The sequence below is a fragment of the Lepus europaeus genome, chromosome 6, assembly GCF_033115175.1.
Source record: "Lepus europaeus isolate LE1 chromosome 6, mLepTim1.pri, whole genome shotgun sequence".
Classification (NCBI taxonomy): Eukaryota; Metazoa; Chordata; class Mammalia; order Lagomorpha; family Leporidae; genus Lepus; species Lepus europaeus.
The window spans coordinates 86989758-87060602 of NC_084832.1; the positions used below are offsets into that span (position 1 = coordinate 86989758).

Genomic DNA, 70845 nt, shown 5'->3' on the forward strand with positions numbered 1-70845 from the left:
TGAGAAAAACACTATTTTTTTACATATACACAACAATGCTGACACAACAGGTGTGGGCTTTTTTTTTTTCTTTCTTTCTTTCTTTCTTTTTTTTTTTTTTTTAAGATTTTTTGTTTGTTTATTTGAGAGGTAGAGTTACAGACAGTGAGAGGGAGAAACAGAGAAAAAGGTGTTCCTTACGTTCGTTCACTCCCCAAATGGCCACAACGGTCGGAGCTGTGCCGGTCTGAAGCCAGGAGCCAGGTGCTTTCCCTGGTCTTCCATGCGGGTGCAGGGGCCCAAGCACATGGGCCATCTTCCACTGCTTTCCCCGGCCATAGCAGAGAGCTGGATTGGAAGAGGAGCAGCCGGGACTAGAACCGGTGCCCATATGGGATGCTGGTGCCATAGATGGAGGATTAACCTACTGCACCATGGTGCCAGTCCCAGGGGCTTTTCTATATCAAGCCATTCTCCATTTTTCTGGAACAAAGCAGTTGTCCTATAACATATCCTGTTCTGACACTCTCCCACCTGGAGGTAGCTTTGTCACCTACTACAAGGAGCTCAAGAGTTTGTACTCTATTTTTTTTCTATTTCAAGACCCTAAAAGCACCTGGTCTTGTTCCAAGTTGTCTTCCTCGTTGCTGAATTGCACAGCCGATGTTGGAGCATGTTTCCAAACCGCACCTGCGTGAACCCATACCGGCCCCTGCGTGTGATGACAAGGACATCCACTCTCACTTTTTTCTCCCTGACATCAGAGCCTCCTGTTTTCCCTGCCTGAAGAGGCGTTGGCTATGATTCCCCAGGCCCTCCTCTTTTGCCCCCAATAAATGACTCGGCGTGACACCTCCTCCCTGCGCCTTTCTTAGAACTCACCAGGAAGTGGACCCCCAAATTTAGGCGGGCAGACATGGGCACCCCAGATGAGACACTGCCCTTCAGGGGGTCCTAACTCTCTTTCCTTTTTAAATATTTATTTATTTATTTACTTGAAAGGCAATGATAGAGAGACAGAGAGGTCTTCCATCTGCTGGTTCACTCTCCAAATGACTACAACAGCCAGGGCTGGGCTGATTCCAAGCCAGGAGCTTCTTCTGGGTCTCCCACGTGGGTGCAAGGACTTGGGCCGTCTTCCACTGCTTTTCCAGGTGCATTAGCAGGGAGCTGGATGGAAAGCAGTGCAGCCAGGACTTGAACTAGAGCTTCATTATGGGATGCTGGTGTCCCAAGTGCCAGTTTACCCTGCTGTGCCAGAGCCCTGGCCCCAGTCCTGGTCTCCTGCCTCCCTGGTTTCCACAGGACAGAGCAGAGGGCAGCAGCAGGCCCAGGCTAATGCACGCATGCTACTGGGAATCGGGAACTGGGTCCTGCTGAGGTGCCTCCCCTCCTGCTCACTGCCCCTCAGAGTCCCAGCAGCTGCCCTGAGGGTTTTTATCAGTAAGCTCTCTTGGTGCAGGACAGAGGAGCTAGGCCCATGGCACTCTGCAGGACTCCTATCTTTTTCGTTTGGCAAAGTCAAAACAAGGCCTGACTTCTGGAATCTCTGGATCATGCGATCCAGCCAAAGGGACCCCCCGGCCTTGGGGTGGCCTAGCCAGCCTGTGCTGGGCTGTAGAGGGTGGCCTCAAGTCCCCTTAGCTGTTCCCAGCAGGGACCTCATGGCGAGGAATCGTCCCTCTGTTAGGTAGGAAGTCAGATATGAGCTTATGTGTGTGTGACAAAGGCCTAAAGAAAAGACATCTATGTCCAGCCTGCCAGGTGGGGGTCCCCGCCCCTTCTGCCTGGCAGTCTTCCACAGTCTTCCAGATGCAGCCCAGTATCTGCATTTCAAATACCCTGCTCCGGACCAGGGCGGCGCCAGCTAGGCTTCCTCCTGTCTGATACCTTCAGGGGAAACTCCGATAGGAACTTCTTAATATTTACATCCATAAAATCCTTTGTTTCAGGAGGAGATGTGTGAAGACAAATACCCAGCTCCTTAAAAACCCCTGGCCTCAACCGGACTGCGTGCTCAGCCCTCCGCCTCTCTGCTGAGCCGCCCGCCTGGTCTGGCCAGGTGTAATCTCTCCACTCAACCATGTAACCTCACCGCCCGCCCCAGTCCGAGCGACTGGGCACTCTCAGGTCCTGTCTGGAGAGGTGCCCATCCGTTCTCACGGATGTCCCTTCTCTAATAAACTTTGCTACTTTACTTTCCACTACTCTGTCTCATGCCTGAATTCTTTCTTGCTTGAAGACAAGAACCCTGCCATTCACCGGTAACACCTCCAGAGGCACTGAGAAAATTCCTGCCCTGGGTGGTTGGGAAAGCTGCCGGAGATGCGGCAGGCTGTCTTTTCCTTCATGGAAAAGTTTTTCATTTGTTCAGACCAGCCTCAGGGCAGGTTCTTTCCCTGTGTTCACGCTCTTGTATTCCAGCTCTGACTCTTTTCCCTCCACTCTTATTCTTTTCACTGCTGGCATTTGTGGCCCTTGGGGAGTTGAAAACTAAAGCCTGAGAAAGGGCCCTGGGATATGGGGGGCAGGGCAAATTCTTCCCCAGAGGAGCACCCATAGGTTCCTGTTAACCCAAGGGCACATGAGCTCCTGCCACACAGGATATCCTGGCCATGATATTTGTTAGAGGGTGGGGAAAGCTGGCCAGGAAATGGGACTTCACCTTCTTTTTTTTTTTTTTTTTGACAGGCAGAGTGGACAGTGAGAGAGAGAGACAGAGAGAAAGGTCTTCCTTTGCCGTTAGTTCACCCTCCAATGGCCGCCGCGGCTGACGCGCTGCGGCCGGCGCACCGCGCCGATCCGAGGGCTCAGGAGCCAGGTGCTTATCCTGGTCTCCCATGGGGTGCAGGACCCAAGTACTTGGGCCATCCTCCACTGCACTCCCTGGCCACAGCAGAGAGCTGGCCTGGAAGAGGGGCAACCGGGACAGAATCCGGTGCCCCGACCGGGACTAGAACCCGGTGTGCCGGCGCCGCTAGGCGGAGGATTAGCCTATTGAGCCGCGGCGCCGGCCGGGACTTCACCTTCTAACACCATATTGCAACCTGACTTGCGTGGTAAACGGATGCCAAGGCGGAAGGAGGAGCAAGTATTGTTGGGCAGCAGGTTGAGTCGTGGCTTAGGATGCCTGGATCCAGTGTTAGAGTGCTGGTTTGAGTCTTGGCTATTCCACTTTCAGATCCAGCTTCCTGCTAATGCATCCTGGGAAGCAGCAGATGATGGCAAAGTGTTCCTGCCACCAGCAAAGGGTTCCTGCCACCAACCTGGGAGACCGGGATGGAGTTCCTGGCTCCTGGTTTCTGCTTGGCCATTGGGGAGTGAGCCAGCAGATGGAAGATCCACCCCCCCCTTCTCCCCCTGCCTTTCAAGTAGAAGAAAACAAATAAACACTTTTAAAAAAATGGTTTTTTTTGCTTTCTATCTTATTTAAAAAAAAAGTATGGGAGAAAATTCTGGCTTCAGCGCCTTATCCCGACAAAAAGAGGGATCGCAGAGAAAATGTAGAATTAGCAAACTGAAGCTTGAGACTACAAGTGCCTCCAGAGTAAGGAATTGCTCCTCTGGCTACAAGGATGGGACCAAGGAAAGTCTGCTGTGGGGTGCGCCCCACTTACCGGCTTCAGCCTGAGCCCAGCAAAAACCAGCTGTCACCCCGAGAGGCACGCACCCCACGCCCCGATACCTTGACTATACTCTCATTACAGCAGAAGGCCATGACTCCAGCATCTCTGGCTCCCGTGGATTTGAGGCCAAATCCTCTGCTGTCCCACTGGACGGGCTCCCCTAGGAAGCAGCTACAAGCCTGGGAGGCCCCTCTGACACAGCACCTGAGGATGTGGGGAGGTTGTGGATGTCCACATCCCTTCTCCGCCACTGATTGAAACAACTGGAGATCAACACAGCAGAAGGGATTTTTTTTCCTATGCACAGTCCCACCTGGGCAGGTATTCAAAGCCTGGAGTCTCCTCTCCTCCCGATGGAAACCCTGCGACTTTCCTGCAGAGGCTGTGTGCCTGCCTCTGGCAATACACACACTGGGACCCTGAGACCCAGGCAGTACTGTTGTTCTCAATACCCACTGCATGGCTCCCCATGCACCAGACGTCCAGAGACAGCTTCAGAAACTGGCTCAAGGCCCTGATCCCAACTCCTCTGTAAGCGGAGGCTGCCTGCCCTGTAGTTAACAATTGAGATGTCACTGAGACAGAAACAGCAGACAGAAGCAGAGACAAGCTGTGCCGTTAGCTGTGGTCCTCCAGTGTGGCCGACGTCTCACCCGAGGGAGAGGAAGAGGACACCAGGGCTGAGTGACCCTGGTCCCCACCCAGGGACATAAATAAGGCCACCAGCACAGGTGGGGGCTACTCGATGTGCTTATTGCAAACAGGGAGGGCACTGGAAGCAGAAACACCTGCACCAGCCCTGGAGAGAGGAGGCAATCAGACAGGCCTGAGTGGGGCCCGCTTCCTTTTGATGGAGGTTGCGTGGGTTGCTAGGGAGGGTGCTGCTACAGGAGAGGGCTGGTGGGAGGTTCTTATCTTCCTGCAAGAAAGAAAGGATTTAGACGTGAGACAGAGACAAGTTGGAAATGGGTAGCAACTGTTACCAAAACAAAGGAACAGAATCGGTGGGTTCTTTTCTTCAGTTCAGTGTAGAAATAAAAAGCCCGGAAATGGTTGCAGGAAGACAAAAGTTTTATTGTGCAGAGCGAAAGCAAAGCATCAGAGAAGGGATGAAACGGGTGCCCGAGCGGGACGCTGGTTTTCAGGAAGTGCACCCAGGGTTTTTTTTTTTTTTTTTTTTTTTTGACAGGCAGAGTGGATAGTGAGAGAGAGAGACAGAGAGAAAGGTCTTCCTTTGCTGTTGGTTCGCCCTCCAATGGCCGCTGTGGCCAGCGCATCGTGCTGATCCGAAGCCAGGAGCCAGGTGCTTCTCCTGGTCTCCCATGGGGTGCAGGGCCCTAGCACTTGGGCCATCCTCCACTGCCTTCCCGGGCCATAGCAGAGAGCTGGCCTGGAAGAGGGGCAACCGGGATAGAATCCGGTGCCCCAACCGGGACTAGAACCTGGTGTGCCGGCGCCACAAGGCGGAGGATTAGCCTGTTAAGCCACGGCGCCGGCGTGCACCCAGGGTTTTAAGGACTTGCTGTTGTCTTATGGGGTCCTCCTATGGGGGCATCTATTGGATGGGGGCCTTACACAATGTATACTCATTGGCTTGGGGCCCGTTGTGATAGTGGAGTCTTTTGGTGACGGCCTGATTGGGGGTATCTAAGAGCTAGCTTCTTCTTTGGTGGCCTCAGCCCTCCCTGTTAGCTCTGAATGGAAAACCATAACTCGCTTGAAGGTGTGGCAAAACTGCAGGCTCAGACACAAACAGGATGTTCAAGTGGGGCAAAAATTGGTCTATGTTAAACTGAGGCGGGGGTGCTTGACAGAGCCAATAGACTGCTTATGGGAAATAAAAAGCTTGGGTAGGTGGGAGCAGGAAGAGGTAAGAGTAGGTAACCAGAGTAACTCTATCTTAGATCAGGCCTCCCTATCACAGCACATCGCAGTGTGGAGCTGGGCTGATCCGAAGCCAGGAGCCAGGAGCTTCTTCCAGGTCTCCCACATGGGTGCAGGGGCCCAAGGACTTGGGCCATCTTCCGCTGCTTTCCCAGGCCATAAGCAGAGAGTTGGATTGGAAGTGGAGCAGCTGGGACTCGAACAGGTGCAGTGCCCTTGACGGCACTGCAGGAGGTGGCTTTACCTGGTACACCAAAGTGCCAGCCCCTGCAGTACTGAATTTAAAAGTTGCTTTTTTCTGCATCATGTTGGATTCTGAATCCAGGATTTTTTTTTTTTTTTTAATTTTATTTGAAAGGCCGAGTAACACAGAGAAAGGGAGACAGAGAAGAGGAAAGAGATTTTCCACTTGCTGGTTCACTCCCCAAATGACTGCAATTACCAGGGCTAGCCAGGAACTCCATCCTGGTGTCCCGCGTGGGTGGCAGGGGCCCAAGCACTTGGGCCCTCTTCCACTGATTTCCCAGGTATGTTAGCAGCGAACTGGGTTGGAAGTGGAACAACTGGGACTCAAACCAGTGTTCTGATATAGGATGCTGCCAGCCTTGCAGGCACAGGCTATGGCTTCACCAGCTGTGCCACAGCACCAGCCCCAGGAGATATTTGATTTTGAATGGAGGACCCAGGACTTACTGCAGGACTGACTGTCTTACTCCAGGGCTTTAAAATCTCTCTACTATATTTAGGGGGAAATCCTGGGGCAGGATTTAGGGAAATGAAAATTAAAGCAAAATCCTGTTGTACAATATGTAGATAACTTTTTTTAAAAAAAGGTTTTGTTTATTTATTTGAGAGGTAGAGTTACAGTCAGAGAGAGGGAGAGACAGAGACAGCTGGTTCACTCCCCAAATGGCTGCAACAGCAGGAGCTGGGCTGATACGAAACCAGCAGCCAGGAGCTTCTTCTGGGTCTCCCATGAGGGTGCAGGGCCCCAAGGACTTGGGCCATCTTCTACTGCTTTCCCAGGCCATAGCAGAGAGCTGGAAGGGAAGAGGAGCAGCCGGGACATGAACCGGAGCCCATATGGGATGCCGGCACCACAGGCAGTGGCTTACCCTACTGTACCACAGCACCAGATCCTAGATGACATCTTGATAACCAGCTTCCTAAGGAAATCTCTTATGAGAACAGGGTAACAAGTTAAACTTCCTAGCCAGTAGTGGATGTAAAGTGTCTAAAGAGAAGGCACCCATGTCTAGAGGAACTGCAAAGTCCGGAGGGCTTATCTCAAGAGAGGTGAGTGGTAACACGCTAATCTGCTCACTAGCAACGTGGAAGCAGCTGTAATGATTCTCAGGGATGAGTGGCTTTTGCAGCATTTGAACTCCTAACTGTGGATTGATTGCTAGGCCTCTCGATGAGAAACTACAGAGGCCAGGAGTGGACCCCTTTGAACGGGACCAGCTATGTGAGCAGCCTTTCAATAGCTTGAAGACCTGCTTATGGAAGTACCTGCGCTGATTACCAGATTTTTCATGAGCCATTTGACCTTTACTTCCAGAAGAGGTAGGAAATAGCTACAGGGGAATTAACCAAAGTGTGGGGACCTTTGAAAGGGCGCTGATCCACTTCTCAAAAACAGTTAGACCCTCTGGCAAGAGCACGGCCCCATGCCGAGAGCCATAGCTGCCACTTGTCTCTTAATCAGGAGGCGGGGAAGCTGACTGTGGGCCGACCCATGACCCTGTCCAACCTTTTCCCCGTGCAGGTCGGCTGCCCCCAGACAGAACGCAACAGTATCAGGCCTTGCTGCCAGACTTCCCTCAGATCTCTTTCTGACCCTGTCGTACCCTGAACCCAGCCAGTCTGCTCCCTAGTTCAAACGGGCCTGTTACCCATGGGTGCTGGGAAGCAATGGACCAAGTGGGCTCCAGCTAGAAGTTCTCCAGAGTGCACTGTTAACTCATGCAGAGTCAATACGGCTCGTGGATGGGAAGAGTTTCGTGAGGCTCACGCCAGACTCCTCGGCTCAAAACAGAAAGCGTTGCATCAACCAGAGCTTCAGACCTGGGAAGAGGGAAGAGGATCTTACTCTCTCCAGAGCCAAAGTCCGCTCTTCTCTGTAATCCATGCTCCTGGAGCCTTTTTGGAAAGGAAGAGGACTTCTCAACAGCAGTGGTAGAGAAATTCAACAGGGGGCAGAAACTCATAAACTGCTCGAAGCAGTGCGTGACCCCAAGAAATAGCCATGGCCCGCTGTGGAGGTCATAGAAGGGGACAAGCAGAGGCTGCAAAAGATGATAGGCCGGCGGCATGGCTCAACAGGCTAATCCTCCGCCTTGCGGCGCCGGCACACCGGGTTCTAGTCCCAATTGGGGCACCGGATGCTGTCCCAGTTGCCCCTCTTCCAGGCCAGCCTTCTGCTGTGCCCAGGAAGGCAGTGGAGGATGGCCCAAGTGCTAGGGCCCTGCACCCCATGGGAGACCAGGAGAAGCACCTGGCTCCTGCCTTCGGATCAGACGGCCATTGGAGGGTGAACCAACGGCAAAAAGGAAGACCTTTCTCTCTGTCTCTCTCTCTCTCACTGTCCACTCTGCCTGTCAAAAAAAAAAAAAAAAAAAAAAAAAAGACGATTATGTGGCAGCAGCAGCCACAAAGAGAGCCACTGTGTCAGGGGAGCTTCTCTAGTGGCTGCTAATCCCCGCCATCATGTTATATGTTTACACCATTGTCCTCCCCTGGGGGAATCAGGGGAGCCACCACAAAGGATTCCCAGTGGTTCCCAGCAGTTAAAAGCTGGATGACAAACCCACAAGGGGAGAGATTTGGGTCCACAGACAGGCAGCATGTAAGAGCGTCCAGTTCATCTAGGGGATACAGATACCTCTTGATGTTTTAGGATACGTTGATCCCCTTATGGATCAGAAAGTGCCAATGAGGTAACAAAGATGTTGTTCAAAGAGAATTTTCTTCAGGGCTGGTGTTGTAGTGCAGCCAGCATCCCACAGGAGCTGTGGTTCAAGTCCCCGCTGCTTCACCTCTGATGCAGCTCCCTGCTAATGGCCTGGGAAAGCAACAGAAGATGCCCCAAGTGCTTGTGCACCTGCACCCAGGTGGAAGACCTGGGTGAGAACCAGTCTCTTGGCTTTGGCCTGGCCCGGCCCTAGCTATTGTGGCCATTTGGGGAGTGAACCAGAGGATGGAGGATCTCTCTGCCCCCAATACCTCCTCCACCTCCATATCTCTGCTTTTCCAATAAACAACTAAATCTTTTAAAAAAGAGAGAGATAACTCCCTGTTTTGGTTGCCTACAACAACTCAGCAAGACAATGGGCCAGACTTTACTTCTTCTTTTTTTTTTTTTTTTGACAGGCAGAGTTAGACAGTGAAAGAGAGAGAGAAAAAGGTCTTCCTTCCATTGGTTCACTCCCCAAATGGCTGCTACGGCCAGCAAGCTGCACCGATCCGAAGCCAGGAGCCAGGTGCTTCTCCTGGTCTCCCATGCGGGTGCAGGGCCTAAGCACTTGGGCTATCCTCCACTGCCTTCCCGGGCACAGCAGAGAACTGGACTGGAAGAGGAGCAACCTGGACAGAACCAGCGCACCAACCGGGACTAGAACCCAGGGTGCCTGCACTGCAGGCAGAGGATTAGCCTAGTGAGCCGCAGCGCCGGCCCAGACTTTATTTCAAAAATAACATCTGAGCTGCATCACATGGCAGGAGTGAATTCTCTGCAGGACTGAAGTTCCTCGTAATTTTTGTTTGTTGGAAGAACTTGAAGAACAAACAGGAGTAGGCAATGGCTGGTTAGCCAGGGCCTTGAAGACAAGGTAGATAACGACACCCGCAAAGTGGACAGACATGATTACTGGGCCACCAAAGACAAGTTATGAAAACAGAATAAATAAATAGCCTGAAAGTAGACTGTGGACCCAAATACCCAGAAGCTCCTTCATGAGTTAGATTTGTAACAAAAATTAACATGAAAGGAACAAGCAATTTCAGCAGCATGGTGGGTGCATGGAGCACACCAGTGTTAGCAAAATGGCAAAATTCATATACCATTAAAGTCGTACTTCAAGGGCTAAGACATCTAGTGCTGTCCAAAGAAAACAGGAAGCTTCTGTCGCCATTAAAAGGGCAGAGCTATAACCATAGATCATCGTGGCTCTCAAACTTGTCTTTATCATCAACCTTCTACTCATACTAACGTGTTGCTTAAATATCACAGTGCGAAACACCTGCACATTAAGTAAAGAATTCCAGCTGCCATATTTGTGTTGTGGCCTGGATATTCATAAGAACATATTCCATATGCGTACATCCATTATGTTTCCAGGTAATGGGATGAGGAATGTAGCACAGTTTTTCCTTCTCTTCTTGCAGTGCTGTCATTTACACATCAACCTGGAATAAAATCCAGGAAGAATGTGGGAAATGACAGGCACCAGTGAGTGGAAACATGTGTCTCAGAAATGTAAAAATCCAAGAAGGAAAAACAAGCAGCATGCTCTACTCATCCTGTTTAGAGAGCTGCGGCTGAAATAGTTTAAAGTAGCAGTTACAGAGACTATTGTAGCAAATTGTGTTATTTTTGAAGTAGTGTGGGTGCCAACTACAAGTAGTATAAAAATACATCTGATACCTGTATGTATAAGAAAAATTGTCGGGAGGGTCGGTGAATTCCTGTTAAAAGCTGTTCCTGTGTGTTACATGTAACAGAGTAAATATTGGTTTGCTGTCTTTGTTTAACAAACCATGCATTTAGGTTTAAATGAAGCCAACAAAAAGGAAGCTGGTGTGTGGATATGCTTGAGATTACAATTAGTCTTCTTTAAAAAAACACAAAACAACTTATTTTATCTATTTGAAAGGCAGAATTACAGAGAGAGAGAGAAACAAAGAAAGATCTTCCACTTGCTGGTTCACTCCCCAAATGACCGCCAACAGCTGGTCCCAGCTGAAGCCAGGAGTCTGGAACTCCATCCAGTCTCCCACGTGGGTGCAGGGGCCCAAGCACTTGAGGCATCTTCTGCTGCTTTCCCAGGGGAATTAGCTGGGAGCTGGATTGGAATGGAGCAGCCAGGACTCTCCTGGGATGCTGGCATTGTAGATGGTGGCTTCACTCACTGTGCCACATGTCCGGCCACTACGGTTAGTCCTAAAGTGTGAATAAAATTTGGAACCTACCCTTGAGGGAGAAAAAAAATTCGGTCCTGAGACCTTAATAATTAAACAAGGCTACAAACCTCATGGAGGCTTCAATCCACTGAGAAAACTGAGAGGGCCAATTGAATTCTAAAGAAAACTTTGGCTAAACTGCATGGGGACGTGGGGACGTGGGGACGTGGAAAGCTAGCTAAAGTCACCCCGTACCGGCCTCACTCGGGAAGAGGCAGCTCCAGAGCCTCCACGCCAATCACGGTGGTCATGCACTCAGTGAAGCCAAGTCGCACCATTGTAGCTCTCCAGCTACAAATCGGGTTTATCTTAAGACATGGTGCTCTGACGTACTGGGCAACAATGCTACCTGTGGTGCTGGTGTCTCAGATGGGTGCCAGTTTGGGTCCCAGTTGCTCTACTTCCAAACCAGCTCTCTGCTATGGCTTGGAAAAACAGTGGAAGATGACCTGAGTCCCTGGGCCCCTGTACCCACAAGAGGAGACCCAGAGGAAGCTCCTGGCTCCTGACTGCTGCTCCTCACGGGGCAGCAGGTCCGATAGAGCTCCTCAGGGCCAGCCTGGGGAGCTCGGGGACCGAGCGGGATGGTGAGTGTCGGCGACAAAGGAACCACACCAGAACCGGGAGATCAGTCAACACCCAGGGTGCAGCCGGGTTCTCGACTTTATTGGGAGGGGAAGAGCTTTTATAGACGCAGAAAGGGGGCTGTCCAGGGCACAAGGGAACCGAGCCAACCAGCTGAAAGGTAAGGCAGGACACGAGCCGGGCACGCCCTCAAGGGACTCATACTGTTCACGAATATGGAAGTCTCCTGTCAGGCTAGGTACCTCCCCCTGGGGGGCCATCTTGGATTGTTGGAAATGTTGAGTCACTGGATACGGAAGTGGCAAACTGGAGCAAAGGCTTAGCAGCCTTGTCCAGCGAAGGCTTAGCAACTTTGTTTCCTTTTCGATTGGAGCCGCCCCCCCCCCCCCCCACACCTGACTTCATATTGGCTCAGCTCCACCCCTTGTGGCCATTTGGGGAGTGCATCAGTGGGTGGAAGACCTGTCTTTCTCTCTCTGCTTCTGCCTCTGTGACTCTACCTTTCAAATAATGCCAGTGTTGGACCAGAGAGTTAAGCCACCAGCATCCCATGTGAGTGATGGTTCAAGTCCACTTGAACCACTTCTGATCCAGCTCTCCGCTGATGTGCCTGGGAAAGCAGCGGGAGATGGCCCAAGTGCTTGGGCCCCTGCCACCCATGTGGGAGACCCAAAAGGAATTCCAGGGTGCTGGCTTCAGCCTGGCCCAGCCCCAGCTGTTGTGGCTATTTGGGGAGTGAACCAGTGGATGGAAGAGCTCTCTCTCTCTCTCTCTCTGCCTGTCTCTTCTTCTCTCTCTGTAGTTCTGCCTTTAGAAAAAAATAAATCTTAAAAAAAGAAAACCCAAACTGTAGGGAGTTGCACCCTGGGTTCGCCACTCAGGAGTAGAAGGCACCCACACCAGAACAATGAACAGAATCACTACAGGTGCCTGATAAGGCTCAAGTCTCCTATGAGTCACTCTGATCTGAGGCACCTGTCTTGGTAACACCCTGAGAGTAAGTGATTCTGTTTCTATGGTGAGAACCACTTTCCTTAGTGCTTTGTGGGTGACTTTCAGACTCACTCCCTGTGCCCCTCTGGGATGCCCATCACCAGGGGCCTAGGCCCTTCCCATAGAGCTCAGCCGTGCAGCAGGAGGAACATGGAGGTGGCCGCAGGCAATGGAGTGCCAGCACAGGTGCACTAAGTACAGTCGTTGGCGCTCTTGCCCCCCAGAGCGTCTCAGCAGGCCAATTTCTTTACAGTGTTACCCAGGACATGCGGAGGCTTGGCATTTTCTTGATGACTGGTTTCATATGTGGAACTTTCTGTTCTTTATACCCAGGGCACCCTCAAATAGATTGTGTTCTAGGGGGAATTTGCACCTGAGACACGTTCTACTGTTAAGTACACGCCCAAATGCACGTCGATCTGAAGAACTTTTTAGTAATTTGGGGGCATCAAAATGAGTTACATTATTATTATTATTATGATTATTTTTTAACAGGCAGAGTGGACAGTGAGAGAGAGAGACAGAAAGGTCTTCCTTTTCCGTTGGTTCACCCCTCAGTGGCCGCTGCGGCTGGTGCATTGCGCTAATCCGAAGCCAGAAGCCAGATGCTTCTCCTGGTCTCCCATGGGGTGCAGGGCCCAAGCACTTGGGCCATCCTCCACTTCACTCCCAGGCCACAGCAGAAAGTTGGCCTGGAAGAGGGGCAACCGGGACCGAATCCGGCGCCCCAATCGGGACTAGAACCCAGGGTGCCGGCGCTGCAGGCAGAGGATTAGCCTTTTGAGCCGCGGCGCTGGCCCTTAAAGACCTTTTTTTTTTTAAAAAAAAAAAAAACAAAAACAGGAGTTACATTATTATTAACATTTTAAATGTACCCTTCTTCCTGTGATTTCTATGTCGCTGGTTTTGTACTATTCACTTATCTGTTTAATTTTACTTTAGGGGGAAGTCATTTAGTGTATTCAGATACATTTCTGCAGAAGCAATAATGATATTCAAATAAAAAAAAATAGAAACTCAATGAGAAGGCCTGGGTAGCCAAAGTCCATGTTTTCAAGTGGATATTTATGTTGGCTCATTGCACAACTAGATGTGATAACTTTGATTGTTTCCCAAAGATTTAAAAATCACTTTATACATTGTAAAATGTATGCTGAGCTAATTCGTTTATTGAGCACGTGTTTAATGCAGGTCTGTTATGTGCAAGGCGTGTGTAGTGCTGGAGGGAGAGAAGTGCAGTGAACAGAGCGTCTCCATGCTCCTGCCCTCATGTTTTGTTTAATTGGCAAAAAAGAAAGAAAGAGCGTCGGCGCCGTGGCTCAACAGGCTAATCCTCCACCTAGCAGCGCCGGTATACCGGGTTCTAGTCCCAGTCGGGGCGCCGGATTCTGTCCCGGTTGCCCCTCTTCCAGGCCAGCTCTCTGCTGTGGCCCGGGGAAGGCAGTGGAGGATGGCCCAAGTGCTTGGGCTCTGCACCCCATGGAAGACCAGGAGAAGCACCTGGCTCCTGCCTTCGAATCAGCGCGGTGTGCTGGCTGTAGTGCGCCGGCCACGGCGGCCATTGGAGGGTGAACCAACGGCAAAGGAAGACCTTTCTCTCTGTCTCTCTCTCTCTCACTGTCCACTCTGCCTGTCAAAAAGAAAGAAAGAAAGAAAGAAAGAAAGAAAGAAAGAAAGAAAGAAAGAAAGAAAGGAAGGAAGGAAGGAAGGAAGAAAGGAAGGAAGAAAGAAAGAAAGGAAGAAAGAAAGAAAGAAAGACAGGCACAGGTCAGTTTAAATCACTCATGCAGTATGCTGGATAAACAAGTGATGTGTAGGAAAGCAGACCTGGGGAGAGGCCCTGTGGACACTCAGGGGAAGCGAACCAGCGGATGAGCCATCTCTCGCTCTCTGTCAAACACACAAATAAATGATTAAGAATGGGGTAGTCAGGGAAGTGACATAGGAGCAGTGGCTGGGAGAGGGCAGACAACTCTGCAGGGAAGGAGGACCTGAGAGGAGGGGCCGCAGGGGCTGGGGAGAGAGGCTGGGGGCTCCAGACCAGGGGCCTCCTGGGCCTCTGTAAATGCTGTCGGCTTTTTTCTCAGAGGGAGGTCGAAGCCACTAGAGAGGATGAGAGGCGCCATCCGACTGCCTGATGCGCACCTGGCGAACAATGTTGGGTGGTAAGGGTGTAGGCAGGAACCCAGGTGAGCCTGGAGCAGAGCCTCTCTTTCTTTCTTTCTTTTTTTTTTTAAATTTCATATTATTTATTCGAAAGACAGAGTGACACAGAGAGGAGACAGAGAAGAGAGAAAGGGAGAGAGAGACAGAGAGAGACAGAGACAGAGAGAGAGATCTTCCATCTGCTGGTTCACTCCCCAAATGGCTGCAAAGGCCAGGGCTGGGCGAGGCTGAAGCCAGGAGACTGGAACTCTATCCAGGTCTCCCATGTGGCTGCAGTGCCCAAGTACTTGGGCCATCATCCAGTGCTTTCCCAAGTGCATTAGCAGGGAGCTGGATGGGGTGCAGAGCCACTCGACTTGAACTAGTGCTTCGATGTGGGATGCTGGTATTGCAGCCTGTGGCTTGACCTGTTGCATGGCTACACTGGCCCCAGGAGCAGGGTCTTAACGTGGGGGGATGGGCTTAGAAGGCAGGACTGGGTGCTGGAATAGGGACAAATCGACTCCTTGTGCTCCACGGTCAGCCAGCTCGGCTTCAGGGTGTACTTTCTGTCTGGCATCGTTAAACAGTACACTATTTACTTAATTGTCATCCATTTACTGTCTGCTGTTTCAAAAGGAAGAAAAAGAGGCCTTTCTAAAAACCTCTTACCTTTTACATTTTGCTGTGGTTTGAATGCGTCCCCCAAACCTGTGTGTTGGAAACTCAATCCCCACTGCAATAGTTGGGAATCAGGGCCTAATGGGAGACGTTTGGGTGCTGAGGGCTCCACCCTCCCGGATGCATGAAGGCTGAGCGCCACCTGAGGCCTCCTCCTGTGCTATGCTGCAGCACAATAGCTGGCCCCTCCCTCTTGGACTTTCCAGAAAAATCTTTTATTTGCATATTTAAAAAATTATGCATTCCGATAATTGCAATAGTTTAAACAGACAAGCAAAAAAAAAATAGCACTCTAATTAGCTTGCATCCTTTGGACACACGTGGTTTTTAGCCTGGATTTCTCCGTGGTCCCACCCAGCTTCCTCTGGCACCAGCATGCATGGTCCTTCCCTGCCACATCAGCCAGACGGAGGTGGGAGGCAGCTGTGGCTTCATCGTCCCTCCGTAGCTCTCTGTTCTTTGATGTGAAAGGGGCAGTCCAGTCACTTAAACTTGATCTGCTCTCTGCTCTGTGTATCTTACAAAGTTAAATTGCTGGAAGAAGTAAAAGAAGAAGGCCATGCTTCTGGAATGCACAGTGCGTGTTGGCACTGCAGCCTTGTTAAGACTCGCCTGCTCGCTTCTCCTGTTCCATCATCCCTGTAGAAGGCAGTCGACTTTTCTCCTGCATTTTCTGTCTTCTTCAGTTTGGGTCCTTTGGACTTCTCCATCTCAGCCCATCGGGTCGATCAGACAGGGTTGTGGAGGAAGAGGGGCATGGTGCACCGGCGAGCGAAGTTTGGTCTGCGTGGCAGCCACTGTCAAGTCTAAATGTATTTCCTTTGCAAGTTACCCAGTCTCCAGGATCCTGTTACTGAAACACAGGTGAGACTAAGCCCCAATTTACGCGGCTCATCAGTTCACTTACCCATCCTCTTGTTAATTCAGCAGATATTTGTTGGACACCTCTACTTTCCTTTTTTTTTTTTTTAAAGATTTATTTATTTATTTGAAAGTCAGAGTTACACAGAGAGAGAAGGAGAGGCAGAAAGAGAGAGAGAGAGAGTGAGAGAGGTCTCCCATCTGCTGGTTCTCTCCCCAATTGGCTGCAATGGCCGGAGCTGCGCTTATCCGAAACCAGGAACCAGGAGCTTCCTTCAAGTCTCCCAGGTGGGTGCAGGGGCCTAAGTATTTGGGCCATCCTCCACTGCTTTCCCAGGCCATAGCAGAGAGCTGGATCAGAAGAGGAGCAGCCAGGTCTACAACCGGTGCCCATGTGGGATGCCGGCACTGCAGGCGGTGACTTCACCTGCTACGCCACAGCGCCAGCCTCAGACACCTCTACTCTCCAGGCACACAGTAGATAAAGGTTATTCTGAAGAGATAAGGTAATACCGGCTGTCAGTACTCTGGTTTTCTCTTCTAAGGAGAGTGATGCACCCACATTTTCAGTGAGATTTCTGTTCCGTGTGTCACACGGTAGCTTTTACAGGGTGCCAGAGGAAGTGATCGAAGATGCACACATCTTCCATACTCAGGGAGTGCTCATCGTTGCAGAGTGTGTGGTTTGGCACACTATAGACTTCAGAAATTTCAAATTTAACCAAGAAACAATGCATAGAAGAGAATTCATTAACCACATGTTTCTCATTTTGATTATCTCTTTGGGTAGTTCCAATCACTAGCGAATGTGCTACTGAAAATAAAAATCCATGTAGTTCCTTCCTAGCTCTGTTCTGGGCAGTGTTCTCACCAGTGACTTGAACAGTAACCAAGAAAGTCTGTTCACTTCATTTTCCAGTGACACCAAGTTAATACAGTAAACGAGGGACTCTACCTTCCAATGCGAAATGGTCCAAGGGAGCTAATGAGACGATTTATAAAACCAGGATAATGCTGGATTTTCCGTGTTGGTTGGGTTAAGAAAGCCCATTGAAAAAGTGCCAGGACCGTACAGGTGTTTTTGGGGGCAGCTGGTCACATAAGGGACTCTGAGAGAAGAAGCAAAAACACTTTAGAAACGGTGAATTCACAGTGTAAGATAATTTTGTCAGTGCGAGTTCTGGGGCCCATGGTGAGCCAGCACAGGCACCATAGCGGCCCCACAGGAGGGATGCAGCCAACCAGACATGGGGGCACTGCCGTAGAGGGAAAATCCGGCCTCTAGGGGTAAGTGCTTGAGAAAATGAGTTGTTATATGAGAGCACTGTGGAAAGTTTCTGGAAAATAGAAACCCAAGGTAACTTGATTTTGGTGCCAAAAATCTTGAAAGCTGTACAGACATTCCTCATAATATACAGTTTCTGTGAACTTTTTGAAGACCCTTCAAATGCACGGATTTCACAGCTTTTTGCACCTAAATAAATTCATCTTTGAAATGCATCTCCATGAACTTTCTGAAGTGTTCTTTTTTTTTTTTTTTTTTTTAAGATTTGTTTATTTATTTGAAAGGCAGAGTTACACAGAGAGAGAAGGAGAGGCAGAGAGAGGTCAGTCTTCCATCTGCTGATTTACTCCCCAGTGGCTGCAATGTATGGAGATGGGCCGATCTGAAGCCAGGAGCCAGGAGCTTCTTCCAGGTCTCCCATGTGGCTGCAAGGGCCCAAGGACTTGGGCCATCTTCTACTGCTTTCCCAGGCCATAGCAGAGAGCTGGATCGGAAGTGGAGCAGCCAGGACTTGAACTGGTGCCCATATGGGATGGTGGCACTGCAGGCAGCGGCTGTACCCGCTATGCCACAGTGTGGGCCCCCGAAGTGTTCTTGTAAAAGCCTGAGCCTGACCCCGAGTCACCCCCTCCGCTTGCCTGCCCTGGTGATTCCTGTTTCCCCGTACGCTCCACCACCCGCCAGGCCCTTGCCAAGGCCTGTGCTGTGCTGTTTAGGCCCTTGGCCTCCAAAACTGTGGGCTCCATGGACCTCTTTTTCTTTGTCAATAGTCTGCCTCAGGTATTTCATTACAGTGATGAAAAACTAATACAGCATCCTCTTGGTTGCCAGCTCTCTCTTCTATAGCAGTTTCAACATTTTATTTTATTTAAAAAGGTTTTTTTCTCCATTCATTTGTTTGAGAGGCAGAGAGACAGAGAGAGCAAGAGACAGACAGGAGAGAGATCGTTCATGTACCGGTTCACTCCCTAGATGCTTGCAGCAGCGGGGGATGGACCAGGAAGAAGCAGGGGCCAGGAACTCAATGGAGGACTCCTACATAGGCGTCAGGAACCCAGTTACCTGAGCCATCACCGCTGCCTTGCAGGGCCTGCATTAGCAAGAAGCTGGAGTCAGGAGTGGGAGCCAAGTGTTGAATCCAGGCACTCTGACGTGGGATGGGACGTGAAGGTCTTAACCACTAGGCTAAACACTCACCACAGTCCAGCATTTCAGTCACTCACAAAGTATAGCTCCTGGGGCCGGCGCTGTGGCGTGGTAGGTTAATCCTCTGCTTGCGGTGCTGGCATCCCATATGGACGCTGGTTCATATCCTGGCTGCTCCTCTTCCAGTCCAGCTCTCTGCTGTGGCCTGGGATAGCAGTAGAAGATGGCCCAAGTCCTTGGCCCCTGCACCCACATGGGAGACCAGGAAGAAGTGCCTGGCTCCTGGCTTCAGATTGGTGCAGCTCCAGCCGTTGCAGCCACTGGGGAGTGAACCAACAGAAGGAAGACTTTTCTCTCTGTCTCTCCCTCTCACTGTCTGTAACTCTCTCTCTCAAATAAATAAATAAAAAATCTTAAAAAAAAAAATGTGTAGCCCCTTCCCATCACCACAGAATGGGCGGGCCCACCCTGGGCACAGGAAGAACAGGAGGACCCCTGTCACTATCTTGTAGCCCTGTGACCCCCGAGCTTGCAGGAGCCAGTGTCGTGGCTTTCACGTGTATGTCCTGTGCTGATGCAGCGTGATTTAGGACCCAAGTGCAGGTCCTAATCTCAGTCTCTATGTAGATTCATTTAGGTGGGTTCTGGCTGAAAGTCCCTATGGCAAGATATCTGGGAACTCAGAGTCCCCCATTCCGTCTTGCTGTCGGTGAGCTACTTAGCAACCACACCTTCAGAATCTTCTTCCACTTGCGGATACAGATGCTGAGGAGTCCCAGGTGGAGGTATACTTTCTGACCACTACACTTTCTGGATGAATTTTGAGGACCTTGGAAATGAAAATTTGTAGCTCGAGGATGCTGTTAAGAACACCCTGCTTGGGGCCAGAGCTGTGGTGTAGTAGGTTAAGCCTCAGCCCACAGAGCCAGCATCCCATATGGGCATCAATTCAAGTCCTGGCTGCTCCACTTCCCATCTAGCTCCCTGCTATGGCCTGGGAAAGCAGTGAAAGACAGCTGATGTGCTTGGGCTCCTGCATCCACGTGGGAGACCCAGAAGAAGCTCTTGGCTCCTAGCTCCTGGCTCCTGGCTTCGGATTGGCTCAGCTCCGGCCGTTGTCGCTATCTGGAAAGTGAACCAGCAGATAGAAGCTCTCCCTCTGTCTGTAACTCTGCCTCTCAAACAAATAAATAAATCTTTTTTTTTTAAGGCTGCCCTGCTGCCCTCTGTCTCACAGTGGCCAGCAGGCACTGCCAGGTGAGGCGGAGGCTGGGAGCCCCTCTCCCATGGTCGGCTCTCCCTCTCCCCATTTGACCCTGTGTGGTACTCCAGCATGGCCAAAGCCTCACCAACCATGGAGGCTAGGGTAGTGATTCAGTTTTCTGAAAGTTTCCTGAGTTCACGATAGAGAATGACTTTGAGGGGTTACTTTCCGCCTCCCTGTTTACTTTGCTTTAAACGTAGTGGAAAATTAAAAGGAAGGGTACCTCCTATTTTCCATAAGACAGTCCCTGTTTCCATATTTGGAGCCTGATGGGAGCATTTGGAAGCTGCGGGTGGCTCCCATCCCACCCCATATACCAGGCAATAGGATCTGCAGCTCCTTGGGGAGATGGGCAATGTGGGGTCTCGCACGTTCTGCACGTTCGGGGTGAGCAGCTGCCAACTTCTCCAGGCACAGGCAGGGCTGGCTGGGGCCTGCAGCTTGTCTGGGCAGTGAATGATCAAAACTGTCAGAACCCAGGAGCGCTGAGGTTGCAGGGTTTGATCCAGTGGCCTTTATGTTTGTTTGGCCTCCGTGGAGTCTCATGAGGTAGGCATTCATTCATTCACCCATTCATTCATTCATTCAGCACACAGTTACTGAGGCTGTCCATTGTTCTGTACCCCAGGGCAGGCAGACGAAAATGCCATCAGGTTAGAGGGGGGAAAGTAGGCAAAGCCCCCCCACCAAAACCACACTTTGTAGATGGTGAGAAGGCAACATGTGCATGGTATGGATAAAGGAGTAAAGTGGGGGCAGGGGTAAGAGGGCCCCACTAAGAAGGCTTGGAAAAACTTGCTCTCTGGCATAAAAATCTTCCAGAATGTTACTGGTTGTGAAGGGGAGAGATGTTACCAGAATGGATCCTTGGGTTCTTTTCAGCTCAGTCTAGAAATAAAAAGCTGGGAAACAGTTGCAAGAAGACATCAGCTTTATTGTGCAGAGCGAAAGTAAAGCAAATCTCATCCTAGAGGGGACGAAACGGGTGCCCAAGTGGGACGCTGGTTTTCAGGAAGTGCACCCAGGGTTTTAAGGACTTGCTGTTGTCTTATGGGGTCCTCCTATGGGGGCATCTATTGGACGGGGGCCTTACACAATATATGCTCATTGGCTTGGGGCCCGTCGTGATAGTGGGGTCTTTTGGTGACGGCCTGATTGGGGGGTATCTAAGAGCTAGCTTCTTCTTTGGTGGCCTCAGCCCTCCCTGTTAGCTCTGAATGGAAAACCACAACTCGCTTGAAGATGTGGCAAAACCACAGGCTCAGACACAAACAGGATGTTCAAGTGGGGCAAAAATTGGTCTATGTTAAACTGAGGCGGGGGTGGCTCGACAGAGCCAATAGACTGCTTATGGGAAATAAAAAGCTTGGGTAGGTGGGAGCAGGAAGAGGTAAGAGTAGGTAACCAGAGTAACTCCATCTTAGATCAGGCCTCCCTATCACAGCATTCAACCTGCACATACAAGAGATTGTGCTGAAGCCTTAGGGGCCCACAGACGCTTAGCCTAACCAGGCAGCCTCACAGAAGTTGCTCCTGACCATGTTAAGTGAGAAGACCTCAGGGGACACAACAGGTGGGAGGTTGGGAGCCAGGTGTGCAGGTGGGCAGCGAGGGCTCCTGCCTGTCTAGAGGGAGGCCTGCCGGGTGGTCGCCCAGAATCAGGCCTTCCCAAGGCCCTCTTAGTGGCTTCCTGTGCCTTCCATCAACACCACTGTATTCTTCTGCCCGAGAAGCCAGAAGCCCCAAATCGGATTCCTCAGGCTGAATCAGGGTGTGGGCCAGGCTGGGTCCTGTTGGCTCCTGTGTCTCCAGCTTTCCAGCGGCTGCCTGCATTCCTTGGTTCGTGGCGCACCCTCCACTTCAAAAGGCGTTCCTACAGTCTTGGCCTCCCACTGTGGTCAGCTCTCCTCTGCCTCGCTCCTCTCAGGACCTTTGGGATGGCACCAAGCCCACCTAGATGACCCGGGGGCAGTCTCCCATCTCAGGATGCTTGCCTTGGTCACACAGGCAAAGTCCCTTTGCATGTGTGGCAGCAGTCACAGGTTCCGGGGTGAAGTCATGGGTGTCTGGAGCAGCTTCTGAGAAGTCACCTGGAACTCCAGCACTCCTCATGTGGCAGAGTCAGATGCCGGCAGCAAGCCTCTAGTGGGAATCTAACTCTCAGGCCTGGGTTCAATTTCTTACTGGGACTCTAACCTACCAGCTAGTGGCCTGAGGTGCAGCCCAGCCCGGGAACCAAGCCTCACTTGTAAGCATCAGAGCAACTGCTCCCTGAGCCAGAAAATTGGGTCCTCACAGGCACGCAGCCAGCACTGCTGAGCACCAGGCAGTCACCATTCACTAAGAGCCCCCAAAGTGGCACCTGCACAGGGGACGGCACGGTCACCCGCCCGGCTCAGAGGTGCCCAGAGAACACAGCTCGTTTCCTCTTCAGAAAATGTTTCAGAATGGTTGATGGTGATAAAACACACGTAAGAGAAAATGTTCCACACTGACCAATGTTACTTGTTTTTTTTGTTTTTTTTTTTTTTTTTGACAGGCAGAGTAGACAGTGAGAGAGAGAGACAGGGAGAAAGGTCTTCCTTTGCCGTTGGTTCACCCTCCAATGGCTGCCGCGGCCCGTTGGTTCACCCTCCAATGGCTGCCGCGGCCGGCGCACTGCGCTGATCCGAAGGCAGGAGCCAGGTGCTTCTCCTGGTCTCCCATGGGGTGCAGGGCCTAAGCACTTGGGCCATCCTCCACTGCACTCCCGGGCCATAGCAGAGAGCTGGCGTGGAAGAGGGGCAACCGGGACAGAATCTGGAGCCCCAACCGGGACTAGAACCCAGTGTGCCGGCGCCGCAGGCGGAGGATTAGCCTATTGAGCCGTGGCACCGGCCATGTTACTTGTACAGCCAGCAGTGTTCGGTGCATTTGCAGCCATAACCACCCTCCACCTTCCCAACCTGGGGCCCCTCCACCTTGGCCTGGCCATGGAGTAGCATCAGTTTGATTGTGGCAACTAGGGTGTCATCTTCCTTTCACCAAGGGGACACTGAGGCTCCAAAAAGACAACTGAACTGGCCAGGAGTCACTGGACGACATGTGACAGCCCCAGGTCTGGGCCTTACTGCCTCCAGAGCCCGGGACCCTGTTCACCTTTACAACATGATGGTTTTTTAACGGTCTTAGGGTGTTTATTTTTAAAATTTTTATTTATTTATTTTTTGACAGGCAGAGTTAGACAGTGAGAGAGAGAGAGAGACAGACAGACAGAAAGGTCTTCCTTCCTTTGGTTCACCCCCCAAATGGTTGCTATGGCCGGCGGGCTGAGCCAATCCAAAGCCAGGAGCCAGGTGCTTCTCCTGGTCTCCTATGCCGGTGCAGGGCCCAAGCACTTGGGCCATCCTCCACTGCCTTCCAGGGCCACAGCAGAGAGCTGGACTGGAAGAGGAGCAACCAGGACTAGAACCCGGAGTGCCAGCGCCACAGGTGGAGGATTAGCCAAGTGAGCCGTGGCACCAGCCAGTCTTAGGATGTTTAAATATCCATTTTATGATTGGACAGGCTTCAAAATCAGAAAATGCAGCAAATACGTTATCACCCTCCCTTCTTAAAAAAGATCGATTTGTTTGAAAGGCAGAGTTAGAGTGTGAGTGGGAGGAGAAGGAGGTGGGGAGAGAGAGACAAAGATCTTTCATCAGCTCCAAATGGCCATAATGGTGGGAGCATGGCCAGGCTGAAGCCAGGAGCCAGGAGCTTCTTCTGGGTCTCCCACATGCATAGCACAGGCCCAAGTATTTAGGCCATCTTCTGCTGCTTTCCCAGATGCATCACTGGGGAGCTGATCAGAAGTGGAGCAGCTGGGACTTGAACTGGTGTGCACATGGAATGCTGGTGTCACCGGCGGTGGCTTGGGATGCTAACTCCACCCTCCCTGCTACTGGCAACCCGCTGACATGATTTTCGGTCTTGATAGGTGGCAGTGGCTGAGACTCATGGTGCTCCAGGTTCTGCCTCGGCGACATGGCAGGTGTGTGGGCTGTTTCCCTGGAAACTGAGCAAAGCATGTGTGTGTGTGTTTCCTTTTTTTTTTTTTTTTTTTATTTAGCAAACTCATGGGCCCCATTGAACCTCACGCCCTTCCCTCTCATTCCCTTGGCCACCTCCACCCCGCTTCCGCTCCCTGTGCATCTGACTGCTCTCGGGGCCTGCTGTAGGTGGAGCCACACATTGCTGTCCTTCTGTGGCTGGTTCAGTTCTCTTAGCATCAGGTCCCCAGTGCAGGTCCACGCCATAGCATGTGTCAGAATTCCCTTCTGTTGTAAGCTGCGTAATATTCCATCGTATGTCAAAAACGTTTTTTGTTTTAAAATAAAGGTAATAACATAAAAATCTGTTGGCCCACAGACATTTTGGCCAGCTTGCAGATTCTTTTTATTTCATGTACACAAAGGTGTGGGTTTGTTAAGCGGCACCATGGGTCAGGCACTATGCAAAGTAGTCTCAGTTGCTCCATTGTTCAGGTAGGAAAACTCTTCTATGATGTCAAGGAAGTTCAGTAACTTCCCCAAAGTTGCACAGCTGAAGAGGAGGGGTGGAGAATGTGGTGCCGCCTCTGGGACCCCAGAGACCATGTCTGAACGCCAGCATGGAACTGCCTGTCCTTCGGGATTGGCACTGGGCCCTGTCTTCTCATGGAAAGGACTATGTGAGTGACAAGGTACCACGATGACCTGCTGGTGCGCATGAGGCTGCCAGTCTGGTTTTGCGGCTCCAGCTGGGGTCACTGGGCCCATGGACTGCACTGTACCTTTCTGTTCACCTTGTCCCCTCTGCAAGGCCCCACTGGGTGGCAGCCACACCCAAAGCCACCACATGAGGAGCCTCCTCCCTCCCCTCGCCCTCTTTTCCTTGGAGATTTCTCAGATTTATGTGCCCATGAAGATGGCTCTCTGGGGGATGCTTGGGGTACATATACCTTGTCTAGGAGTGTTGGGGCATCCAGATGCTATGTACTTAATGGTCTGGAATAAGGGGAAATCTCACTTACCGTGTTTGATGGAGCTGTTTTTAATATTTATTTATTTGAGGAGAGATGAGAGATTGTCCATAGTTCACTTTCCAAATACCCACTATGGCTAGGGTGGGGCCAGGCCCACGCTGAGAGCTCAGAACTCTATCTGGGTCACCTTTGTGGGTGGATAGCAGAACCCAAGTACTTGAGCCATTACCTGCTACCTCCCAGGTAGCAGAGCTAGGAACCTGCAGCAGAGCTAGGGCTTGAGCCCAGGCACTTGAACGTGGGATGCGGGTGCTCCAAACTGTGTTTTAGTCACTGTGCCAGACCCTCGTCTGGGGGCGGAATTTTGAAAGTTGTGCTTTCTGGAAGCCTTCAAAGCCTCTGGCTGCTTTGTTTTTGCTTTACTGTGTCCCTGAAAATTATGTCCTATATGGGTTTATAAAGCAAGGACAGTGTCAAGTGTCTGATCAAAACTGAAAATGAGTGCATTCTAGGTACTGCCCAGAGCGTCACAAAAGCAAAGATACACTGTGCAAAAAAATGTATGTGCAACATAGCCTTCCCTGGAGCCATCAGTTCGAGCCTCCCTCAAGGAAGGAGATCTCTGGCTCTGCAGGGCTCTGCAGCTTGGCAGGACTGTGGGCAAACAGAATACTTTCTAGAAGCAGCCTTGGAAGAATTTTTTAAAAAGATTTAATTATTTATTTGAAAATCAGAGTTACAGACAGATAGGGAGAGACACAAAGAGTGAGAGTGAGAGTGAGAATGAGAGTGAGAGTGAATGCAAGAGAGGGAAAGAGAGAGTTCTTCCATCTGCTGGTTCACTCCCCAAATGGCAGCAATGGCCAGGGCTGGGTCAGGCTGAAGCCAGGAGTCAGGAGCTTCATCCGGGTTTTCCACATGGGTACAGGGGCCCAAGGACTTGGGCCATCTTCTGCTGCTTTCCCAGGTGCATTAGCAGGGAGCTGGATTGGAAGCAGAGCAGTCAGGACTCAAACCAGCACCCATATAGGATGCCGGCATTGCAGGAGGCAGCTTAACCCACTGTGCCACAACACTGTCCCCCCTGCTAGGTTAATGTTTACAAATTTATTTACTTGGGCCAGGATGAAGCTGGGAGCCAGGAACTCAATCTGCTTCCCACAAGAATGACAGGGACCCAAGCACTTGAATCCACCTGCTGCCTCATAGCAGGAGCTGGAGTCCGGAGCTGGAGCCAGGGACAGAACCAAGGCAGTTCAAGCATGGGGACAAATACTCACTCCAAGGTTAGCTTTTCATAAAGCGATGTTTAAATTATATTCAGAGATCTCGTTTTAGGTATTTTGTATGTGAATACTATGACCTCTCCACTTGCTTGTCCAGATCAAAGAAAGCTGGGCTCTATCAGAAATATGCAGTTTTGCCCTTTATCTCTCCTTTTTAAACTTAAGAGTTTCTTTCTCACATCTTTTAAGATTTATTTTTATTTATTTGAAAGGCACAGTTACAGAGAGATAAAGAGAGAGATAGACACACACACATGAGAATGAGTGAGTGAGAGAGAGAGAGAGAGAGAGAGAGGTCTTCCATCTGCTGATTCACTCCCCAAATGGCCACAACAGCTAGGGCTTGGCCAGACTGAAGCCAGGAGCCAGGAGCTTCTTCCTGGTCTCCCATGTGGGTGCAGGGGCGCAAGCACTTGGGCCATCTTCTACTGCTTTCCCAGGCGCATTAGCAGGGAACTGGATCAGAAGTGAAGCAGCTGGGACTTGAACGGGAGCTCACATGGAATGCCGATGTCGCAGGCAGAGGCTTTACTCGCTATGCCACAGCCCCAGCCTCCCATTTTTGGTCAATTTTAAGGGAAAAAACCCTTAGAATAAAGCTTAGAGAGTAGAAAGTGAGTGTTAATATACAAAATGTTTTAGAATTTTTAGAAATAGATGTGGGTCCATGAGACTCCAGCTCTACTTTGACCACTATTGTAGACTGTGCTGGGGCCGGCAGGTGTCGCACTTCTCACACCAGGGATGGAAGGAGTGCCGGCACTGCACACTGCAGATCGTGGGGATGCTGAGTTTTAAAACAAGTTTTAAATCAAGAGAAAAGTCATTTCAGTGAAATTTCCAAATAATTAACACACTAGAAAGAGTATGTCTGGATTCTTGCCCACAGGGAGAGGCAACTTCTATTTTTATTACATATTTCAATGCTTAAAGTGATTGGTTCAATAGTGGGCCATTCCACATTGGCAGGGGAAGCAACCGTACCTTCAGGATCACGGATACCTCTCATAGCTGCAGGATGCAAGATACGCCTCCACCCGACCTGGATTGAGATCAGATCGTGGCACTGTCCTACTATGTAATTTCACGTCTTCAATTGCTGGTTTTCAAATAGTGAATCTCATTTTACACTCCTGTCTGTGCAACATAGGAGCCGACTAGAATCTGGTCAATTGCATACTACTGGTATTTGCAGGAACATACGGTGAATAAAATTCAATGTTTTAAATTTATTGATTAAGAGGCAGAGAAAGACAGAGACAGACCCAGACAGAGGTAGAGAAAGACAGAGACAGATACAGACAAAGAGCTCCAACAAGCCTGCAACAGCTGGGGCTGGGCCAGGCTGAAGCTGGGAGCTGGAAACTCAATCCGAGTCTCCCCATGTGGGTGACAGGGATCCACATTCGCAGGAAGTGAGAGTCCGGAGCAGAGCCAGGACTTAAATCCAAGCACTGATGTTGGATTCAGGCATCCCAACTATCAGCTTAACAACTGGTCCAGACTGCTCACTCCTAAAATCAACTTAAAAAGGTAAAAACTAAATAGAATTTTAGTTCTCACTCTTTCTCTACCCCTCCCAAAATCAATTATGGCTAAGCAAGAGGCTTCTCCTTCTTCCTCATATTTGTTATGGTAGGACGTAAAGAACTAGGTAAGTGTTCACTTCCACTCTGTGAAAGGCAAGGACCTGAGCTCCGTGATGACAGCCGTGACATTTTCTAAAACGACCAAAGCTTTTCAGGATGCTTTTCACGCTAGGATTGTTAATGCCGGGCCTCACTCAGGGGAACGAAGTCCTGCTGCCCTGAGCTAAAGCATCCGCTGCACATGAAGAGTTAAGTTCCAAGAGAAGTTACAAGTTCCGTGCCTGCAGCCAGAATCAAGATGAGTCACTCAAATAATGTTCCCAGGAGCTCAATTCTCTTGCTCTCAACCTGGTTGAGAACGACTGCTGGGATATGTGTGGAATGTTTGTGTCGTTCCAGCCTAGGTGACTGGCCAAGGCATCCCGCAGCAAGCAGAAGGCACTACCAAAGCATTTCCCTGGACCCAGATCCACTCACACACGAATCTGAGCACTGGAAGTGGCATTCTTTTCATCAGGGTGTTGGTGGACCACCCCTCAGGACATAAAACAGGAGGGAGGGTGGGTATGGTGGGAAGAATCACTATCACTATGAAACTCAGAACTTTGAAGACCTTAAATAAAAGGTTTCTGGGGAAAACAAAATTACCATAAAATTATATTCCAGCCAGAAAATAGTGCCCTGTGGTAAGAATGGCATAAGCTTATGCACAGAATATATACATTGATGAATGAGCTATTTTACTATGCAGGACAAAACCAGTGAAGGTTACAATGTTCCAAAAATTGAGACATGATAAACTACATGGGCCATGTTAACCATATGACTGTCTCAAGTCCATAGAAATGGTTTATAACTCTCCCCACTTTTTGTGGAATATCTTGTTATAGAGAAAGGTTTTATTTTATTATTATTCAGAAGACTGGTGTTTTCTTTCTATTCAAATTCGTAATGGTTAAAAAATAAAACAGGAAGTATGTTGTTGAGTGTGGCCACAGATGAGTCACCACGAACTTAATTCACAGAAAGACATGAATTAAATGGGAAAGTTCATGGCCTTTTGCTGAATCTGGTGAACAACCCTCCGTGGAAGTCGGAGGTGAAAAAGTGTGAGTAGAAACAGGACCAACCTTACCACTGTTTCTTATCGAGCAGTGTGTGTGTGCCCCACAGAACATTCTAGCCACACCCACACACAGCCACAGCTTCCTGTCAGGGGGGCTCGTGTGGACTGAAAACAGGACGCACAATGAGCACACGGTCTGACACAGGAGTAAAACCCAGACACTTTTATTTACACTTTAGAAAGCAAACAAGCTACCCACAAAGAAAGCCGAGGAAACTTGAAGCATTTCTTTTGCATTTGTTGTTGTTGTTGTTAAAGTGTAGATCATCATTGGTTTCTCTGCATAAATTTTCCTGGCAAGAGTAGCTACCTTTTGATCTCTCATTCAAAAACTTCACAACTTCAAGTATTTGAAATGCACTTAAATCCCCCCTCCCCACTTTTCACATAGATAGTAGTACCTTCTTATAGTAATTTGCTGGCTCATGAAATCGAAAAATTTCTTATTCAAAAAAAAAAAAAAAAGCCCGAACTCGTTGCTGGTGTGTATTAGGATAAATAAGTATTCTGGACTTTTTATTATTATTATTATTATTATTTCTTCCAAAACTGGGGGAGAAAATGGGCACACCGGTACCATTCACATCAAAGCACAAAATATTTAAAAAATAAATACCTAAGGCACACCGGACACACTGTCATGTCAACTCGCGCAGCCGCTTAAAAACCACCCCGAGTGTGCTGCCCGGCCACCTGCCTCCTACCCAGCACCCTCCGCGGCCTCGGCCTCTGCAGGGTGCCTGCTCTTTGTCACCTGTCATGAAGCCTGCAGCCTGATAGCCTGGCCTTCACATGCGATTTCAGAAACTCAAATGACACTCCGTGGCCTCGCTCTCAATCTTTTTTTAGTGCAGTTTGGCCAACAGCCCAAATGAAATTCAACTCTAAGTTAAAAGTATCAAACAGAGATAGAGCTAAGTGCGTCTGCGTCCCCCCGGGGCTGCGCAGAGGCTCCGGAGAGCTCAGGAATGGAGAACCTGATGGCCCCCGGGGCTGGAGGGGCCGCTGACGCCGCCACCCCCCTCCCCAGCTACCTACAGGGGCCGCAGAGCTCCGCGCCCACCGGCGTCGGCGTCACCCCCAGGGGAATTCACAGCGTCAAGAACAGCAAAGCACTAAACCCGGGAGCCCGGTGCCTCCGTCCGCCGGGGACGCCGGGGCGCTCTCACCTTTCGGGCAGTCTACCTGCCGATTCGAACTGGTACTTTGGTGCCTAGAACAAGGTGGTTACAAAGCTGTCTTGGAGAGACCATCCCTAGATGGCCAAGTCACTCGGTCTGGCCCGACCGCCGCTGGCTTTGCTGCACCTGCCCCCGTCCGCCTCGAACAAGGGCGGCGCGTGCATCTCGGCCGCGGTGGTCACGGCCGGCTCCTCCTCGTCCGGCGTCGCCCCCAAGGGCACCTCCTCCGAGCCGCTGCCGCTCGCGTCCCCCAGCAGCAGGGGAGCCGAGCCCCCCGGCCCGGCCTCGGGACGCGGCGGCTGGCTGCTGGCGCTGCTGCCCGCGGGGCTCGGGGCGGCGGCGCTGGACGCGGCCGGCGATGCCTTTCTGGACGACGGCTGCCCCTCGGCCGCTGGCGTGGGGGCCCAGTTCTGCTCGGGCGTGGGCAGGGCCTGGCCCTTGCTGCGCTCCTCGGCCGCGGCCGCCGCGCTCAGGCCCGCGGCGGGCGGCGAGGCCCGCGCCGGTCCTTGCGGGAGCGCGGCGGCGTGCGCGTAGCTGGGCGGGAAGCCGATGGCGACGGGGGGCGGCCCGGGGCGCTCCGCGAGCGGTGGAGGGGGCTCGTCGGCGCCCAGCCTGACCTCGCAGGGGTCCGGGCCCAGGTGGTTGGTCACGCCCTGCTTCAGCTTCTTCCAGCCCAGGTGGTAGATCTCTAGCATGTTGAGCACGAGGGACGCGCAGGCCACGGCCAGCATGAAGATGATGAAGATGGTCTTCTCCGTGGGCCGGGAGATGAAGCAGTCCACGGTGTTGGGGCAGGGCCAGCGGTCGCAGCGGTAGAGCGGCTGCAGCTTAAAGCCGTACAGGAAGTACTGGCCGGCGATGAAGCCCACCTCGAACAGCGTCTTGAAGATGATGTTGAAGACGTAGGTCCGCAGCAGCGCGCCCGCGATGCGCACCTTGCCGCGGTCGTCCCGCACCGGGGCAGCGGGCTTGTCCTGCGTGCCCGGCGAGCCCAGGGGCTCCTGGTGGCCGGCGGGCACGCAGACCTCCGCGGCGCCGTGGTGCGGGTTGTCCCTTCTCAGCTGCTCCTCCTCCCTCTCTTTCTTCTTCTCTTCCATGCGCACGATGTGCAGCACGTGGCCCAGGTAGATGAGGGTGGGCGTGGACACGAAGATAATCTGCAGCGCCCAGAAGCGGATGTGCGAGATGGGGAAGGCGCGGTCGTAGCACACGTTCTCGCAACCGGGCTGCTGGGTGTTGCAGGTGAAGTCGGACTGCTCATCACCCCACACCTCCTCGGCCGCGGCGCCCAGCACCAGGATGCGGAAGATGAACAGCACCGTCAGCCAGACCTTGCCGATGACCGTAGAGTGCTCCTGCGCGTTCTCGAGTAGTCTCCCCAGAAAGCTCCAGTCGCCCATTGCTCCAGATTCCTAACCTGCGAGGGAACACACTGTGGTTAACACGCAAGGGCGGCCTGCGGTGGGGACAGTGCTTTGCCGTGGGCAGGCCGGCTCAGGACCCTGCATGCGGCCCTGTGTGTTCACGCTCAGCCAGCCCTCCCATCCCGTGGACCGCGGATCCAAAAGGGTTCTGTGGGAAACTGACAAACAAAAACTCCATCCCTACTGAACACGCACAGACGGGCTGCTTGTCACTGTCCCCTAACAACAGGATTCGGGTGCTTGTCATTTCCGGTGTACATTCTGAGTCGGATGCTTTAAGGTACACAGGAGGCAAGTGTCTAGGTTCTGAAACTACCAATGGATGCCAGGGTTGACTGCACCAGTATCAAAGCGGGACCTTCTCCATGTCACCAACAGAATGGGACTAGAATGGATACATCTTGCTGTGCGATTCAATGTCAATTCACATCCAACCTAAAATCCCACCCATCACCTATCAGGTGCCCTCACAAAAGCCCAAATGGAACACCCGGACAAAGCCGCATGGGTGGTGGATGTGGGCATGGTGGAATCGAAGAGGTGCTGGGGGCCCAAGGTGGTGCCCTGGGTGACCAAGGCTCCAGCCAGGCACACTGGGGCCTGCTAAGGCTGGTTAACCTACACAGTTCAGCAAAGGAACAGGCTGCAGGGCTTTGCCCTGCTAGGGCCCAGCTGGGTTGGAGTGCCCGAGGGCACTGGGCTCAAAGAGGATGCCTGGTGTGGGCAGGGCCCAGGCTGCAGGCCAGACACTGGGAACAGGAGCTGGAAGGTGTTATGATATTGTTACCACCACTCTCTGCAGCCTGGAAAGCTGTCTAAGCTGTGAGAGTATGGCCAGATCTTCAGTGGAACCAACTGTGAATTAAAAAATTTTTTTTGAAATACGGTTTTTTTATGAATGAGTTGCAAGGCAAATAAAACCAAACAACACTTGTTAGAAAATCTAAAGAAGCAGATAAAATGTTAACCCTCTTTTAGAATAAAACTGCAACTTTCGCTTTGGTCATTTGAGATCTGTAGAGAAAGCTTACTATTCACGTATCTTACCTGGCTCCTTGTCCCATGCTGCGATTGGCATCCTTCCGCGTGTTCTTAGAAGGTGAGACGTTATACTTTAGGAATGTAATGACTGGACGTGAAACAGCCCACTCCTCTTGGTGAAGGAAGTCAGGGAACCCTTCTAGGTTGCCTCCTGCTTCTCCAAGCTTATTTATTCATACTTATTAGAGGGAGCACTTCCAACCACTAGTTCTCTCCCTAAATGCACAAATAGCCAGATCTGGACCAGGCCAAAGTCAGGAACCAGGAACTCCATCTGAGTCTCCCACACGAGGGCAGAGACTCGAGTACTTGCGCCTCTATGGTGCATTCACAGGAAACTGGATGTGGGAGTCGATCCCAGGCACTCCAATATGAGATGCAGGGATCCCACATAGCAGCTTAACCCACAGCACCACGATGCCCACTCCCATCAGTTCTGACTCTTCACTGGGCTTGGTGTGAGCACTCATCTCCACCCTCCGACTACCACCAAGGTCCCCCAATGGCATCTCTGCCCTGAGACCACCTCCACTCCCTGAAGTCTGCAGGAGATCTAACACACCGCACAGGACAAAACCCGCGCACGGCAGGCAAGGTCCATCAGTGTTGGTCCCAGCACTGGGCACATGGAGCTGCTTCCATCCTTCAAGCTACCTCTATGCCTTTGCCCATGCTGCTTCTCCAACCTAAAACTCGCCATGCAATCCAGGGTTTGTCCTGTCCACCTCTCATTGTCTCTGCATTACCCTCAAGGACAGCCCACTCAGGCCTAACGAGTGCCCTGGGCTCTCTCTTGCTCCTCACCATGGCCTGGGACCTCTCTGTTCCAGGAGGTTCCCTCCATCCTCCCACAGGTGACCTCTCCCCTGGCTGTCCCAGGACATGCATGGCATGTGGTCTGGAGACCACCTGGCTGCTGCAGCCTCTCCCCCTGCTCCATGGTCCAGGGGCCAGGAGGGTTTCTACCCCTCACAAGGCCAGCTGCACCCAGCACAGAGAGCAAGGGGAATTTTCTACTTGTCACAAAAGGACTGTACTGTTGGCATTTCCCTGGAGATTCAGGGAGGCAAAATATTCTGGGGCCGGCGCTGTGGCATAATGGGCTAAGCCTCTACCTGTGGGTGCCAGCATCCCAAATGGGCGCCAGTTCAAGTCCCAGATCCTCTTCTTCTGATCCAGCTCTCTGCTGTGGCCTGGGAAAGCAGTACAAGATGGATGGCCCAAGTCCTTGGGCCCCAGCACCCATGTGGGAGACCCGGAAGAAGCTCCTGGCTCCTGGCTCCTGGCTTTGGATCAGTACAACTCTGGCTGTTGCAGCCACCTGGGCAGTGAACCAGAGAATGGAAGACCTTTCTCTCCCTGTCTCTGCTTCTCTTTGTAGCTCTGCTTCTAAAATAAATAAATATTTTAAAAAATATATTCTGCAGTGCTTGGGGAGACCCCACAGTGAAGAATTGTCTCCCCGAAATGCCCACTGTGCACCTGCTGAGAACCATCACTTATTCAGCTAGTAAAGTCACTGGACGGGGACATGGGCATTGCCTGCAGCCTCTTTCGGCTCCTCTGTGCCAGCCTGGCTCTCTCCAGACACTTTAGGACCAAGAGCTCAAAATACTCAAATATTCGACCTTGAACATGCACTCTGATCTCTGAGTGAAACCTATGGGAATGCCGCCATGCTGCCACCCAGAGGCTTTGCCTGTGCTCTGGCAATGGCCACAGCTCGCCAAGTCCCAGAGGTGGGACCACCAGGAGTGTGTCCACAATGGACACACACTTTGCAAGGTAAGGCACTGTGGGTGAGGTATTTACGGAAAGAAGGCCAACAGCATGTGTAAGATGTATACATGGAACCATTACCTTTGACTTTGAATTCCACCAGGACATCACACTAAGGAAGCAATGCAAGGTTCGGATGAATGGATGCACGTGGTTTACTGTAAAGTTACAAGTGACAGGAATGTCCACTGAAGGCTGATGGCTGACCAGTCACAGTGGGGCCAGCTGTCCACAGCTGACGTGGCAGTTTGGCCAGCCCAGCTCCACGGTCACCTCTTCCTGCTGGCCTGCCCTGCTGTGACAGGGCAGGGACATGCTTGCTGCCCCCGCCCCTCTCCCCCCGGGCTGGAGGTGACATGAAGGGCAGTTTGGTCCAGTGAGGTCTAAGAAGTCTGCTGGGGCCACAGTTTGGATGTGTGTCCAGAGTTCACTTGTCGAGAACTCCATCCTCAAATTCACTCGTGAATTGAGTTAGGCCACTGGGCGTTAGTTCGGGTCAGGTGAGATGGTTAGTGGTGTTACCAGGAGAGCGGGAGACCTGAGATGACACTCTGGCTCTGTCTTGCCGTGTCCTCCACCAAGTGGCGATGCAGCAGGAGGGCTCTCCCCCCTCCCCCCTAGATGCTCTCAGACTTCCACACCTCTAGAAGCCCGAGTTGAACAGGCTTCTGTTTTTGTAAGTTACTCAGTCTCTGGTATTTTGTTATGTGCCAGAAAAGTGAGCAAGGCAGCTAGGGAACTTCTGGGAAGCTTTGGTCTTCTAAGAGAAGGGCAGATGCTACTTGTGCTGTCCTTTCCTGCTTCTTTCCATCCTGAGTCCAGATGTGATGACTGACATTGGGCAGCCTCTTTGCAGATGTGAGTCAGTATGCATGAGAGAATGGTCAACAAATTCCTAAGCCATCTGCTTTGATGTTGTGGAGCTGCTGAGTTAACCCCATCAGCTACCTCCAGACTTCCTATGTGAGGGGCGGGGGAACCTGTTGTTCACTTGAGCGTTTCTGTCTCAGACAAAATAATTGCTAACGGATACACTACCTTACATTCTTTACAGAATAAGGCCAGGCATGCATGAAAAGCCACAGTGCTTTCAGATCTACTAAAATATAAAGTGGCCATTAAATATGATTTTAAGAACATCAGTGAAATAGGCTATAGTGATAAAGGACAAAAGTGTGATACCAGGTGCTGTACACACACCGACCCCCCCACATGGAGGAAGGAGAGATGCCATTGAAATGCTAGCAGTGGTGTTCCTGAGAACAGGGCACTTACAGCTCTTGGTCTCTCTCTGTGGCCGATTCACAAAGAACACTTTCACAGGGACATACACAGGTGCAGGGAAAACCAGGCTTTGCAGACAGGCTTCAGTGCTGTCTGCGGTTTCAGGCACCCACTGGGGAAGCTGGGACACGTTCCCTGTGGGCCAGGGAGACCGAGACGGCGGTATCACTTTGCAGTCACGTCCCATGGCCACATCAGCAGGTGCGAACCATACTGGGCACAGTGACACTCTGCTAGGAGGGGTTAGTACCGAGAACGGGCACTGAGGGACTCCAGAATCCACCGGGGCTGCCATGGAGCGGGACGAGCACACAGGGCCGAGTGAAGGAATGCCCGGTGCTCATCGGGGACTGGGAGAGCTCAGGGCAGGCCTCCCTGACGTTATGAGGAACACGTGGTCTACGACAGAATGCCACACGCGTTTTAGAGGCAGTCACACACTGCACCGCAATGTTCCCATGACAGGCTGCAGGTGCAACACTGGTCCCCTAGGAGGAGGACATTGCCTAGTGACGTTAGTTGGAAGATCTCCCCCTCTGTCTGTCTCTTCCTTTCTCTCTGTAACTCTGCCTTTCAAATAAATCTTTTTTTAAAAAAGGAAGCTACATAATAGACATGAGGGCATGTCAAAAAGCTTGTGGAAAAATGGAATCAAAAGAAAAGTTTAATTTGGTGCAAAAAATTTCGACATCCATGCATAGATTTTTATAACAAGTATTTCCCATGAATTTTTTGAACATATGCATGACTTTCAGAAATGTTTTACACTCCATAAACTTTATAAGTCACACACACACACATAGGGAGAAACAGAGAGAGAGAGAGAGAGAGAGAGAGGAACTCCATGTAGGTCTCCCACAAAAACCTAGGACCCAAGCCCTTGGGCCATCTTCCACTGCTTTCCCAGGTGCATTAGCAGGAAGCTGGATTGGAAGTGGAGCAGCTGGTCCTGGAACTGGCACTCTGATAGGAGATGTGGGCATCTCAAGTAGTGGCTTGGCCTCTGGGTCACAATGCCTGCCCCTAAATGTACCTTTCAATTCCATTTCCCATGAACTCTGGGAAGTGCCCTCGCTTGTATGCACAGGGATTCCAGAGCAAAGGTTATTAATATTAACACAGGTAGCCAGGGCAGGCTTTGTGCAGAGTAGGATAGGCGCTGGGATTAGCTGTGGCTTTGGAAAGGAGAGAGAAATCCCCATGGAGAGGGGAGCAGGGGTTTCGGGTGAGAACGCAGTCACTTCGGCAGGCTGCTTTGGGAGCGGCAGAAGCAGGCTTTGGCCACGCTTGGCACACAGCAGACATTTGCGGTCCAGGTGAACCAGCCAGCTGAGAAACAGTTTTGAGAGGGGAGAGGTGTGAGGGCGCATGGAAGCAGAGGGGCCCAGGGGCAGTGTGGCAGCTCGGGGGTGAGTGTTGAAGGCCATGGGCTGGGTGGCAGGGACAGAAAGGGACCAGACACTGCAGGCAAAGACTGAGCAGGATGTGGGGTCTTAACCATAAGCTGCCAGCTCTAGGCTGGCCCCCCTGGGAAATGCTGGGGCTGTGCTGGGATGAGACTGGGAGCGAAGGCGGAGGCTCTGGTTTCAGGGCGGTGGGTCTGTGTTGGAAGTCATGGCTGGAGGTCCTGGCGAGCAGCTGGGGTGGGGGGTGGGGGGACACCAGAGGCCGGGAGGGGTCTGCAGCCGCAGCTTCTCCCCTCCCAGAAGCTGACAAAGTGCACAAGCGACAGAAGAACAGCAATGCAGGGAGACGGCCCGTGACTCCTGCGTGTGCCTCGGGGAGGGTCTGACAGCCACGTGGGGGAAGGGACTGAAATGGAGCCAAGTCCCCACAGCCCCGCAACCGCCTCGGGTTAAAGCTGGACAAGTCACAAGGTTAGGCTTTTATTAGCTTCTTGGAATTTGTGCTCTGAAAAGTTATTTGTTCCACTTCTTATTACATTTCACTTTTTGTCAGCATCCTTTTCCTCTCAGTAGCATGGCAAAGTTAGTTTAGAACTTTCTACCTTTGGGGCGGGCATTGTGGTGCAGTGGGTAAAGCCACCGCCTGCGGTGCCAGCATCCCGTAAGGGCGCTCGTTCAAGTCCCGGCTGCTCCATTTCCAACCTAGCTCCCTGCCAATGGCGTGGGAAAGCAGCAGAGGATGGTCCAAGTGCTTGGGCCCCTGCACCCATGTTGGGGACCAGGAAGGAGTTCTAGGCTCCTGGTTTCAGCCTGGCCCAGACCTGGCTGTTAAAGCCATTTGGGAAATGAACCAGCAGGTAGAAGATCTCTCTACGTCTCTCCCTCTCTCTGTAACTCTGCCTTTCAAATAAATAAATAGCTCGGGACCTACCCTAAGGGACATGGCCAGTGAACTCCTGCAGCTTCTAAAGACAATGTGGGGTTGGCAGGTGTGCAGCGACCTGGGAGGGGCTTGGCAGTGAAAAGCAACCCACACACACCCGGGGAGCCCCCTTGCACATCTGCCACCACCAGAGAGGTCTTCGAAGCAGGAGTGACTGACAGCTCAACACTCCCTCAGGCTCCCTGGAGTGAAGACAAGGCCTCTGGGCTCTTCCAGGGAACAGGGAGAGGCCATTTGCGGGGTGAACAGAGGTACACTTGTTTTGATGGACCTAGAACGGTAAGGATAGAATCACACACAGGTGGAAGAAGGCTCAGGGCGTGGAGGCCACGGAGTTCTCAGGACAGGACTCCGGGCAGCAGAGAGTGGGGCCAGGCCTGGGGGGAGGAGGCAGGCTGGGGAGGGAGGTGAGAGGGCAGGCGTGGGAGGAAAGGCTCTTGGAAGTGTTGACAAGGCTCTTGCCAGTGAGGTCAAAAGGGAGGTCACACTGGGGGCGGGGGGCAGGCCTCAGGCCCGTGAGAAGAAGAGAGTCTGATGAGCAGAGAGGATGAGCGACGCCAGGTTCCACCTGCACCTCGTTCCCCCAACCCCTAGCCGGGCTCCACATCCACGGTGAAGATGCAGCCATTCGGGTGAGGCCATATGAGGCCGCCCATGCCAGGGCTCTCCCAGGCCGAGGACTCCACACTGAACCACAGAACTCCGGCCGGGGGCGGCTGGCCCTGGCCTAGCGGAAGACGTGAACCAAGCAAAGTCAGGGTTCTCAGACGCACCACGTGCTCTCTGGGGCAGGGAGCCAGAGGCAGAGGCCGGAGGCGGATGGGAGCGTGTGGATGCGGGCACGAAGCAGGCAAGGGCTCGGTGGCAGCGTCCCCACAGGACAGTGAGAGAACAGGGCCCGGCATCTCAGCCAGGCAGGGGAGCCGGGGAGGCAGCCACGGCACACGCGCCGAGCATGTGGGCTCTGACTTCCAGAGTGACGAGACGGCCCTGGGGGCGCCCAGCAGAGCAGCACCGACGGACCTGCATGTTCCCAGGACTGCCGAGGTGCTGCGTTCAGAACCTTCTAGCGGGAAACGGTGGGCAGGCACAGAGCATCCCGTGAGCGGCCCTGCTGCATGGCATGCAACGGTGAGGGACAGCTGAGCCTGCACCAGGCTGGAGGCGGGGCCTGTGGGATGCGCTGGGCTGGGGTGGGGAGGGCCGAGGAGGGGCCCAGGAGGATGCTGGAGCTCGGGACCAAACTGAAGCAGTGGGACTGCCTTTTACTGCAAGGGGAGACCGGAGGAGGGGCAGGGCGATCATGAGGACTGCTAGGGCTTTTCTAAACGTTCGTGGACAGAGGCTGGCATGGAGACGCAGTGGGTTAAGCCACCACTTGTGACACAGGTGTTCCCGACTGGAGTGCCAATTCTCATCCTAGCTCTTCTGCTTCTGATCCGGCTTCCTGCTAATGCACCTGGGAAAGCAGCAGCCGATGACCCACTTCCCTGGGCCTCTGACACCCTGTGGGAGACCCAGATGGAGTTCCTGGCTCCTGGCTTCAGCCTAGCCCAGACCGAGTCATTGTGGCCATTTGTGGAGTGAACCAGCGGATAAAAGCTCGCTCTCTCTCTCTCTCTCTCTCTCCCTCCCTCTCTCGTCTTTCCCTGTATATCTCTCTCTTGCCTTTCAAGTAAATAAACAGATCTTTTAACAAGCAAGTTTGTAGGAAAGTGGGGTTAAAAAATAAGGTTGTTTTGGTGCAAAAATAATTTGGAAATTCATCCTTTTTTTTTTATAATGCACACTTTCTGCGAATTTTTTGAAGACCCCCCCACGTGCATGGATTGCAACATATTTTGCCCCCAAAATAAGCTTATTGTTTATTCCATTTCCCCACAAACCAGATGCCAGCTGCAGTTACGACTACAAGGGAATCAGCACCCCAAACAGTGTGTGGTTCATTCCCCAAATGGCAGCAGCAGCCAGAGCTAAGGCAGGCTGAAGCCAGGGGCCGACAATGGGTACAGGAATCCAACTACCTGGGCCATCTTCTGCTGCTTTCCCAGCCGCACTAGCAGGAAGCTGGATTGGAAGTGGAGTAGTGGAGACTTAAACCAGCGCTCAGATATGGGATGCCAGTGTCGAATGGTGGCTTAGCCCACTGTGCCCCACCACTATTTCCTGGAACACTGTGAGAAGGATTGTGATAGCCACGTGTGGGCTCAGCCAGGAGGAGTTCTATGTCCAATTAGCAACGTTTGCTAATGGGGGCAGTGGTGGCTGAGATGCTAATTTTTGTCATTGCTGATCTGCCACATATCAAAAAGACATTGTGGCCTGAAAGAGTCACAGATTTTGGTACAATGAAACATAGGCTTATTAGTTAACTCTTTAGTTAGTGGAGAGACGGTTTTTCCATCACCTTCTTTCATCCTTTGCCTGCCTATTTCAATCTTTCACTTTTAAGACAGGACAGTGGGCCTCTATGCCTATGGCTGCTACATCCACAATGCAACCAACCTGGGACAGAAAATATTCTCATAGAAATCTGCATACGTGTTGAGGATGCACAGAATTGGTTCTTGTCCTTCCTCCCCAAACAAGACAGCATAACAATTAATACCGAGCAGTCAAACTATTTCCATTTCAAGTTTCAGACTTATTCAAAATTATTCATGGCATTTTCTTATGGTTTGGAAACTGTATGGTACTTGTAGTTAGAGTCTTATGTTTTGCTCTAAACATTGCTTATTTGAGGCTTTTTGAATATTAACATTGCTAGAAGTTTTTCTTTAATTCTTAAAGAATCAAATTTGGTATGCTTTATAAAGAATCATGGTTTAGTTTGTTATTTTTTTCCAATGTCTTAACGATGAATTTTACATTCATTATATATAGAAAAAAACCTACAAAATATACCTGTGGGTCTTTTCAATAAATAATGCCAACTTTAGTGTTTACACATATTACTATAAAAGGACATATACAACTTAAGGGCATTTTGTCTGAGTGTAACATTAGGAATTGTACGGTTCCAGGAGTTCTCAGTTCTAATTTAAAAGTGCATGGATTCTACTAGTTAACTTTTCAGTATTCTCCAGCTTTGTCAGGAAAGATGACCCTCATCCAGAACCAACTGTTATAAATCACGAAATTTGTAATTTTTTATTACTAGTTCTAAAGCACTGATAGGATTATCGATTTTTAATTTTAAGGAAAAAAAAAAAACTCCAGAAACACAAGACTGTTTGTAAACTGTATTCGTAACCTGCCCACACACATTACTTGTGAAATAAGCATGAGCAGAAAGCACTAGTAACAATTCCTGCCACCTACGTGCTCTTATTATCAGCAGCCTATTTCCCCTTTCATGTGGGGGTTCAGCCATTTATGAGGACCTGGAGAGTCACCTGCCCCCAGTCTTTATGTGACGAAGGTAAGCCTGGGACATACTTTTCATGTCGCATCAAAGAGAAGAGCTCACCAGTGTTTTTCTCTTTTGGCCTCTCGTGTGACTTAAAAGCTTCCACTTGACACTGAGGGAAACAGCTGCGCCAACGGAGAGCAAGCATCTTCAGAATCAAGGATGGTCAAGTTAGAAAACACACCTGACGCGGTGCTTCCGGAAACTATTGAATAAAATGAACACGCCCCCAGGCCTGAGTGAAGTCCCCATTTCCCCAGGCACGCTGCGACATTACGTGGGGACATTAGCAGGTGGTCTTCCTGCAGCTCCACGGACGGAAGACACGCAGGCAGGTGCTCCAGGGCCCTCCACGGCCAGCCGGCTGGGGGTCCCCGGCTCCACTGCCTGGAGCCTAGTCCCCTAGCGTCCCCTGCCAGCTGTCAAATGACAGCATTAAATTTGCAAAGGAATCCGCCAGGATTGCTGAAGCGCCACACTCACATGTCAGACGTGGGGGTGATGTGTTCGTTCAGCACACTCGGTGTTCTTACTTCAACCTGAGTGCTGAGTTTCTAACTGAATGACGGGGAAAGAAACAGTCATGACTCTTCCAGGAAGATGGCCCTGATGAGGCCCCTACTTTCCGAGGGGACTTGGGACAAGGGCTGCTTATCCAGTGGAGACAATTACAGGGGTGCCTTAGCACAGCCGAGACCTGCGCAGGCTCGCTCACATCGACCCAACACGAGTCAGGCTTTCTGAAGATGGGTTGGGTGTTGACCTCATAAACAGAGGATGGCCAGTTAAAAGGTGATTTTCTTACACAAAGCCAAGCGACATCCTTCAGGAAGCTCACTCATTATCCAGGGAGAAGTGAAATCATAGCATTTCAAAGCTGGGAGAACCTCAGAAGTGGTCTGGTTTATCCTCCTAGACCATGAAATGGAGCGCCAGAGAGGGTTTCAAGGCTTCCTCACGCTGCACAGCCCACGGTGCTGGAGCTGCCCAGAAAGCCCGGGCCTTGGCGTCCCGGTCCACCTCCCCTTCCCATTTCCAGTGGGTTTAGGCACTGGTAGACAGCACTGATTGTGACGGCCGCCTCTTGCTCTGTGAGGCGCTCTCACACGCTGTATGCAGCAAGTGCGCGATTTTTTCATCATGGGTGTCTTCTGGGAACTTTCTTTCTTTTTTCTTTTTCTTTTTTGACAGGCAGAGTGGACAGTGAGAGAGAGAGACAGAGAGAAAGGTCTTCCTTTGCCGTTGGTTCACCCTCCAATGGCCGCCGCGGCTGGTGTGCTGTGGCCGGCGCACTGCGCTGATCCGAGGCCAGGAGCCAGGTGCTTCTCCTGGTCTTCCATGGGGTGCAGGGCCCAAGGACTTGGGCCATCTTCCACTGCCTTCCCGGGCCATAGCAGAGAGCTAGACTGGAAGAGGGGCAACTGGGACAGAATCCGGTGTGCCGGCACCGCAAGGCGGAGGATTAGCCTATTGAGCCGCGGCGCCAGCCCTTCTGGGAACTTTCTAAACACTTCTGAATGCATGACTTTCAAAATGTTTTGCACCAAAATAAACTTATCTTTTAATCTCATTTTCCAAAAACTTTTTGAAGTCCCATTGTATGCTGAGACACATGGGTTGGAGCACCTTTTAAGCTTTTACTCTTTCTTTTCAGTCCAAAGTGTCCAAAGGGAACATTTTTATCTTTCATAAAAATTGCTCAGATGGGCCTGCACTGTGGTGTAGCCGGTAAAACTGCTGTCTGCAGTGCTGGCATCCCACCAGGGCACTGGTTCGAGTCCTGGATGCTCCACTTCCAATTCAACTCTCTGCTATGGCCTGGGAAAGCAGTAGAAAATGGCCCAAGTCCTTGGGCCCCTGCACCCACATGGGAGACCTGAAGAGGCTCCTGGCTTCGCATCAGTCCAGCTCCAGCCATTGTGGCCATTTGGGGAGTGAACCAGCAGATGGAAGACCTCTCTCTCTTACTGCCCCTGCATCTTTGCAGCTCTGCCTTTCAAATAAATAAATAAATTTTTAAAAATATTTTCTGGCCAGCGCTGTGGCTCAATAGGCTAATCCTCTGCCTTGGCACCGGCACCCCGGATTCTAGTCCTGGTCAGGGCGCCGGATTTGTCCCGGTTGCCCCTCTTCCAGGCCAGCTCTCTGCTGTGGCCCGGGAGTGTAGTGGAGGATGGCCCAGGTCCTTGGGCCCTGCACCTGCATGGGAGACCAGGAGAAGCACCTGGCTCCTGCCTTCGGATCAGCACGATGCGCCGGCTGCAGTGGCCATTGGAGGATGAACCAACGGCAAAAAGGAAGACCTTTCTCTCTGTCTCTCTCTCTCCCACTGTCCACTCTGCCTGTCAAAAAAAATATTTTCTACGTTTTGCAGAAATCATCATTTCTACTGCAAAAATGTAATCTCACTTTTCCTATCTTGATCTCCATGGAGGAGTGTATAACTGGACATCTCGTCTACATTCCAGAATAATAGATTCATTTTGAAGCTAGCAGGAAATGGGATTTCATGGATAAATGAGCCATGCTTTATTAAGATAATCAGGTGGGCTGAAGGAAAAAAAAAGGAGTGATTTTTAGAATGAGTTTCATGGGTTTGTTCACAGTAAATCTGAAGCAAACCATGAATTCTTCAAATTAGAGAAGACAAAATGTGAGAGCCCAGAAAAGTTTGTGGAGGCGGGGAGGAGACATAAAATCAAACAAGCAGGAGAGGACCAAGCTCGCTCCCACAAGGAAGGATCCCGCCCCTTTAAGAAGGGAAGTGGAGGTTAAATTGCATTATTAGGTGGTGCTTGCCCTGAAATCACAGCACCTGTCACCTGATGGACCGAACTGTGTGCTGGTGAGGCCGCACGTGCTGGGTTTTCCACCATCTCCGGCTCAGCAAACACAGCTCAGAGCCCGGTTAGGCTGTGGCACTCTGCTGTGCACTGGAGGCACCACAGCAGCCACACTGGGTCCTCAGCTCCAGGAGGTTCAGCTGCAGTCTCAGGGGGAGGCGGACTTGTGAGGAAGGGAGCAATTGAAACAGAGTGATAGCAGTGAGACTGCGGGGAACTTGCAATAGTCCGAGGGAAAGTGGAATTCAAAATATTTTAATACACTTTTGTGTTGGTGCAAAACCCGTGAAGTCCATGTAGGCTTTTTCCATAACGTGCATTTTCATGAACTTTCTGAAGTCCCCTGGTAGCCAGGAGCCAGCAGAGCAGGGGCCCAGATCAAGCCTGGGAAATCATTTGCTCTGGTCCTGGTCCTCAAGCTCAATACATTTTCTAGTTGATAATTTTGTGCAGTCCGGGAATGATGTTATAAATATCCAAACGGCCCTTGGCAGAAAAAAAGGCTCCCCAGCCTGGCTACAGGGAGGAAGGAAGACTGACTGTTCTCCACCCAGCAAGCAACTGAGTCTGGCTGAGTCTCTTCACCTCCATCTCGGTCGGGCAAATCGCGTCTCCTCCAGGCCTCTGCTTTCCATATCAATATCTTAGCTCATTACAAACCCGACTTCATCATTCACGTATGTGCATAAGCATATGTAACGGCTGATGTCTCATCCTAACAACATGTACATCCTACTTATTGTGTGCTAGGTCCATGTTCAGATAAGGGCAGTCTTTACAGGACGGCTGTGGCAAGTGCACAAACCTACTTAAAAATCGAATGTAAAACTAGACATAACGACTAAGGAAACAGAACACAAGGATTAAAAAAATGGAAGTAAGAAGGAAATTGTGTCCAAAATTGTTTTCTCATTGGCAAACAACGAACATTTGTTAGCTGCCAGTATTTTAGGAGTTTTCAGCCAGTTCGCACGTCCTAGATCGCACTCATAGCACGTTCTCATTTGCTAGCGGTACGGTTTTGTGAATTACTCCACACTGTACACGTGCACGGCCCTTGGCCCGCGCTTATCTCAAAGGGAACCGAACTGGTGAGCCAGTAGACTTTGTGCCAAATTAGCTGATGTTTACCTGGCACACGAGGACATTTGGAAAATAAACACACACCCTCCCCCCTTTCCTCTTTAATCTCTAACGTTTGCTTTGTGGTACGTCTCTCTGCCCACGCAGCGACCCGCGTGAAATGATGGCGCGCATCCTCAGCACCCCCGTTCTGAACTCGTGGGTATCAGGGCCACGGGCCAGTCACTTCTCACCGAGGAGGCGAGATCTGTCGCTCGACTGGCGCGGCCGCGGCAGAGCGCACACAGCCGGTTACCGCCCGCTCCCTAGCGCGGCGCCGGCTCCTCCAAGAACTCCAGTTAGAGTTTTTCCACTCGTGTCAATTCTATACACTTACACACACCATCACGGCATACAGGCCAACAAACAAGAGCGTGGAATTAAGCTTAAAGTACTGCCGGAAAATAAAAACCCAAAACTTAAAGTTTCTTAAAAGAATGTGGGCGAATCCATCTCCTTTGCACGCAATCCCAGTGCAGGTGCAGCGCGCGGCTGCCCGGTCCGCTCCAGAGTGTTCAGCTACACTACAGTCCTTAAGACTGAAGTGCTGGAGCAGCCCCGGGCGCGGACACCCCCAGGAAAATCGCTGCCAGGCAGACTTGAGCCCTCCATCCAGGCGAACGGGCTCTCCGCCGAGAGCACAGAAGGAAGGGCAAGAATCCTGAACTTGCCCGGCGGCCCCGCTGTCTGGCCCTGCGGCTCCCACAGCCTTGCCCAGAACCCCGAAGGAATTGCTAGGATCTGCGACCCGCACACGTGCGCGCTCTCGCCTTCGGGCTCCTGGTGCCCCGCCCGGCGCCGGTCTCCCTGGCGCCCCAGCCCGCTTACCCCGCTCTGCCGCGGCGGCGACCCGGGCGCGCTCCTCCCCGAGCAGGGCTCCAGGCCGCTCTGAAAAGGAGAATTCTTTTTACACGTGCGGTGCAACTTCACGCGTGCGCCCCGCGCCTGGGCCCGGCCTCCCAGCCCCGGCCGCCATCCCCGCCGCCCCAGTGCACGCTGCGCTCGGGGGCGCCGCAGCCCCGGCCGCCGCGCCACGCCCCCGCCGCCCTGCGACCCAGTCCCAGGCCTCCCGGGGGGCGGTGCCAGGGCCAGCGCGCCCCCATTCCGCGCTCGCCGCGCCACGCACCTGCGTCCCCACCTGCGCTCGGCGGCATCCCCACCCCGTACCTGCACATGCATCTGCACCTGCACCTGCGCCTGCACCTGCACCCTTAGTCCGCACGCGTCCACATACCCTGCACTCGCAGCCGCACCTCGCACTCCTACCCACTTCCCCACTGCGCACCCACACCTGCACCCCGCACTTCGCACCCTCGCTGGTCTACGGGTTCGGCCACTAGGGTGTGGAGACGGGGGGGGGGGGGGACCTCCTCCCAGCCGCTCCACACCCTTCGGAGCCGTTCCCACCGCCTCGGGTGGGAAGAGCTGAGAGCCCGGGCTCCTGGCTGTCCTGCCTCGGGAGACCCCCTCCGCGTGTAGGTGCGCCCTCCGGCCCCTCTCGCGCGCCTTAGACCCCGGCATCGCGCGCCTCTAGTAGGGGCGCGTGGACGTCCGGGCTCCTGGGTCTGCAGCGTGCGGCAGCTTGGGGGACGCCGGCCCTGGACCTGGATGGCCGGGTCGGGCCAAGGCCAGGGCAGCCGAGCGGGGTGCCCCGGCCAGCCAGAGAGGGCCCAGCGGAGGAGCCCTCACAGCGCGGTGCTGTGGCGGCGCGGCGCCCGGCGAGAGGCTGCTATAAATAGCGGCCCCCGGCCTGCTTCCCGTCAGACACACTTAATTTGGCCGGCAGTCATACGGATTCTTACTTTTTTTTTTTTTTTTAAAGGATGTGTTCCAGTGCCTTTGGGACTTGGCCCGGCTTGCGGTGGTGGGGAGGTGTCCCCCTCCTCGAGTCGCTGTTCCGGGGGAGATGCGGGGTGCCGCACCAGATGAAGTAAATGAGCTGCCCCACAGAAACCCGTCGCTGTTTGCTATTGTCCCCACTCAATTCAGGCAGGACACAGGAGCCCTCTGTCTCCCAGCGCCTGGCACGGTTTACTAGACATGAATGAACGTCGAGGATCGTTCTGAAAGCTGAAAGCCGTTCAAAACTTCCCTTTAGAATGATGGATTAATTGCATGGATGAGGCAGACTTGGAGCCTCTGGGTGCCTGAATGTTAGAGCTTAGATCCACTCTGATTGGCAATCAGCTCGCCCAAAGAAGTTACTTGTCCTGTGGAGATCTGAGTTCAAGGTCATTCTCAGCAGAAAGGAAACCAAGTTTGTGAAGGCCTTGGGAGGTGTGTGTAGGCGAGAGGTAGCAGTTGTGCAGACTTAACTTGTCTTTAATTGAGAAATTTACCCTAAAAGGTCTTCAAATACTTAAATTTTTTCTTCATTTCTTATTCTCTCTGAGAGCACAGAAACAGTTTCTATTTATTTTTTCTTGATCACAAAAGCATTAAAAGTTCTTTCTTTCTTTTAAAAAAAAAAAAAGATTTATTTAGCCGGCGCCGCGGCTCACTAGGCTAATCCTCCGCCTTGCGGCGCCGGCACACAGGGTTCTAGTCCCAGTCGGGGCACCGATCCTGTCCCGGTTGCCCCTCTTCCAGGCCAGCTCTCTGCTGTGGCCAGGGAGTGCAGTGGAGGATGGCCCAAGTGCTTGGGCCCTGCACCCCATGGGAGACCAGGAGAAGCACCTGGCTCCTGCCATCGGATCAGCGCGGTGCGCCGGCCGCAGCGCGCCTACCGCAGCGGCCATTGGAGGGTGAACCAACGGCAAAAGGAAGACCTTTCTCTCTGTCTCTCTCTCACTGTCCACTCTGCTTGTCAAAAAAAAAAAATAAATAAAATAAAATAAAAGATTTATTTATTTATTTGAAAGAGCTACAGGGAAGCAGAGGCGGGAGGGGGTGTGTGTGTGTGTTGGTCTTCCATCCACTAGTTCACTCCCCAAATAGCTCCAACGGCTGGAGCTGGGCCAATCTGAAGCCAGGAGCTTCTTCCAGGTCTCCCACAAGGGTGCAGGGACCCAAGGATTTGGGCCATCTTCTACTGCTTTCCCAGGCCATACAAGAGAGCAGGATCAGAAATGAAGCAGCCGAGACTCGAACTAGTGCCCATATGGCATGTCGGTACTGCAGGCAGTGGCTTTACCCACCACACCACAGCACCAGCCCCTAAAAGTTCTTAATACTTGTGGTCTTTGCCAAAAACTATTATTGAAACTCCAAGGGTTAAAAAAAAATGGAATTAGAATTTTGTGATGACTTAAAACTGTTCATGAAAAATACAGATTGAGGTGTAGGCATTTGCCCAGTGGTTAAAACGCTGGCACCTCACATCCAAGTGCCTGGGTGCAAGCTCTGGCTCCAAGGCCACCTTCCTGCTAATGCACACCCTGGGAGACAGCGGTGATGGTTCCGGTGGTTGGCTTCCTTCTACCTGCATGAGAGACCTGGACTGAGTTCTCAGCTCTCCGCCCAGGGCTCCTGTGTGCATGTGGGGAGTGAACCAGTGGATGGGAGTGCTTGCTTGCATGCCTCCTCTCAACTATATTTGATAACCCAAATGAATATTTGATTTATGGCCATGTTATTCATAATAATCAAAAAGTGGAAACAATTCACCTATCTCTGATGAATGGATAGATAAAACCAAATGTGCATACACTGGAATATTGTTTAGCCTTAAAAAGGAAGGAAATTCTGATTCATGCTACACCATGGATGAACCTTGAGAACATATGCTAAGAAAAAAAAAGCCAGTCATAAAAGTTACAAATAGGGGCCGGCGCTGTGGCTTAGCAGGTAAAGCTACCGCCTGCAGTGCCGGCATCCCATATGGACTCCGGTTCAAGACCCGGCTGCTCCACTTCCCATCCAGTTCTCTGCTGTGGCCTGGGAAAGCAGTGGAGGATGGCCCAGGTCCTTGGGCCCCTGCACCTGCGTGGGAGATCTGGAAGAAACTCCTGGCTTCAGATCGGCACAGCTCCGGCTGTTGTGGCCAATTGGGAGTGAAGCAGCAGATGGAACTTTCTCTCTCTCTCTCTCTGCCTCTGCCTCTCTGTAACATAGCCTTTCAAATAAAATAAATAAATAAATCTTTTAAGAAAGTTACAAATAATGTATGTCATTCCACTTACAGGAGGTATCCAGAGTAGGCAAATTGGTGGGAAGAGAGGAAAGTGTTGCATGCCGGGGGCTGGGAGAGGAGAGCAGGGGAGTTAATGTAAGTGGGACAGGGTTTCTGTTTAGGAAGATGAGGCGTTCTGGAGATAGGTGGTGACGGCTGCATGACAGCGTGGCTGTACGCAGTGCCACAGAACTGCACACTCACACATGGCTAGAATGCAAGGTGGGCATTCGGGACAGTGGGCAGCTAGCCTGCTCCTGCATTGGGATCCCAGCTCTACCTCAAAGAGGTGGGCAGTAGAACAGCTGTTGCAGAGCCTCAGAAAGGCATGAGCAAGAGCGGGACGCAGACAGGGTGGTTCTCGGGCACAGGTGCAGCTGGACAGAGGGCTGACTTCGGATGTGCTTGGCACAGGAGGATATCCATGGTTGACAGCAATTAATTGAGGATTTCCAAATAGCCAGGCGAGAGGATTTTGGGCTGCTCACGTGGTATATTGTAGTGCTTGGCTCAAGTCCCAGCTTTTCTGCTTTGGCTCCAGTTTCCTGCCAATGTGGACCTTGGGAGGCAGCAAAGATGGCTCAAGTACTTGAGGCCAGTCCCCCGATGTGGGAGCCCCAGGGTGAATTGCCCAGCTCCTGGTCAACCTGGCCCAACCTAGCTATTGTGAGCATTTGGGGGAGTGGACGAGTGGATTGGAGATCTTTCTCTCTCTGTGTGATTCAAGTAAAATGAAAATAAAGAAATATACTTTTTAAACAATATGGCTAAAATGGTAAATTTTAGGTTAGACATATTTAACTAAAATAAAATAATGTAAAATGATATTGTGTAAAAACTAACTAGTAAAACTGAGAAGCTATTCCTTTACACTTGTAGTGTCTTATATTTTCCAGATAGGCTACTAAGATGTTAATCATATGGTTTTTTTTTTCTTTTGGACAGGCAGAGTGGACAGTGAGAGAGAGAGACAGAGAGAAAGGTCTTCCTTTGCCGTTGGTTCACCCTCCAATGGCCACCGCAGCCGGCGCGCTGCGGCCGGTGCACCGCGCTGATCCGAAGGCAGGAGCCAGGTGCTTTTCCTGGTCTCCCATGGGGTGCAGGGCCCAAGCACTTGGGCCATCCTCCACTGCACTCCCGGGCCACAGCAGAAAGCTGGCCTGGAAGAGGGGCAACCGGGACAGAATCCGGCACCCTGACCGGGACTAGAACCTGGTGTACCGGCGCCGCAAGGCGGAGGATTAGCCTATTGAGCCACGGTGCCGGCCAATCATATGGTTTAATTTTTATTTTATTTATTTATGTTTTTAAAGAAGAAAGAGCAGGTTTATTTATTTATTTTTTAAAATGATTTATTTACTTGAAAGTCAGAGTTACACACACACACACACACACAGAGAGGGGTCTTCCATCCACTGGCTCACTCTCCAGATGGCCACAATGGCCGGAGCTGCGCTGATCCGAAACCAGGAGCCAGGAGCTACTTCCAGGTCTCCCACGCAGGTGCAAGGGCTGATGGACTTGAGCCATCTTTTACTGCTTTCCCAGGCCACAGCAGAGAGCGAGATCAGAAATGAGATCGAACCGGTGGCCATATGGGATTCCAGCACTGCAGGCGGGGGCTTTATCCACTACACCACAGCACCGGCCCCGGTTTAATTTTTAATTGTAAAGGTTGGTGGCTTCTCATCAAGAAAAATGGTTTAGGATAATTTCAGGGAGAAATACATGTTTATATATGCAAAAATCAGAGTTGAATTCTTAGCTGATGGAGTCACATTTCCATGTTCTGGTAACATTTGTAGCAGAGAAAGTCACATGGAAAAGGGCTGCCTGTGGTCGCTCCTGGCTTGGAGCCAGGAGCCTGGGCACCCAGGTCTGCAGTCTCCGGGCTGGCTACCAGCCTCTGAGATGTGCTTGTCTCGGTCTCCCTCTGGTGGCCACAAGAGGAGTTGCCTCCCAGGGCCAGATGGAAGGAGAAGGACTCTTGTTGCTTGGTATACACTTAACGGGAGTTCCACACATGGGTGCTGACTGCTTATGTCCTGTCTCAATGCGGCAATGCAGAGTAAACACTGCAACCTTATGTGTGACATGCTAGAGCAGGATTTAATGGTGGTTTTCTTTAAGCACCAAAGTTTCCCAACAGGGCAGCTGAAGTCCCTCCAACTGCTTCTGATAGGACCATACACGTCCCCTCACATGTTGTTAAGACACGCGATCCGTGTGTGGTGGAGGCGAGCAAAGTGGCAGGCTTTGTTTCTGTAGGAGCCTGCCTTTGTGTAGCCGCCTGCTGAATTTTGTGACCATTCCATCGTAACTCCTTGACTTAGCGACATGTTCCCGTTTACAAACTGCCCCAGCTGGATTGCGTGAGAGTCACGTCCAAGCATCCAGGGTCACCTATTGCAATCCCTCCCTGGAGCAGCATTTCCCAAGCACCTTAGGGGCAGTCCCCGTCAGAGCCAGTTGTATCAGTGACCAGGGAGCCTGCCCCACTGGTCCCTAGTCCTGGAGAGCTACTGGGGAAGTAGCAGTGTCTGTATTGACTGAACGCCACTGCTGCTGGCACTTTACTGTTCCTTGAATAGTTCTTTTGCAAATGTTTCACGTTTAATGCACACAATTGTATGTGTTTGGGGGCACAGTGTGACATTTCACTATACCCATAGCGTGTAATGATCAGATCAGGGAAGATCCACCACCTTAGACGGGTATCATTTCCATGTGTTGAGAACATTCAAAATCCTCCCTCTCCTGGCTATTTGGAAAGCCTCAGTTAACTGTTGTCAGCCAAGGATGTCCTCCTGTACTAAGCAGGTTAGAAGTCACCCCTGCTGCCTGCCGTGCCTGTGGGCCTCCCTGTCTGCCTCCTGCTCTTCCTCACATCTTTCTGAGGCTCTGGGAACCACTGTGCTACTCTCCACCTCTTTGAGTGGACTTTAGAGTTTGCACACAGAAAGAATCTTCAAAAAGTTCATGGAAATGCATCTTGTGTAAAAACTATGTATGATTTTCAAGGTTTTTCTTTTTGCACCAACAGAAATTCATCTTTTAACTGACTTTCCCATGAACTCTTTTAAATACTCCTGTAAACGTGTACATCTATGGAATGTGTCGTTCTGTGTCTCATTTATTTCACTTAGCATCATGTTCTCCAGTTCCAGCCACGGTGCTGTAAAAGACACAATCTCATTCTTCCTTCTTTATGGCTGAGTGGTATTCCGTTGTGTCTACACACCACACTCTCTCCACTCCAGTGGAACCTGGAACTCTGCAATCCAGGTTCCAGTCATCTTCTCCTGGAAACCTGGCTTGAGTTCGTGTCGTGGCTTTTGTGACTGGTGCAGCGGTGACTCAGAGTGCAGATGTTTCTCTGGGGCCCAGTTTTCATTTCCTTTGAAGGCACAGCCACCAGGAGGATTGCTGGGATGTGGTGCTTCTCTCTCTAGTTCGGGAGGGGTCTCCATCCCGCTGTCCATAGCAGCCATGCTGGTTGACAGTGCTGCCAGCACTCCAGCCTTTGTTGTCATTCGTGTTTCTGATAGCAGCCGTTCTGATGAGGTGGGATGATGTCTCGCTATGATTTGCGGTTCCTTGATGATTAGTGATGCTGAGCATCTGTTCACACACTCACTGTGCATCACGTCTTGAGATCTGTCTACTCAGGTCATTCATCCATTTCTTAATTAGACTCTTCTTCTGTTGATTTCTTTTTGAGTTCCTTTTAGATCCTGGAGACTAATTCCTTGCTGGATGAATAGTTTGCAAATATCCACACACACACACACACACACACACCCCATTCTGTTGGCTTTCTCTTTGCTCTGTTGATTGTTGCCTTTGCTGTGCAGAAGCTGTTCAGTTTAATGTGATCTCATTTCCCATTTTTTGCATCTTTTTAATTTCTTTATTTGAAAAGCAGAGCTACAGAAAAAGAGAGGCAGAGGCAGAGAGAGAAATCTTCCATCTGCTGGTTCACTCCCCAAATAGACTCAATGGCTGGAGCTGCGCTGATCCAAAGCCTGGAGCCAGGAGCTTTTACCAGTCTCACATGGATAGAGGTGCCCGAGGACTCGGGCCATCTTCCCCTGCTTTCCCAGGCTATTAGCAGGGAGCTGGATCAGAAATGGAGCAGCTGGGACTTGAACTGGTGCTGATATGGGATGCTGGCACTGAAAGCGCGGGTTAGCTACAGCACGGGCCCCCATTTTTTGCTTTTTTCTGCCTGTGCTTTTGGGATCATATCCACAAAATCATTGCCATGCCGATGTCCTGAAACTCTATTTTTAAAAAAGATTTATTTATTTATTTGAAAGTTAGAGTTACACAGAGAGAGGAGAGGCAGAGAGAGAAAGGTCTTCCATCCCATGGTTCCCTACCCAGATAGCTGCAACAGCCAAAGCTGCGCCGATCCGAAGCCAAGAGCCAGGAGCTTCTTCCGGGTCTCCCACATGGGTGCAGGGGCCCAAGGACTTGGGCCATCCTTCACTGTTTTCCCAGGCCATAGCAGAGAGCTGGATAGGAAGAGGAGCAGCCGGGACTAGAACCTGTGCCCATATGGGATGCCGGCACTTCAGGCCAGGGGGTTAACCCACTGCGCCACAGTGCCGGCCCCCTGAAACTCTTATATTTTCTTCTAGTAGTTTCATCATTTGGGAATGTTACATTCAAGTCTTGATTCAATTTTGAGTTGATTTTTGTATATGGTGAGATACAGGGTTGCTTCTTTCTTGTGCATTTAGACGTCCAGTTTTCCCAGCACTATTAATTGAAGCAAATTTTCTTTCTACAACATGTGCTCTTGCTGCCTTTGTGAAAAATCAGCTGGCTTTAAATATGAGGATTTATTGCTGGGTTCTCCATCCTGTCTTATCGGTCTGTGTTTTTAGTTTTCTGCCAGAACCATGCTGTTTTGGTTGCTATAGTTCTGTAATATGTATTTGTAAAATTTTTAATATGTTTATCTGAAGCAGCAGGGAGAGAGAGAATCCCCATCTGTTGGTTTATTCTGAAATGTCCCCCGTGGGAGGGACTGTGCCAGGGCAGAACCGGGGAGTGAGGATCTCCATCCAGGCCCCGGTATTTGAGCCGTCACTGCTGCCTCCCAGGGTCTGCATTAGCAGGAAGCTGGAGTCAGGAGAAAGAGACTGAACCCAGGTGCTCTGCTCTGGGGTGTGGGTTACCTTAACTGAGGCCGGATGTCTAACCCCACAGAGGACTTTGAAGTCAGGTCTTGTGATCTAGCTTTTTGTCTGTCTGTTTGGTCAGGATTACTTTGGTTAGTCAAGGTCATATGTGGTTCCGTACAGGTTGTTGGAGTGTCTTTTCTCTATGTATGTGAGAACGTCACTGGTACTTTGATAGGAGTTGCATTGAATCTGTAGATCGCGTAGGGTTCTATCTTGGAGGATTTCTTGGGAAAGAGCCCAGATCTTAGCAATTCACCACATAAGGAATGAGTGGCTTCAATCCACTCTCATGCTCAGGATTTCAAACCTGCGTGGTGACGTTGACAATTTTCTGCTCCTGTCCCCACTCCCCAGCCCTCCAGCTCGGCTCTTCTTCCCAACTAACTCACTGCACAGCCGAGGCCGGCTTCGAGCGGGGTGGGCGGGCCTCGCACTTGCTTTCCTGATGTGATTGGTGGGTGAGTAACGGACAGGTCCAGTCTCCTTTTTATACTGCAGAAAGGAGGGGATGTTATCGGAAGCTTTGGCTTCTGAACGGAGCCCTGCAGCCATCTGGGGCTTTGGGGGTGGTGCTCAGTCTTCACAATCCCCCAGCAAACCCCACAGGCCCAGCCAGACACCCCAGTGACCTCAGGTCCTGTTTCACCCTGAATTAGTCCTTCGGTTTCCCTGGGACCTATCTTCCTTCCCAGCTTTCAGGTTAAGAGAATCCATGAGCTAATTTCTTCTTTGGTTTAAGATTTATTGATTTGGGGCTGGCGCTGTGGCGCAGCGGTTAACCCCCTGGCCTGAAGTGCCGGCATCCCATATGGGCACCAGTTCGAGTCCCAGCTGCTCCTCTTCCCTTCCAGCTCTCTCTGCTGTGGCCTGAGAATGCAGTAGACGATGGCCCAAGTCCTTGGGCCCCTTGCACCCACGTGGGAGACCTGGAAGAAGCTCTTGGCTCCCGGCTTCAGATCAGCTCAGCTCTGGCTGTTGCAGCCAATTGGGGAGTGAACCATCGGATGGAAGATCTTTCTCTCTCTGCCTCTCCTCTCTCTCTCTCTCTCTCTCTCTCTCTCTCTTTTTAAAAGATTTATTGATTTATTTGAAAGTCAGAACTACAGAGAGAGAGAGAGAGTGAATCCACCAATTCACTCCTTCAGATGACCACAACAGTCAACACTAGACCAGGCCAAAGCCAGGAGCCAGGATTTTCATCCGGTCCCCCACGCGGGTGCAGGGGCCCAAACACTTGGGCCATCTTCTGCCGCTTTTCCTAGGGCACAGCAATAGGGAGCTGGATTGGAAGCGGAGCAGCTGGGACAGGAACCGGCTCCCATGTGGGATGCCAGTGCCGCAGGCAGACTTCACCTGCTATGCCACAATGCTGGCCCCAGAAATTTTTTTTTAAAGATTTATTTATTTGAGGGGCCAGCATTGTGGCATAGCAGGTTAAGCTGCCACCTGGGATGCTGTCATCCTACATGGGAGCCTTTTGGTGTCCTGACGGCCCCACTTCTGATCTTCGGGGTGTGACCAATGAATGGAAGATCCCTCCTTCTCTGCCTCTGCCCTCTCTCTGTGTAACTCTCCCGTGGAGGCTTGGCTTGGCTGCAGCCCAGGAAGATGGTGAAGCTGCAAAAGAGATGCCTGTTAAAAGGCATGCGCATAGCTTCCTCTTTGGTGTTGCACAGAGGGTGAATCAGGGCTGCCGGATCCTTGTGGGTAAGAGGTGGTGTTGATGGGAACACCTTTGCCAGCAGCAGCAGCAGCAGCAGCAGGCTCCCTGAGGAGCTGTTCCCAGTGCAGGGGACATAGGTCGTCTCCAGATGGCCGAGAGAGTGGCTGGTTTCAGACAAAATCTAGAGAAAATCTGACCCGGTTGGACCACGGGACCCAGTTGGTGGAAGGGGACCGGCTGCAGATCACAGCCTGTGAGGAGTGAAGGGGGAGGATTAGAGGGACCACCATGAAGTCCACGGAAGATGCATATTATAAAAAGCACCACACATATATAGTTTTTTTTTGGACCAAAAATAAACTTATTTATCTTTTAATTCCATCTTTTTAAAAAAAGATTTATTTATTTATTTGAAAGGCTGTGCTATAGAGAGGCAAAGGCAGAGGGGTAGTCTTCCATCCCTTGGTTCACTCCCCATATGGACTCAACGGTCAAAACTGAGTTGATCCGAAGCCAGGAGCCAGGAGCTTCTTCTGAGTCTCCCACGCGGGTGCAGGGGCCCAAGGACTTGGGCCATCTTCTACTGCTTTCCCAGGCCACAGCAGAGAGCTGGATGGGAAGTGGAGCATCATATGTGGTCTGTAGGGGGGGGGGGGCATCACTGACAGAAACATGACAAGGATGACTGTGGAGTACCAGCAGATGGAGAAAACCTCTTTCTTTCTCTCCCACTCTCTGCACTCTGCCTTTCAAATAAAGAAAGAATTTTTTTTTTTTTTTTTTTTTTTTTTATGAAGGGCAGTCCGTGAGATCTCCCCCAACAAGAGGAAGAGAGGCCGAGGCCCTGGTTATCTTTTTTTTTTTTTTTGACAGGCAGAGTGGACAGTGAGAGAGAGAGACAGAGAGAAAGGTCTTCCTTTCTGCCGTTGGTTCACCCTCCAATGGCCGCCGCGGCCGGTGCACCGCGCTGTTCCGATGGCAGGAGCCAGGTGCTTCTCCCAGTCTCCCATGGGGTGCAGGGCCCAAGCACTTGGGCCATCCTCCACTGCACTCCCTGGCCACAGCAGAGAGCTGGCCTGGAAGAGGGGCAACCGGGACAGGATCGGTGCCCCGACCGGGACTAGAACCTGGTGTGCCGGCGCCGCTAGGCGGAGGTTTAGCCTATTGAGCCGCGGCGCCGGCCCTTGGTTATCTTTTTGATTCCTTGTTTACTCTTCCTTCTCGGCTTCTACTGCTCCGTTTTTTTTTTTTTTTTTTCTCAGTTGCCCTTGGTAAAACTTTCCTCTTTGCTTTGTTTTCTAGCACGGTCATCCCCCTGGTTCCCAGGCCCCTGGGCTCCTCTCAGATTCGAGCATCAGCCCCTTCTGTAAAACAGCACGGTATAAACATAGAACCTGCACCCATCCCCCCTTACCCATGGCATCACCTCTCAATAACTTAGAATACTTAACACAATGTAAGTGCCATAATTGCTGCTATTCTCTATTGCTTAGGGAATCATGGCAAGAAAAAAATTCCATACATGTTCAGTACACATGTGATTTTTTCCCCTGAATATTTTCTCTTCTTTTATTTTCATTTTTTTTAAGATTTATTTATCTGAAAGTCAGAGTTACACAGAGAGAGAGAGGCAGAGAGAGGTCTTCCATCCTCTGGTTCACTCCCCAGATAGCTGCAATGGCTAGAGCTGAGCTGATCTGAAGCCAGGTGCTTCTTCCTGGTCTTCAACATGGGTGCAGGCGCCCAAGCACTTGGGCCATCCTCCACTGCTCTCTGGGCCACAGCAGAGAGCTGGACTAGAAGAGGAGCCGCAGGTGGAGGATTAACCAAGTGAGCCACGGTGCCAGCACCCCCCCCACCGCCTTTTTTAAAGATTTATTTATTTATCTGAAAGTCAGAGTTATACAGAAAGAGGAGAGGCAGAGAGAGAGAGAGAGGAGAGAGAGAGGAGAGAGACAGAGAGAGAAAGAGAGAGGTCTTCCATCCTCTGGTTCACTCCCCAATTGGCTGCAATGGCCAGAGCTAAGCTGATCTGAAACCAGGAGCCAGGAGCTTCTTCCAGGTCTCCCACTTGGGTGCAGGGGCCCAAGGACTTGGACCATCTTCCACTGCTTTCCCAGGCCATAGCAGAGAGGTGGGTTGGAAGTGGAGCAGCCAGGACTCAAACCAGCGTCCATATGGGATGCCGACACTGTAGGTGGCGGCTTTACCCACTACACCACAGCACCGGCCCAACCCTGAATATTTTCTATCTGCAGTTGTTGCATGCATGTGGATCCAGATGGCTGATTGTGTATCATTTCTTCTCTTCCTCTCAGCCCTCAGAGCCAGTTGCTCCTCAGCATCAGTAAGCAGCCTTTCCATAACAGGTTCCTTGCTGTTCCTCCTTTTACCCCCATCTGTGCCACTTGTGCTGGGCTGAGTGAGCAGAGATGCTGCAGGACAAGCCTCCCCTATGAATTCCTGCCAGCGAATTCCCATCAGCAGCAGTTGTCAGATAAGTAATAAGTATGTTTTTCAGAATTCCAAGAACAGAGACTGTCTGGGTTCAGATGCTAGTTCAGATGCTGTCTGCGTTGGACAAGTGCCTCCCTCACTGACCTTGGTCTCATGGACTGAAAGATGATGTAGTTAGGATCGTTGTGAAAATGAATCAGAGGCCGGCGCCGTGGCTTAACAGGCTAATCCTCCGCCTTGCGGCGCCGGCACACTGGGTTCTAGTCCTGGTTGGGGCGCTGGATTCTGTCCCGGTTGCCCCTCTTCCAGGCCAGCTCTCTGCTATGGCCCAGGAAGGCAGTGGAGGATGGCCCAGGTCCTTGGACCCTGCACCCGCATGGGAGACCAGGAGAAGCGCCTGGCTCCTGGCTTCCGATCAGCGCGGTGCGCCGGCCGCAGCGGCCATTGGAGGGTGAACCAACGGCAAAAAGGAAGACCTTTTTGTCTGTCTCTCTCTCACTGTCCACTCTGCCTGTCAAAAAAAAAAAAAAAAAAAAAGAATCAAATATGACCAAGTGATGAAGAAGTCAGTAGAGGGCTAGTGTTCAAAAATCAGTACTCCTGGGGCCGGCGCTGTGGCGTAGCGGGTAGAAGCTGCTGGTGGCAGTGCCGGCATCCCATATGGGCACCAGTTCAAGTCGTGGCTGCTCCACTTCCAATCCAGCTCACTGCTGTGGCCTGGGGAAGCAGTAGAAGATGGTCCAAGTCCTTGGGGTTCTGTACCCATGTGGGAGACCCGGAAGAAGCTCCTGGCTTTGGATCGGCGCAGCTCCGGTCATTGCAGGCAGCCAATTGGGGAGTGAACCAGAGGATGGAAGACCTCTCTCTCTCTTGCTCTCTCTGCCTCTCATGCTTTTCAAATAAATAAATTAATCTTTAAAAAAGAAAGGTCACTACTCCTTGTTAGGACTTAGAAGTGTATAGAACAACTTTGATATTACTGTGACATAATATAATTTACCATAGTGTTGGCCCTCAAGAGATTAGGGAAAAAATTATTTCACTACCAATATCATTATCCCCCATTCCACTTTTTTTTTTTTTTGCAAAAGATACACAATAGGACAGGAGGCATTTATGTCATCAGAGAATTTCTCAGATGTTGGAAGAACCAACTGCACAATAAGTCTCCTGTTTCCTTTTCGGGGCAGAATAGGCAGGAAGAAATGAAAAATCCTTGCTTCTATGGAGCCTCCCCTTCCTCTTTTTTGAAAAATTTTATTATTATTATTACTGTTTTTGAGAGGCAGGGAGAAACACAGACAATTGCTCACCCACTGCCTTTCTTCTCAAATCTTGTGACAGCGGGGCTGTGCTGGGTCAGAACTGGGAGCCAGGAACTCAGTTTGGGTCTCCCGTGTGGTAGCAAGGAACAATTACTTGAGCCATCATCTGTTGTAACACACTCCAAGGCTGTGTGTTAGCAGGAAGGTGGAATGGGCAGTGGCGCCGGGACTTGCAGCCCGCTACTCTGATGTGGGTTGTGAGCATGCTAACAGCGTCCAACCTTTAGGACACACCTCTCCCCCTGTCTGCATGTCTGGGAGGCATCAATTCTGTTCTGGAGAATTTGTGCTCACACGGCCGAATTACTTCCTTGGTGCATCCAAGCCGTGTGAACCCAGACCAGGAACTCAACGACCCCTCGCAGGAGGCCAAAGGTGATCTCTGCTTATTCAAGATTCACTTTATTTGGTATGGAGTGACAATGTGTTTACAAGTGGTTAGTAGCTATTAAGACTCTAGAAGGTGTCATTTTCTTACCAGATAAGATCAGCAACCCCCTAGAGAAAGAAACTGACATCACTTTCCAAAATGGTTCTTGCTGAATGTCCCTGAGGCACAGTGTGTGGTCACATCACAGGGGCAAAATGAAAGACTTGGTGTGTGTGGATTCCAGCGCACAAAGACCTTCTGTTTGGAAAAGCCAGCACAGGTGCTTGCCAAGGCAAAGAAAGCCTAAGTCTACGGGCTCTCAGGGTGGTGCTTACTTCGCTTTTTCCTCTAAAAGGTTGAGGTGTGCGTAATCCTTTTATTTCTATCAGACAGCACAGACCAACCCAGTACTAGATGCTAATCTAGCTTAACTCCTGCACACCAGGCAACTGTCTACAAACAGGTAGCTCTGGTCTAGGAACTGTGAGGCTCCCTTGAAGGCATAATGCATTTGCCAGGTTCTAGTTTATCAATATGAATGGATGAATCGATACCAACCCATTGGTGCAGGTGTTAGGCACAGTGGGTTGAGCCACCATTATATGAAGTGCTTGCTTTCTTGTATTACAGTGCCTGGGTTTGAATCCTGCTCTGTTTCTGATTCCAGCTTCCTGCTAATGTGCACCTTGGGATGTAGCAGTGATGTCTCAAGTGAAGTAACACCTTGACAGTAGGGACTCCATTTTGGAGTACCTGAGACTCCATCTTAAGAAAGCACTACCCTTCCCTACCGTGAGACTCTGGTCTGAAACTGTGATCTAAAGCACTCAGTCAATAGCAGCTGCCTACATCACACTTGGCAACCTGCATCTTGGCAAAGCATAGAAACCTTCTAGTATGATCTCTCAAGCTTAAAAACAGATAGGCTGTGGCAGGCGCTGTGGCGTAGTGGGTAAAGCTGCCACCTGCAGTGCTGGCATCTCATATGGGTGCCAGTTTGAGTCCTGGTTGATCCACTTCTGATCTAACTCTCTGTTATGGCCTGGGAAAGCAGTAGAAGATGGCCCAAGTCCTTGGGCCCCTGCACCCACATGGGAGACCTGGAAGAACCTCCTGGCTCCTGGCTTCGGATCAGCGTAGCTTCGGCCGTTGCAGCCGATTGGGGAGTGAACCAGTGTATAGAAGACCTCTCTCTCTCTGCCTCTCCTTCTCTCTCTGTGTAACTCTGACTTTCAAATAAATAAATAAATATTAAAAAAAAAAACCAGGCTACACCTGGGTTAATGATAAGATTGTAATTTGTCTATGTCCCACATATGATTTAGGCCAATACCTGGATTAAGCATGATTATAATTGAAATTGTTAAGATTGTAACTGGTATTGTTAAGATAATTGATATTAGTTTCACATAGGTTTTAGATTAGCTTGATCCCAGTAGCCATGTATTCCCCTTGATCCTAGCAACCATGTATTCTTCTCCCAATTTTGTGTTTTTTGCCTTTATAAGCCCTGTTGCTTTGAGCTTTGGGATCGAGAGTTCTTTAGGGCAGGAGCCCGCTCTCCACCACCGGCAATGAAGGACCATCACATTTTATCTATGTGTGGTGCTTCTCTGTTTGCACTTGCTCAGGTACAACACAAGTACTTGGGCCCCTACACCCACATGGGAGACTCGTTGAATTCCTAGCTCTTTGCTTTGTGCTGGCCCAGGTCCTGCTGTTGTGAGCACGTAGGAATGTTGTGAGCAGTAGATGGAAGCTCTCTTCTGGTTGGCTGTTTCTTTCTCTCTGCCTTCAAAATAAATGCAAAGTAAAGTGTACATCATCAAAAATTAAAAATGCAAAGAAAACCCAATCTATCAAAACACCTGACAAACACATCAAACTTTCCAGAGTCTAGGGCACTGAGTCACTTGGGACTTACAAGTTGAGCAAGTGAACAGTTAAACTGGGCTGGGTTTCACTGGATCTGAAGTCCCATTGCTCCTGAGACATGCCGGCACACATATACCACCAAAGAAGAGCTACAACTATGATGGTGCGAGGTCACCAATTGCAAGACCCCAGCTCTCTGTTTCAGAGATGTTGACATGGAAAATAATGCTATTCTCAGAATCTGTGTAAGAATTAATTTAGAAATAAGTTAAGTATGATGATGATGAGTATTTTACTTTTTACTTATTTTTCCTTTTATTTGAAAGGCAGGGAGAGAAGGAGAGAGAGAGGAGACAGAGACAGACAGACAGAGACAGACAGAGACCTTCTATCCATTGGTTCACTTCCCAAATGTCCTCAACAGCCCAGGTTTGGCCAGGCAGAGGCCAGAAGCTGGGAATTTGATTCAGGTCTCCCAAGTGGATGGCAGAGACACAACTACTTGAGTTATCAGCTGCCTCCCAGAACGTCCATCAGGAAGAAGTCAGAATCAGGAGCAGAGCCGGGCACTTGCATGGTATGTAGGCCTTCCAAGCAAGAGAGCCTGAGGGGAGTCCTGCTCTTGGTGCGGTGGTGTTTAAGCTGAGGCTCGAAGAATGGAGAAGCACTGGATACTGTCTCCAGTGAGGGGTCCAGGAGAGGGGTGACCAGGTGCTCAGAGTAGAGGACATCAGTACGGGTGGTAATAGTCAAGGGAACACTGGAGGCAGGAGCTGTGCAGGATTTGGGATAATTTGAGTAATAGGTAGAAAAGAAAGGCCAGAACAAGGGGCACAGGGTAGCAAAGGCTAAGAGCAAAAGATAAGGGGTGAAAACAATCCTTCTCTCTCTCTCTTTTAAAGATTATTTATTTGAAAGTCAGAGTTACACAGAGAGAGAGAGAGAGAGAGAGAGAGAGAGAGAGAAGTCTTCCATCTGCTGGTTCGCTCCCCAATTGGCTGCAATGGCCAGAGTGGCACCGATCTAAAGCCAGGAGCCAGGAGCTTCCTCCAGGTCACCCATGTGGGTGCAGGGGCCCAAGGACTTGGGCCATCTTCGACTGCTTCCCCAGGCCATAGCAGAGAGCTGGATCGGAAGTGGAGCAGCCGGGACTCTAACTGGTGCCCATATGGAATGTTGGCATTGCAGGTGGCGGATTTACCCATTATGCCATAGCGCCAACCCCACAATCTTTCTCTTAATTCACATGGAATCTTAAGGGACCAGCGAAGCCCAGCTAGTTTGGAAAAAGCAGAACAAAGATGAGGAAGTCAAGCTTCTTGGTTTCAAAACCTGCTACAAAGTCACAGTGATCCAAATGGTATATTATTGGCATAAAGACAGACATAGACCCATAGAAAACAATAGAGCTCAGAAATAAACCACTCATAAGTGGCCAACTGATTTTCTTTTTTTTTTTTTAAGATTTATTTTATTTATTTGAAATACAGAGTTACAGGGAGAGGTAGAGACAGAGAGAGCGGTCTTTCATCTGCTGGTTCACTCCCCAGATGACCGCAACAGCCGGAGCTGCGCCAATCGGAAGCCAGGAGCCAAGAGCTTCTTCTGGGTCTCCCACGTGGGTGCAGGGGCCCAAGGAATTGCGCCATCCTCCACTGCCCTCCCAAGCCACAGCAGAGAGCTGGATTGGAAGAGAAGCTTGATCTAGAGGGACTAGAACCAGTGCCCATGGGATGCTGGCGCCAGAGGTGGAGGCTTAGCCTACTACACCACAGCGCTGGCCCCCAAACAATACAATTTTTAAATATAAAATTTTATTTACATAAGGTGAACAAATAACATGTGTTTCATATATACAGATTTAAAAGTATAATGATATTTCCCACCCTCCCTCCTCCTTCCTTATATTTTCTTTTAATTTTTACAATGACATACTTTCAATTTCTTTTGTAATCACAACCTTAACTCTCCACCAAATGAAGAATTCAGCAAGTAGGAAGCAGAAAAACCACTGTTCCTTGAAAGTAGAGACAAGGGCTGTAAATGATTACCAAATCTCAAAATGTCAGTTTTGCTCAAATACATTATTATTATTATTATTTTTTTTGTGCTCTTTATATTAAGTTACTACAAATCAGGAAATTTTGTCTTTTGGGTACTGGCTTATTTCACTAACCATTTCACTAAGCATAATGGTTTCCAGTTGCATCCATTTTGTTGTAAAAGACAGGATATCATTCTTTTTTACAGCTGAATAATATTCCATAGTTCATTCCATATGAACCACATTTTCTTTATCCAGTCATCAGGTGACGGACATCTGGGTTGATTCCATGTCTTAGCTGTTGTGAATTGAGCTGACATGAATATGAGGGTACAGCTCACTCTTCCATATGCTGAATTCATTGCCCTTGGGTAAATTCCCAGGAGTGGGATGGCTGGGTCCTATGATAGGTCTATATTCACATTTCTGAGGAATCTCTATCCTGTCTTCCATAGTGGCTGTACTAGTTTACATTCCCACCAACAGTGGATTAGGGTACCTCTTCCCCCCACATCCTAAAACAATGCAACTTATAGAAGAAAACATGGGGCAAACATTCTGTAACATTGGGAATTTGCAGTAGTTTCTTGGATAAAACACTAATGGTATAGGCAACAAAAGAAAGCAAATTAGACATTGTGAAAATTAAAAACTTTTGAAGAACACTATTTACAGCTTAAAAACGTAGCCCACCAAATGGGAGAAAGTATCTGTAGATGAAACATCTGATAAGGGATTAGTATCTAGAATATACAAGGGTACTTAAAAAAGTTTATGGAGGGGGCCAGCACTGAGGCATAGCGGGTAAAGCTGTTGCCTGCAGTGCTGGCATCCCATATTGATGCCAGTTCAGGTCCCAGCTGTTCCACTTCTGATCCAGCTCTCTGCTATGGCCTGGGAAAGCAGTGGTGCATGGCCCAAGGCCTTGGGCCCTGCACTCATGTAGGAGACCCAGATGAAGCTCCTGGCTTCATATTGGCCCAGCTCTGGCCATTGTAGCCATTTGGGGAGTGAATGAGCAGATGGAAGAACTCTCTCTCTCTCTCTCTCTTCCTCTCTCTCTCTCTCTTTCTCTCTCTCTCTCTCTCTATGCCTCTCTGTAACTATGTCTTTCAAATAAACAAGTAAAATCTTTAAAAAAGTTTGTAGAAACACTATGCATGGATTTCAAAATAAATTTATTTTAATTCAACTTTCCATGAGTTTTTTGAGGTACCCTTATATAGAGAAGTCCTAAAACTTAACAACAATAAAAGCCACCCAATGAGAAATGAGCATTGGAGTTGAACAGACATTTCTCTAAAAATTATATGAAATAAGTCAGTCACAAAAGTCACAAATAGCAGCTAAGACACACAAAGAGATGTTCAGCATCACTAACCACTGAGGAAATGCAAATCAAAACCACAATGAGATACCACCTTACGTCCAGTAGAATGGCCAATATGAAAAAATCCGAAGTAACAAGCGTTGGTGAGGAGGTGCAGAAATTAGAACTCTTGTGCACTGTTGGGAGGAATATAAAATAGTGTACCTGATATGGAAAAATATGATGATTCCTGAAAGTACTGGAAATAGAACTTGCATTTAATCCAGTCATTTCACTCCAGGGTATCACTGAAAGTAGTGGAATGTAGCATCTCAGAAATATTTGTATACCCACGTCCATAGCAGCACGATTCATAGTCCATCACCAGACGGATGGATAAGCAAAACGTAGGATGTGCAAATGACAGAAAGGAAGAAAATTCTGACACACGCTACAGTATGGATGATCCTTGAAGACATGATCCTACATGAAATAAGCCAGTCACACAAGTCACAAACACTGTATGATTTCACTTATATGAGGTACACAGAATTATCAAATCTGTCCATATAGACAGAAAAGAGAATGGGACATGCCAGGGCCTGGGGTAAGTGAGGAATGGGAATTGTTTTTTCTTCTTTCTTTCCTTTCTTTTACAAATTTATCCACCTGGTTGAAAGGTGGACTTACAGAGAGGCAGATGCAGTCAGAGAGAGGCCTTCCATCCGCTGGTTCACTCCCCAAATGGCCACAAGGGCCAGGACTGAGCTAGACCATAGCCAGGAGCCAGGAGCTTCATCCGGGTCTCCCACGTGGATGCAGGGGCCCAAGCACGTGGGCCGTCCTGCACTGTTCTCCCAGGTGCATCAGCAGGGAGCTGGATCGGAAGTGGAGCACCCGGGACTCTAACTGGTGCCCACATGGGATGTCAGCATTGCGCATGATGGCTTAACCCACTGCACCATAGCGCTGGCCCCCAAAGTTGTTTCTTAATGAGTATGGAATTTCTGTTTGGGAAGATCAACATTTCTAGAGATGGATGATGGTGATGGCTGCACAAAAATGAACTGTACTCGGACAACGGTGAGGATGGTAAGTTTTCTGTTACACACGTTTCACCACCGCCACCACACACACACACACACACACTGATGATGCCCATAGATTCAGCTAGAGACCACTGGGGCTGGAGTGAAGAATTTCTCCAGGAAGCCATGAGAGACAAATTTGGAAGTGTAGACTGGGCCCTTGGGTGAGAAGCTGTTGAGGAATGACTTCATTTCCAGGCAATGGGAAATCCTGGGAGCAACCTCATACCCAGTCACTGGGTCTTGGCACATTTTAGAGCGAGGAATTAATCCTCTCTCTTTATGTCATGGGGTCCAGAATCAATAGAAGAGAGATCCTGTCCCACCGTCCATGCACCTGGGCCCCTGATGTGAAGAGCTAGAAGAGCTAGAATGCGTTCATTTTCCCAGAAAGCAGCAGGATGCAGAGCCTGGACATCCACGTAGGTGAAAGCACTATCTGGGAGGGTTGGAGATGTGCCCTGGGAATCCGGGAATCACAGGCAGCAGGCAGATGTGTCTGGAGGCCAATGAGGCTGGGGAGTGGGTGGCAAGGAGTGAAGCAAGGAGGGACTGGCAGGTGGGCAGGACAAGGAGGTCTGCAGGGGTCAAGGGGGATGATCCTAGGGTTGCAAAAGTGGGAGCAGGGTGCTTGGGTTTTGTCAGGCATCTGCCCTGTGATGACAAAGAGCATGCTAAGTGGCTTAGGCCAGGCCAGTTCCAGGGGACAACTTGTGTGGATGACAACAGGGAAGGGGACTATATACTTGCCCTTAAGATCTATCTATCTATCAATCTATCGTCTATCTATCTATTATCTATCTATCTATCTATCTATCTATCTATCTATCTATCTATGTATTTGAAAGGCAGAGGGAGGGAGGGAGGGAGAGAGAGAGAGAGAGAGAGAGAGAGAGAGAGAGAGAGAGAGAGAATCTTCCATCTTCTGGTTCACTTACCCAAACTGCTGAAAAAGCCAGGTCTGGGCTAGCCTGCGGCCAGGAGCTAGGAGCTCCATCTGGGTCTCCCATGTGGGTGGCAGGGGCTCAGGTGTTTGGGCCATCTCCTGTTGCTTTCCCACGCACATTAGCAGGGAGCTGGCTTGGAAGTGGAGCAGCCACACAGCTGTGTAACCCACTGTGCTGGCCCAGGATGGAGCTGTTTTGGAGGCTGAATCTCTTGCATCATTTGCTGACCTCACACTTACAATATCTCCGTGAGAGGGTGAAGGATGCTCACCTCCTCAAGCCCTAATGGCCCAAGAAAGGGTAGCCAGAGGTCAGCACTGTCGCAGGACACAAGGGGCTGTGACTCCCCTTGCAATGGGAATCTGTAAAGGCCAATGTGCAACCCAGACAAGGGAGAGAGATTCTCCCGGCTGGCTCAACGAGGGGAGCTGGGAAGCATTTTGTCAGGTGTGGAGGTGTGGCAGCATCACCTATGCACCCAGCACCTCCATCTGCACCCTGCCCGCAATGAGTATTTTTTGCACATAACCCACTTAATATGGTGGCGTTGTTCACCCAGCATGCCAGCAAGGCCACACATCCACTGCCTTGGGCTCTTCTGAGCATGTGAACAGGCAGTAGGGGGTCTCTGGCCGCTAGGGTGTGGAGGTTCCTTGCTCCTGATGGATATGGGGTGGAAGGAGCGACCAGTAATCAGAGATGGGGGACCTGGCCGGTCGGGAGGGGCTTGCGAGTCCTGTTTCTATGCCTTCTCAGAAGCAGCCACCAGCTCAAGTCTGTAACCTTCAACCAGGAGGCTTCCCCACGCCCCACCCTCCCGTGCTGGTGTGCTGGCGGAGGTGGCTGTGGTCCTCCAGCACCAGGCAGTGCCAGCCGTGGGCCCACGTGACCTGGGGGCTGCAGCAGGCCTGAGAAGCAGCATCTGTGCCACGGCGAGGCCAGGGCCCGGCAGTAATCCCACCACCATGGAGTCTCCCGCGTGATAGGGGAGGACCCAAAGGGGAAGAAGACTCTACCTTTGGGAAACGGTGGAACTTGACCTTGGGTGGGTAAATGCACTGAGGAAGGTCGAGTGGCTGGCAGGGGCATCAGGTCGGCTGCGGGCTCCTGGGGAGAGTGCAGGAGGTGAGCACAGCAGTGCCTGGGGTCGGGGCCTGGGAAGTTTGGGAGGATGCAGCCCACTGAAGCAGTTCTACCCTTCCTCTCCTTCCGAGCCCCTTGGGTCATCCTGAGGCTCCCCCAGGCACCTGAGGCAGAGGGTCTCCTCCCGTCTGTTCTGCAGCTACAGATTCAACTGACACCTGGCGCTGACTCTGGAGGCAGAGGGCTGTGCCCGTGGGGCCTTCTGCCTCATCCTGGGTCTGCGGCTATGTCAGGGCTGGGGTGGGGGAGGGGGAAGGGGCAATGCTGGGCTCTCCTCCCAGGCTCAGGAGGAAGAAGGAAGAAGACAGGACAGGAAACCAAAAGGTTTGCTCTAAAAACTCAGGACGAGGTGATCCTTGGTCCCCCTTTCCACACAGGAACATGAACAATGCACCTGCTCACAGATGCCGGTCTCTTCTGCAGGGATGAAGCCCCCCAGGAACTAGGGGGGGGGCAGGTGCCAGAACAGGATGCTTGCTGGCCACAGGGGAGAGGCCAGGGGAAGCTGAGCTCCATAGGGCCCATCCCAGCTCCCAGGTTCCTGAGTTAAATTCCTCCCCCTGTCATGGAAAGGAGTGAGCGGGATGGGGCAGGGGGAGAGAGAGAAGGGATTGGGTGCCATTCTACCAGGAGCACCCTTGTGGAAGCCGCAGTGTGGGGAAGGAGCTCCCCTTCCCCCCGGAGGTGGATCTCACAGGGTCTCCACTTGACCTTTTATCTGAAAGTGAGCGTCTGGCTGGCAGCAGTCAGCTCTTGCCTCAGTGGCCTCTGCTCCTGCATTCAGAGGACAATGGGGTGCTTGACCAATGCGTAGCTGGCCTGGTTTTGCTGTTTGGTGCAGAGGCATGGGAAGGGGACAGGGACCCCTTCTGGAACACAGGGAGGGGGACCCCTGACTCTTGGGATTGCTTGGTGAGTCTGCTTAGTGGGCAGGGTGTCCTTGCACCCCAGGGGAGTCCTCCTGGCCTCCTGGGTTGCTCTGTTTCTGGCTTCTAGCTCCACACAGTCTGGCCCTTGGTGTCCGTCCACGCTGCCCCTCAGGGCTGGTGGCCAGTGGCCGATGCATGCCCCTCGTCGGGTGGTGCCTGGGACTCTGAGCCCAGGTGCTGTCAGTGCAGCCGGCCCAAGCCATTGAGATCCCTTGCACTCTGAGTTAAAGGCCCCAACGTATTATTATCCCTCCCCTACCAAGACTCCTCTGCTTTCTAACAGGTTGCTGAAGATCAGGCCCCCACACCCTTCATAAAAACCTGTCCTGACCTGGTCTTGGCCCTGACTCAGAGAGGAGTCAAAAGCATTGCTGAATCAACCAGCACTCCCCCAGGCGCCCCAGCGATTTCATTAATTACGGCCGCCCTCCACCCCTGAGTCACACAGCAGGATCTGAGGGCGGTGTGCGCCCTCCCCCGCACCCCAGCAAGGATTTACCAAGCTCCAGAGCCAGCCCGCACGTCCTGACTTCTGTGTAGGAGGAAGTAAGCGCATGCGGATTAGTAGATCATTTTCCTTCTGTTTGTCTTGGCTTGAAGCATTGCAGAATTCAAACACGCGTACCCTTGACCCTGCAATGGTGGAGTTTAGCGATTCAGCTCCAGGCTGATGGCGAAAATACTTCCTTCTCTAGTGAGCTTTAGGTAAAAGCCACCGACCTGGAAAGACAGAGAGTATCCTTATCTTGGGTTGCAAGCCAGTTGCTGCGGTCCTGGGAAAGTTTTAAGAGAATTCCTCAGTTAATAGATGCTTTCTTGGGCACTTATTCAGATTGAATTATAAGTTGAATTACGTGCAACAGGAAAGGCTAAGGTCTTTCAGAGCTCACCTGGACCCCCGGTTAGCCATCTTGGGCCCAGCTGTGGGGTTCTTTGAAGTCTGGTGTGCTCCCCTATGACATGGGGGAGGTTGCACCTGTCTTAATAGAGAGGGAAGCATGTGCAAACAGAAGGGACCCCTGAGTCTCCTGAGGCCTAAGTTATGTTCCAGCTTCTTTGCCAAGGGCCTCCTCATCCTTCTGTCTCTTAAAATTAGTCTGAATACTCAAAAGTTAAGCAAACCTTGGCTGTTGCTATAACTGGTATGACCCTGGCGGAGTCAGTTAATCTGTCTGAACTCAGCGCCCTTATCGGTGAACTTGGAATAATTCCACCGAACTCAAAGGATGCTTGTAAGACTTAAATGCAGAGGTAGGGGTGGCCGTTTGGCACAGTGCTTGACACATCACTTGGAACGCCTGCATCTTTTTTAAAAAATAGATTTATTTGAAAGAGTTACAGAGAA

General features: G+C 50.9%; 1 protein-coding gene and 1 pseudogene across 1 annotated transcript; one reads left to right on the forward strand and one right to left on the reverse strand.

Moving 5' to 3' along the window:
- Positions 1-6398: 6398 nt before the first annotated feature.
- On the forward strand, positions 6399-9699 carry LOC133762139 (ubiquitin-conjugating enzyme E2 variant 2-like; annotated as a pseudogene).
- A 20171-nt stretch (positions 9700-29870) lies between these two features.
- On the reverse strand, positions 29871-45944 carry GJA3 (gap junction protein alpha 3). Its single transcript, XM_062195400.1, has 2 exons — positions 45876-45944; positions 29871-31213 (listed from the first exon to the last, which is right to left on the reverse strand). The coding sequence occupies exon 2, from the start codon at positions 31194-31196 to the stop codon at positions 29871-29873; it is 1326 nt and encodes a 441-aa protein (XP_062051384.1). The 5' UTR covers positions 31197-31213; positions 45876-45944.
- Between the last annotated feature and the right edge of the window lie 24901 nt (positions 45945-70845).

Bases quoted from the DNA above. Each gene is read 5' to 3' on its own strand.
- GJA3 (XM_062195400.1), bottom strand. From the start codon at position 31,196: ATGGGCGACTGGAGCTTTCTGGGGAGACTACTCGAGAACGCGCAGGAG.